The sequence below is a fragment of the Rhinolophus sinicus genome, chromosome 3 (genome assembly GCF_057876585.1).
Source record: "Rhinolophus sinicus isolate RSI-liver-muscle chromosome 3, RSI-T2T, whole genome shotgun sequence".
NCBI lineage: Eukaryota > Metazoa > Chordata > Mammalia > Chiroptera > Rhinolophidae > Rhinolophus > Rhinolophus sinicus.
This window is the reverse complement of record NC_142503.1, coordinates 193,243,749-193,314,882: the sequence shown is the minus strand read 5'-3', so window position 1 is coordinate 193,314,882 and position 71,134 is coordinate 193,243,749. Positions and strand designations below refer to the sequence as shown.

The 71,134-nt window shown below is 45.6% G+C and overlaps 3 protein-coding genes across 10 annotated transcripts in view; all 3 read left to right on the top strand.

Moving 5' to 3' along the window:
- Positions 1–8,158: 8,158 nt before the first annotated feature.
- Positions 8,159–19,955, top strand: SERPINA1 (serpin family A member 1). Of its 5 annotated transcripts, none has more exons than XM_019745926.3 (6): positions 8,159–8,468; positions 9,899–10,002; positions 15,675–16,321; positions 17,528–17,798; positions 18,610–18,757; positions 19,684–19,955. In XM_019745926.3, the coding sequence occupies exons 3-6, from the start codon at positions 15,679–15,681 to the stop codon at positions 19,873–19,875; spliced, it is 1,254 nt and encodes a 417-aa protein (XP_019601485.2). In that variant the 5' UTR covers positions 8,159–8,468; positions 9,899–10,002; positions 15,675–15,678; the 3' UTR covers positions 19,876–19,955. The 5 variants fall into 5 exon arrangements, with proteins under 5 accessions (XP_019601485.2, XP_074183090.1, XP_019601496.2 ...); XM_019745937.3 differs by having other exon boundaries at positions 8,326–8,468; positions 9,899–10,006; XM_074326988.2 differs by having other exon boundaries at positions 8,348–8,468; positions 9,902–10,002.
- A 26,562-nt stretch (positions 19,956–46,517) lies between these two features.
- SERPINA6 (serpin family A member 6) lies at positions 46,518–64,483 on the top strand. 2 transcript variants are annotated; one of them, XM_019745880.3, is made up of 5 exons: positions 46,519–46,650; positions 51,910–52,538; positions 59,685–59,955; positions 62,370–62,517; positions 63,971–64,483. In XM_019745880.3, exons 2-5 carry the CDS (start codon positions 51,929–51,931, stop codon positions 64,154–64,156), a joined length of 1,215 nt encoding a protein of 404 aa, XP_019601439.3. In that variant the 5' UTR covers positions 46,519–46,650; positions 51,910–51,928; the 3' UTR covers positions 64,157–64,483. The 2 variants fall into 2 exon arrangements, with proteins under 2 accessions (XP_088653591.1, XP_019601439.3); XM_088797465.1 differs by lacking the exons at positions 62,370–62,517; positions 63,971–64,483 and adding an exon at positions 61,638–62,040 and having other exon boundaries at positions 46,518–46,650.
- A 5,470-nt stretch (positions 64,484–69,953) lies between these two features.
- SERPINA10 (serpin family A member 10) overlaps positions 69,954–71,134 on the top strand; it is an 8,760-nt gene continuing 7,579 nt past the window's right edge. Inside the window, exon 1 of one of the 3 annotated variants that reach the window (XM_019745863.3) lies at positions 69,954–70,159. In XM_019745863.3, the coding sequence (XP_019601422.3) occupies positions 70,123–70,159 (37 nt within the window). In that variant the 5' untranslated portion in view covers positions 69,954–70,122. Of the gene's footprint in view, positions 70,252–70,354; positions 70,464–71,134 lie in introns of those variants that run through there. The other 2 variants (XM_019745852.3, XM_088797464.1) reach the window with 2 other exon arrangements.

Genomic DNA, 71,134 nt, shown 5'->3' with positions numbered 1-71,134 from the left:
CCATCACTGTAATCACAAGAGACTTTTAATGCTACTCAGAAATCATACTACCTTGCCCTAACCCACCCTTTCCCATTTTCCTATGACGACCTCACACATTCTCCCCTTTCCTAATGCTGCCAAAACCTCCTCTCCATGCTTATTCTCAGCTGATGACTTTATTTTTTTGCTACTCTGAGAAAATTGAAATAATGAAAAGAGAACTTCTATAAGATTCCAGCTCAGCCTTCTTCTACTTTCCTACAAATATGCCCTTATTCTCTTCCTTCTCTTCTGCACTTGGGGTGTTGTGGCCATGCTCCCAGCCATGACCAACGCCTGTACTTGTGCACTAGACCCACCTCCTTTGCCAGCTCAAGGAGCTGCCCAGACATCTCTCCCCGCCCCCGCTCCTGTACCACCATCTTTTCCCTCTGTCCTTGACCTTTGCCTTCTGCTAACAAGCGGAGCATACCCCTGCCAGACACCGCGTCAGGTGCCCCTGGATGCACAAAGATGAATAAGCAGGTTCCACACGTCAGCCTTTTCCTGTTTGTGTGGGTAGAGACAAAGGAACTCTCTGTTCTCTCTGTGGGGTGATGAGAGGTGTCACCAGCTCCATGCAGAGCCACACGTTAGAACACAGAAGACACAGCAGAAAGGTTTTGAGCAATGTCAATCTCTGGACTTTTGTGACTATTGTTCCCTCAGAACTTGGAGGCCCTTCACAGGGAAAGTGAACCTCATCGCCGCTGAGAAGCGGGCTCATTTTCCCTGGTTAAAAAGGCAGAGTAGATGTGATTTCACAGGCACTTAGCTCAGGTGCTAACCTCACGTGCATGTATGTGTGTACCTACATTTTGCATTGTTCATGTTAATACCCATGTGGACTTCCAGGGATGGTCGCCGAGTCTCTGATGCCACAGCTCCAGACCGCGCAGTCTTACATGGCTTTCCCTGACTAATCCAGGGGTACCCCAACAGATGCAGTGGATCCACATGAGCACAGGAAAAAACACTGTAAAATTCTATTATTAGTTTTAGCTCATTCCTAAAATGTCTTATTTGTTTTATTAAGGCCAGTGCTGCATCGAGGTGGTTGCACAGGTATATAAATTATAAAGAAACAAAGAAACATAAATTGGAGGTACTGTTTTTCTATTTCATTACTAGAGATGCATCAGCTCATAAGGCTGATTGAAGCCTTTGTCACACACGTAATTGTGAGTCACAGCTACTCCCAGTGGAGGAGAACGTTTCCAACCTGCTCTAGCTGACCACATGACCAACGCTCTGAACAGGTTTTGGTCGGTGCTGATTTGCATCTGGAAGATGTTCTTTAGATGCAGAAATATCAGGTATCCCTAAGTCTTTCCTTTTCAGTGAGGCTAACAGGATAATCTTGAAATCCAACCATGGGGGTTTCCATCCCCAGGAGCCCTTCCGTGTCCCATTAGAGGGCACATCTAGGGTGCAAACTGCAAGAGGACAAATGAATGACCAACACAGACCTTCAGCCTCTCCAGGCACCAGGATCAAAGCCAAAATATGACATAACCATAAATTACACAACGTTTATGTTGTAATATACAGACAGAGAAGAAGGAACACTGCTGACTTTCACGGCAAAACTGGACAAGCCCCTTAAGTTCTCCGCGTGTTTGTTGCTCTCCTGCAGAGCAAGATAATAACAGGCAGTGCCCCCGGCACAGGGTTGTTGTGAGGCTGCAGGGGCCATCTCCTTGGGGACCGTGACCGACACATTGCAGGGGAGGCAAGCTGCTCCTCCAATTGCTCAAGTTTCTACAGGCTTGGGTCATATATTGCCATCCTGCTTGGCCTTCCCCAAACCTCTCTGAAGTACATACAACTTCTATTTTTTGCTGGGCTCACAGAAAGATTGAGGAATTTTCCTCAGGTCCCACCTAGTAAACAACTGACCAGGATTTGAGCCCTGCGCTGGGCTGACTTCCCTGGGAAAGCTTTTCCGCCCCATCAGGCTGAGTGACATCCAAGGGTTAGGGTGGTTGGAGGAAAGCCAAACATGTGAAAGAGACATCCCAGGCAAGCCACCTTTTTGGAAGATCCAGATGTCACATACAGCATCCTTCGGTTTGGTTATAAAGTTAAAAGGAGTCAAACATGTGCTTTTTCATAATAGCAACCCGTACTTGTGAAACATAAACACACAAGAATATACAGAAGATGAAAAGTCCCTCTAACTGGTAAGTGTGCATTCCAGGATAACCACTGGTTTATCTCCTTCCAGAAACTTCTATACATATACTTTAGTTTCTAGATATATAAGCTCTTGCCCTATACAGTTGTTCTTTTACGTCTTCATGTTCAAACCAAACCAAAAAGGCAGAAGAGGAAGGGGGAAGAGAAGGGAATCAACGTCTGTTTTATCTCTGGTCCTTTACGTATATTCCCTTATTTTATCCTAACAACCACCCTAAGACTTTGGAACTCTAATCTCCATTTACAGATAAGGATGGATAGTGGAGCCACGAGAGGTTAAGTAACTTGTTCACAGGGACCGAGGCTGCTCTGCTTGGCCCATAATCCCATGGTCCACACCGTCCCCGGCAGTGTCAGAGCCCCTGAATGCCCCCCTCCCCCGTGAGCCGGAGACTCCAGCCCCCGGGATGGAGAAGGGTACCTCTCTCTTAATCCCACCCCACTACCTCCGGGACCTGAGTGGAGTTCCTTAATGGGGCGTTTCATACCTGTCTCCCTCTTAGCCCAGTGGAGGCGGGGGAAGAGGGCAGAGGAAGGCCCAGAAAAACACGCATCCTGTTGTTTGCTCAGCACAGACCTTCTTCCCAAAGGCAGTGTTGACTTAGCTATGTTTACCTTGCTTGCCCAACACTCCACAAGGTGAAAACTTGAATTCAAGCCCCCGAGAACTGGTTTAAGTAGAATGGAAATCATTGATTTTTTTCAATAAATTCCTGGACCACTTTGTTATTTTGTTCCCAGGCATTTCACTGAACTATTTAATTTCCATTTGCCTGTCATTAAAACAACAGTCACACAGCCCCAAGGGTGGAAAAAAACAAGGGAAATGATATTTCTTGAGTCAGGGCTTTCATGATCAGGGCGTCCTGTAATCCTCACTGGACCCCCACAATATCAAGGTCATCATCCCCAATCCACAAAGCAGATGGAGTGGCTGGCGCCAGGTTCTCAGCATTTAAAGGCAGGTCAGGGATTTGAACTGCTTCTCCGCTGCTGTCCTGGAAGCCTTCACAGACATGGGCAAGGGGAGGGGGAGAGGAGAGGGACAGTCCTTATAAAGTTTAGCACACGCTACCCTAGAATTAGCCTCCGACTCAGGAGAAACGAAAGCAGGTTCACACTGAGACTCTCACTTGAACGCTCAGAAGCTTTTTTCATGATGGTCAAAGTTGGAAGCATCTAGACATCCATCAACAGATGAGCTAATTGTGGTACATGCTTACAATGGAACTGTACTCAGCAAGAAGCATGAGCAAAGTGCTGATACAGGAAGCAACTTCCATCAATTTCAACAACAACAACAACAACATGATGCTGAACAGAAGAAGCCAGATGCAAAAAAAAAAAAAAAAAAGGTACACAGTGTATTTCCATGCCCTTCTAGAAGGGGTGAAACTGATCTATGGAGACAGAAGTCAGAGCAGAAGTGACCTTCCGGGGAAGATGGGGAGATTGACGGGAAGGAATGTCCTGGGTTGAAGGATTTGTTCTTTACATCTCAGTCTGAATGGCGGTTACACAGATGTACACAAATGTGAAAATGGATTGAGCTGTGCACTTAGGGTTTATGGTTTCACTGCTTGTAACTAACACCTCAATAAAAATAAATACATAGAAAGTAAAAGCAGGGAAGCGATGATGGCACATACAGGTGGTAACGGTGGAGAGGTGGCGTGAAAAGAGGCTTCAGGACAGGTTTTACAGGGTCATCCTATTTATTCTCTTTGAGCCTCGCCTGCAAAATGGATATCATGAAACCTTCCTTGCAGAGCTGTTGGGAAGATGAGGGTGTGTGTTCACAGTGCCTGGCAGCCCTGTAGCCACACAGAATGGGTTGCTTTTGCTGGGGTGATGCTGTGAGCAGCTGTAGGGATGGGGAGATGGCAGGGTCAGCGCCTGGGCAGCGGGCCCAGGAGAAAGGCTGAGCCACAGGGAGACCTAAAGGAGGGGACAGCGGGTGTGATGCAATCCCCTTCCCTTGGTGGCATTTCACTATTCCATCTCAGTCCTCGCTCCATTGTTCTCCCATGAATGGGTCCCCTTTTCTCAGGGCTGACTGAGGAGGCAGATGGCAGAAGCAGCTTTGGGTGCTGGTGGGAGCCCAGGCTTGGTGAGCAGGAAAACCGGGCTTCAGGTCCTGGCTGTGAGGGGCAAGGTCATATGACGGCTTCCAGCTCAAACAGACGAAACAACCGTTTGTTCTCTAGGAAGTTGCATGCCTTATACAAATTTTTGCATTCTAAAGGTTTTCACACTTTCACCCTCGCAAGACACCTGAACCGTCTGTCAAATGCTCCGTTTCTACTCTGTTTCATTCCTTTTAACTCACCAAGCATCTGCTGAGCACCTGTCTCTTGCTCAGCACAGTCAGAGAGCTGGGGAAAGCCCGGCTCTGCCCTCAGGTGAGTGCATTCTGGGGTGAGAGCTGAGCTCTAGGCTTGCCCTCTAGTCACATAGCCTGGTTCACATCTCCCCTCCGCCACCCACCAGCTCCGTGACCTAGAGGTAGTTGCTTGACGTCTATGAGCCTCAGTTTCTGCGAAATGGGAGTAACAAAAGCACCACCCTGTAGGCGTATTGTGAGGATGGGAAGAGTTAATCTCTCTTAAGTGCTTAGAATGGTGTCTGGCGGGGGGCAGGTACTACTGCTCAATCATTGTCACCTGTTACCATAAGCGTCCTAAAGGGATATGTACAAAGTGCCAAGGAAGCAGCAGGAGGGAGACCTAACCCAGCAAGGCCAGGCTGTGGCCTGGGGGATCAGGACAGGGCCATGAGTTTGTCCTGGGCCTGGAGGTGGGGACACACTGAGTCCGCCATGTGAAGAGAAAGGGGAAGGTGCTTCCATCTTGGGACAGAGAGAAGCCTGCACAAAAGCTGGCAGCCAAGGAGGCAATGGTGTGATCGACAAATAGAGGTGGTGAATGTGACTGTCACCTCAGGCAGGGACCAGCAACTTTGTTCTGAAAAGGCCAGATAGTAAATATTTTCAGTGTTGCAGGCCACAGTGTTGTTGTCACAATGACTCAATTCTGCCACCGTAGCACGAAAGCAGCCATGGGCAATAAATGAACAGGCATAACTAGGCTCCCAGAAAACCTTACATGTGGACACTGAAAACTGAATTTCATATAATTTCCTTGCGTTACAAAATATTATGCTTTTTTTGATTTTTTCGTCTCAACATTTAAAAAACGTAGAAACCATTCTCGACTTGCCGACCTTACAAAACAGGCAGCAGGTCGGATGGGCCTGCGTTGTCAGCATCTCGCTAACTCTCTGTGCCTCAGTTTCCACCTCATCTGTACTAAGGGGATATTAATGGCACCCACTGAATGCCATTAAAACAGAGCCTGGCAGATAGTATGTGCTCAAGAAATATTAGCTATGATGCAGACAGGCCGCACAGTGGAGTTAGTTTGGGGATTTGTATTGCAAAACGAAAGCAGTGAGAGACTCGTTAAAACCAAGCAAACAGAAATGCTTAAAATCAACAGGAAAGACAACAAGGTGAATCGAACCATTGCAACCCAAGGTCCGAGTTGGGCAAGTTTTAAGAGCCCTATTGCTCTCTATTATCTGATCCACCCACGTAGGGCTTCTATTTCTGAAAAACAAGTCCCAAGGTCCTTGGGGGTCTCCCACAGTCCGCAGAGGGTCATTGGTGCCATGTCTTGGGACAGGAGAAAATGAAGATGGGCCTGGGACACATGTCATTGCTAGAAAACAAGCGTGTGCTTTCTGAAATGTCAGCAAAGATTGCTGAAAGCTGAAAGAGATAACTTAAAGGATCTCCTGTTCATCAAAATGTGACAACTTGAGCTTCTAAAAGGAAATATCAAAACTAGTTAAATAGGACAAGGTCAGTCTCCTCAAAATTGAAAGTCCATAATGGCCGCAATGGCCCATAAATTCAAAAGGGTAAAATTAAAGTGTAGAAAAGGTTAGCTTTATAATAAAAACATTAGTGTTTTTTGTTTTTTTCAATTTTAACAAGTAGAGGATGAAGCTAGAGACGTGTTTTATTCCTTCTATTAACTATAATGTCACTTCCAGTGCATAGATTTTTCTTCTTATTCTCTGAGCAAGGATGGGGTGTGAAGACAACACACTGTGAATTAGCCAAATAGTTCAGAAAAAGCAAGAATCGAACCACACACAGGAAGTGGCTCCAGAAGAAAGAGGAAGGAAACAGGGCCCACTAGGGTGTTGCAAGTTGCAAGATTTGCAACAAGTCATGAGAAGATGAACCAGGGGTGCAACTTCAATTCATCACCTGGAAGTTAAAACCTAGAACATTTGACTAACGAGTTATGAGAAGACAGACAGTGCCGGTTATGTGAAAAGAGCAGGCCTGGTGTTAAACACTTCACAAGCATCCCCTCATAAGAACTCTAAGAGAAAGACTCATATTATCCCCATTTTACAGATGAGAAAGCTGAGGCTCAGAGAGATGAAATGAAGTCCTCCCCTGAATCCGAGTTGGCCCAGCTCCATCCACCCCATGCCCAATTCGGCCCTCTGAACCTCACACATGCTCAGAAAGATGCTAACTGCACCTGGGCCTGTGCCCTTAGGAAGCAAAATGAGCTCTTGGTCCCGGGACAAAGAGTGCTGCTCCCCAAATCTTCCTCCTGCTCGGTCCCCTGGGACCCGTTTGAAAGGTTTCCCAGGCCCAGGACACATCCCCAAAAAGCATACAGTGGTTGGCATTGCCTTAGGGCCCATCTGTGCCTGAGGCCGCCCTAATTCTCACATGTCATCATCTCATTGACTCTTTGCAAACCTGGGAGAAGTGACCATTCTTCTCACAGATGAGAAAACTGAGGCCCAGAGAGCTAACATGGCTAAGACCTCACAAAAAGAGACGGGTGGAGTTAAGGATTGAACTCAGATGCTAGCAACCAAGCCCATACCTGACCCTTACTGCCCTTTGAAGAAGAGAGCCAGTGCCTAGAGGGGCAATCCCATAATGAGCATGGGGGATCCAAGAGTGGGGGTACATGTGGCATACCTGTGTGTGTGCATGGGACAGCTTGGCTCCCACACTCCCCAGGGAAGTCTGCCAATGGGTACAGCACCCCTAAAGGTCACCATCGCTCTCCTGACCAGTCCAGGTCTCTGGTCCTTGATGTGCTTAGTCCAGGGCCCCTCGCACATTTCTCCCCTCTCTTCCTGTTGCAGACCTCACGCCTCAGCTATCAGGTTTCCCTCCCTCCTACTCCCATCTCTAGGCAGGGCCTATGGAGGGGAAGGGTGTCCCCAGGTTCCCATTATTTACAACCAGACTACAGGATCTTCCTCTGATGCATTCACTCCTAGGGAATTAGTCCAGACATTGCAATCAATGATTCCAGAAGTAACCAAGGGGACAAGACGTTCCCTACCATGCGTTGTGGTTCAAGGGACACAGTGCCTTCAAGAATGGCCACTGGGTTCCCCCACCCCAGGAATTTTGTGCTTTCTCGTTTCCCAGATCCTCTCACCCCCTTCTTCCCAGGACATGTCCAGGAGACCTCCCTGCAGAGGAATGGGGAGTGAGGGAGTGTGAGGATGCGGGTAAGGAAGGGCTGAGCATAGAGCCCTTGACTCAAAAGGGACACCCCTGAGCCCCTCACTTTCTCCAACTCCTCCTGCCCCCTCATCTTTCTTCATTCCTCCTCCAATGTTCCGGACTCCCTGTGATGTCTTGCATCCCTTCTGTACCCAGCCAGGGTCTGGGACACACACAGACCCCTCGCAGCCTCCATGGGGCTCCCACTGGGCATTTCAGAGGTGGCTGATCCTCTTCTCTCTACAGCTGGCCCTGGAAACCTGCCAAGATGCTGGTGCCAGGCCCTGGGCAGGAGGGGGATGCCTGTCATCCCCATTAATCCTCTGAACTGGGTGCCACCATCCCTCTTGCAGAGGAACTACGTGACTTGTCCTGGGTCACATAGGCCAAACAGAGCAGGAACAGCAGGTGACACACAGGACTGCCTGGGCTGGGAAGGGCCACCTGATGTCCTCCTAGCTATTGGCAGCTTTGTGCAAAGCAACTTCCTGCCCCAGTTCCCCGCCCCTCCCAGACCTGCTGCCTCCACCGGCCACTCCTTCCTCCTAGGCGGGCAGAGACTGGACACTGTGCTTGGAGCACGTGTGGCCTGCATGCTGCAGTCCTCAGCACCCTGAAGCTCCAGAGGAAGAGGAGGAAGAGCAGGAGGTTGGGGCGACAGGAGGCGAGGCCACCGCAGCACTCGGAATCAGAGGTAGAGGGAGGACAGCCCCCTATCAGTCCCCAGGCCACCGGGCTGAGGGGGCCGAGCTTGGCCATAGCCTGGAAGGTGGGGTGCTTGCTGTTGTCCATCCAGTGCGAGAGGTGGGCGGGGCAGCCGAGCTTGGAGAAAAGCCAATGTACAGATGGGGAAACTGAGGCACAAGGAGGTTAAACGGCTTACCTGAGATCTCATGGCCCATGAGTGGGGAGCCAGTTCCCTGGTCTGAACCTGTGTGCTAGACAAACCTGAAGGTCATTCACCTGGCAGAGTTCCACAACTGAGAAGGGAGACAAAAATGTCCTCACCTATGTACTCATTCAACAAATACCTGTGGAGTACACACTATGTATCAAGCAGGCGTGGGTGCGGGGAGGGTGTACGGAGTGTGAGGTGGTCTGCCTTAGGTTTTTAAAGGGGTCGCAGTCAAGTGGGGGCCTACTGGCCTCAACCCTGCACCATAACCCCTAACCTCCACCATGGCCCCTAAGGGCCTGCAATAGAGTTGGAATGGGGTCACATTCAATCTGAGGAAGATTCCAGCAGTATGTGGTTCGCACTGGTCTGCCAGAAGCCATATCCAGTGGAAATAGACAGGTCTGAGCCTGATGGAGAATTGAGTCTCCTTTTGCCCAGAGAAGCATGGAGAGCAGGGCTTCCAGAGGGTTGTGTAGACCAAAATAAAGAGCCTACTGCGGCACTTTACGTAAGTCATTTTGTATATCCCTGACAACCATGGTACCATAGGAAGTGGGACTTCCAAACCCCGACGGTGCAGGTGAAAACACCCTCTGGTTCAGAGAGGTAAAGCAGTGTGCCTAAAGCAGCACAGCTCTTCTTTCTAAATTTACTCTCTGACTCCTGACCTGTGCCCATGGCCACCCAGCCTAAAATGGTTATGTCCCCATCAGTCAGACCCCCGTTTCTACTCAAGGAAGTTGAGCGAGGTTTTGTATCTGACTTTGAATGAGCAGCCTGTCTATTATGGGCCTCAGTTTCCCTGTCTGACAAGTGGGCACATCACCTATTGCAGCCTCCACCCCTCAGCCCCCCCCGCCCCCACACACATACCCACTGCTCATGGCAGCAGTGCGTCTTCAGCAGCAGGTATTTCAAGGCTGCTCAGTAAATGGCAGCTCTCGCTACCGATAAGGCAGCCATGGAGAACTCCCCAGTGGAAATGTAGGGCCAGGAAAGTAATATTGTGCCAAAGTGCCTGAGTCACACCACCCCCACCTTGGATGCAGGATGCTGCGATTTACGAGCGGGACAATGATTCCCTTTGGTCTGTGGAGAGCGGGCTGTGCGCTGTCCAGGCCGAGCACATACAGGCAGCGTGGGCGGGCTGCTCATTGTCAGGAGGACGGACTTAGGCCCTGTTTGCTCCTCCGATAACTGGGTTGACCTTGGTTAATGTTCACCAGCAGCCTCCCCCATCGCCCCTCTGGGTCCACTGCTTAAATACAGACGAGGACAGGGCTCTGTCTCCTCAGCCTTGGTCACCAGCCGCGGCCCAGGACAGTGAATCGTAAGTACGTATGCCTTCCGCTGGGGAGAGTCTCTGGAGGGGGCTTCCGGGTTCCTGCATGCCCAGGCAGCACCCCACCCTCACCCCTGCCAGAGATGCATGGAAAGTGGAGTGGGGTGGGGTGAGGCCTCCTGTCGTCATAGCAATAGCATCCTGGAAGATCCTCTCCTGCTCCCAGAGCCTGCCCAGGGCCTCTCCAGTACCTACTGGTGAATAAACTGGCCCTCGATAAGCAGAAGTGGAAGTGGGTGTCTGGCTGTGGTGTCCTGCGACCACGGAAGGAGCACGTTTCTGTGGGCAGAGCTGCACCCTTCCTGCCAGTCGTCTCCACTGGCCTCACCTCTCCTACTGCTTGGCTGGGTATCTTTTCCTGTGCTACAGATGAAGAAATTAAGGCCCAGAGAGGGACAGTGGGAAGCCCAGGCTAATGAGGGGACGTGGCGGGGAGGCCAGTCCAGACTAGAAGCCCAGAGTCCCAGCTGCTCATCGGGCCTCCACCCTCTGCAGAAATGCTCAGAACAGAGCTGTGCCAGGCTTCAGCCTGGAGGGATCAAAACGGGCCTCCCTGTGCGCTGGCCTCTGGGTGTCCTTACGCGCAGAGCAGGATGGGAAACACTGGGAGGGGCACCATCATGGGGGCGCCGACCTGTGTTCCTGAGCCCTCCCTCTGACCAGGTGGCTTCTAGGCTTCTTGTAAGCAGTCCCACATTTAAGCCCCACAACAACCTTCTGAGGTGGTTACCGTGGTTACTCCCATTTTATAGATGAGGATGGAGAAGTGTATAACTTGCCCCAAATTACAGACCATCCAGGATTCAAACTCGGGCCACTTAGTTCCAGCACCCATACTCCTGACCCACTTCTTACTGCGAACATTAATTCTCTGGGGCCTTGGGCGCCACTGGGACGTGGGAAGCTCCACGAACGCTGGGCAGTCTCAACTTCTCTCTCCTCTTGGGCAAAATGTAGATAACCTTTACCTTCTTTCTTCTCACCCCAACCCCACTGGCCTTGACCTCTGGAGTGTTGAAGGATATGATTATTTCTGTCATTGGATTTTGGAGATGGGGCTACAAAGATGACCAAGGCCAAGGCAATTAGACTCTCATCTAGTGCTCTGAAAGACCCACAATGAAATCAGTATCAACTGATGCTTCCTGAGAGCTGACTGTGTGCCAGGCATTTCTTGGCACGTTGCACATATTTAAATTGCACAATAACTCTATGAGGAAGTACACCCTTATCATTTCAAGAAAACTGAGGTTCAGAGAGGTTAAGTAACTTATCCAATGTCACACAGCTGATAGCACATGGAACACAAGCATTCTGGCCTCGTAGCCTCTGAACTTAGCCACAAAGCGATGCTGCCCCTCTTCACTTAGCGGGCCACCTCTGCAGTTTTCTGTTTCAAGGCTTCTGGCTTCAGCTTGATACATAGAGAAAGGTTGAATGCCAGGTTCTGAAATTGAAATGCCTAGGGTTCAATCCCAGCTCCGTAAGCAACTAGCTCTGTGGTTTTCAGTAAGTTACTTAACCTCTGTAGGCCTCAATTTCTCCTTCTAGAAAATGGGGCTAATAATAATTCCCACCCAAAAGGGTAAGCTTTGAAGGAAGATTAGATGGAACAGTGCATATCAAGTACCAGATATTTACGAATTGTGATGATGACGACAGTGCTGTGATGTTTGCTGGGCATAGGGTTTGGCAGCTCATAGGCAATAAATAAATATTTAGAGGATTGAATTTAAAATTTTCCAAACTCAAAGGTGGTTCATTGCTGAGCAGGGGCTCCTTCTCTGGTCCTGGGCAATGTGCTGACTGGCCAGGAAGAAATCTGCCAGTTCTCCAGCGTGGCCCCTGCCTATATGCAGGTACAGGGAAGCTGCCACACCTGGTAGGTGCCCGCTCACCCATCACCTTGTTTATTTCTCACAACTGCCCTGTAAGAGATTCTTTTCTCCACTTTACAGACAGGAAGCTGAGGCTCAAAAAAGTGAAGTTGCTTGCCCAAGGCACTTGCCTGTAAGTGGCAGAGCTGGGTCACACCTGGGCTTATTCAATGCCAGGTTTCAGCAGGTTGTGACCTTGCACAGTTGTTGCCCTGAAACCCATTAGGTCACCGTCAGGCACTCATTTTGTGCTCCTGGGTGGACATGGTATGAGATTAGCCAAAAGGGATGGTTCCCTTCCCTCTACCCTACCTGCCACAGACTCTGGAAACATCATCACGGTGCCGTCATTCCTTTGGTCCATACACCTCCGGATGCCTCACTTCTACTTTCTCATCTTGGGGTGGCTTCCCTGGCACTAGGCTTTGGAGGGTGTGGGGTGCTGCCTTTGACAGAAGGGTGAGGAGAGAACAGAAGTCTTGGGCCCCCAAAGTTTTAAGAAACAGATTGGGAGGCAAAATAAAGCCAACAGGAGGCTCAAGGTCAGGGTCCCTTAGGGCCCAATTCTGACAATAGTAGAATCTGAGACCTGAGGACATGGCTGTCTCAGTCTGTAGTTCAAGTGGCGAGAAAACCAAGGCTTGCTCCAGCTTTGTCACTGACTCACTGTGTGGCCTTGGCAAGGCCCTGACCAGCTTTGGGCTTCACACCCCTTACTGCAGAGGGAGGAAGCCAGAGCAGGTGATCTAACACCCAGGAAGATGGGCTGGGGGCAACAAGCGCTCACCTAGTTGTAGCCCCTCTCCACCTCAGCCTCACGTCAGGCTTGCCACCTTCTAAGTGAGAGGGCACCTCACCACATCCTTCCCCATGGGACGTCTCAGTCAAGTTTGCGCCACCAAACCTGGCTGCCCCTCTAATTAAGAATCCAACGTTAGTGCCCAGGAACTTCAGTTAGGTCTTTCCCCACCTTGATTTATCACGTGGAGAGAAAATGCCCCAGGACAAGAAGATTTTTACCCAAGTCCAAGTGGACAGTAGTGGCCTTGTCAGGGCTAGAAGCCACAGCCTCTGGCCCTGAGGTCTTTCGGCATATTTCATGTCCCCACCCTGCCAAGGTCCAATCCCTCCTGATCTCTGGGTCCTGCCTGCAAAGATGGGGAATTTCCATGAAATCTGAAGGACCACACCTAAGATCTCTGATCTCTCCTGATCTCTGGGTCCTGCCTGGAAAGATAGGGAATTTCCATGAACTTTGAAGGACCACAGTGGGGAAGTCAAAAGAAACCTGAGGCAGATGGAAACATACAGAACTACTTTTAGTAAGATTCAGCTCTAAAACCACAGGCTAGTTCAAGAAAAATATAAACACATATTATGTAATGCATGGTCTGCTTTGTGTGGATTATTTAGAGGCATGAATGCCAGAAAGAAGGTGGTGGGAAGAGACCAGTTTGCTGCTTCTTTTTGTTGTTTTATTGGGAAAAAAACTTTTAAAAGCCCAAGGGAATAGATGAAACCCAGCCTTTCTTATTTCCAACTTTTTCCACTCAGGTTTTTATGTGCCCAATTCAAGGACTCCTTTGTCTTTGTATTTTATAAAATGATAGTTTTAGTTATGTGAGGCATAGCTAGCTGCGAGGTATGATCAAAAGATATGGTGAATGTTTAAATTTTTAAAAATTTATTACAGTAAAAGACACATTGCCATTAATCCCTCTCAAAATACTCTCCTTCTCATCAAACACACTTATCCCATCATTCTCGCCACTTTCTGAAGCAGTTCTGGAAGTCCTCTTTCATGAGTGTCTTTATTTCATGCTCTATCAGACGATGGTCCATGTCACACATCGCTTCTGGTATGGAAATTTCTGTCAAATAAAAACATACGGTGTGTCCTCATCCACCTGACACCATGTGATTTCTGGCTTTTATCCAAAGTCAAAATGCCCATGAAAGGGAAACGTTTTGAATTGATTCAGAACATGGAGGCAGCCATGACAGTGCAAGTAAAGACACTCACAAAAGAGGACTTCCAGAACCGCTTCAGAAAGTGGCGAGAACGATGGGATAAGCGTTTTCGAAGCGGGGGGGGGGGGGGTATTTTGAGGAGGATTAATGGTAATGTCTTTTACTGTAATAATTTTTTTAAATTAGTTTCAGGTGTGCAACACAATGTAATAGTTAGACATTTATACCCCTCACAAAGTGATAACCCTCCTCCCCCAATCTACTACCCCTCTGTCATCATATATAGCTGTTACAGTTCCACTGACTCTATTCCTTATGCTGTACTCCATGTCCCGTGACTATATATATATATATATATATATATATATATATATATATATATATATTAAATTGTAGTTGACATTCAGTATTATTCAGCTTCAGCTTCAGGTGTACAGTGCAGTGGTCAGGCATCTACATCATCCATGAAGTGGTCTCCCTAATAAGACAAGTGTCCATCGAATACCCTACAGAATCTTTACAACACTATTGATTCTACTCCCCAAAAGTAATACATTTTTTTTTATTTCAACATTCACCATATTGTTTGGTCACACGTCATTTGCGGCCACAGGCACGTCTTCCTCTGCTTGCACCTCGACATCCATGAGCAGAGCAGGCTGTGCCTGGGGGCTGCAGACAGGCGCTGGGAATATCTGGGGTGGAGGGAGCTCTGTGGGGCGAGCAGGGCTCCGTGTCGCTGCTGTGACAGTGACCGTCCCTACATAGAATCTGCTCCTGCTGGGTCAGCCACAGGCCTTGCCACTCCCTCCTGTCTGTCCCCACCCTCACCCCCAGCCATGGATCACATTTCCCTCCCTGCCTATCCTCTGAAGGCTTCCAGTTTGAACCCCCGACTAGCCTCTCTCTCATCCAGCTGCTCTCTCAGAGCCCCTCAGTGTAAGACTTGATGTCTATACTTATTTCACTAAGTTCTCCTAACAACCTCACTCTCTATATGAGGCTAAGTGAGGGCCAGAGTGACTAAATGATTTGTACCGAGAAACCAGGTCTGCGTGAAGAGAAAAACGATGCTATTTCAATAACTGCCCCTCTCCAAATACACAGAAGCCCCCACTACACAAGAAAGGCCCGTGTCTCGAACACCCAGTCCTTGCTGAGCCCAGAGCTGGGACACACACAAGTGGTGACTGGGATAAGCAGCTACGCTGACTGCAGGGACGACACCACATTTGTATGGCCGAGACCACAGACTCATTGCGAGGGCAGCCCTCTGGCCGTAAGGGCTGAGGCTCACGTGACTGTTCAGGGGACACAGCCCCCACCCCCACCCTGAGTTTCCTCAAAGCTCTGCTGTGTTCTGGTTGTACGTCCTTGTGTAAGATCCTCCCCTCTGGGCAGTAGCCTCTCTGTCCACCAAATAACGGGGTTCGATGGCAGTGCTCCTAGGGCTGTTCCGGATCCAATCATTCTCACGTCTAATCTGGCCACTTCCTGAGTATCATGTGCATGTACCTTATGCTTCCTGTTCTTCAGTTACCCCTTTTGTAGAACAGGAGCTTTGGCACTTGCACCTCAGGGCCATTGCAAATGTCAGTGGGGACACTGAGAGTGTGAATTCCAGACCCAGACTATCCGGGTGTGATTCCGGTGTGAGTCTTCCAATGATGATGACATAGGCAAGTGCTTGGCACAGGGCTGGCACATAGTAGATGTTTAATAAACTCTGGATGCTTTTCATGGTGTTAATCAGTGGCCAGGGGGACTCACCACGTGCCTGACTTGGGTATGGGTCCCCTTCTCCTCTTGCAGGACAATGCCATCCTCCATCACATGGGGCCTCCTCCTGCTAGCAGGCCTGTGCTGCCTGGTCCCTGGCTCCCTGGCTGCGGGTCTCCAGAGCGACGGTGTCCAGGAGACAGATGCATCCAAGCACGGTGACCAGCCGGCCAGCCACAGGATTGCCCCAAACCTGGCAGACTTCGCTTTCAGCTTCTACCGCCAGGTGGCCCATCAGTCCAACTCCAGCAACATCTTCTTCTCCCCAGTGAGCATCGCCACAGCCTTCGCGATGCTCTCCCTGGGGACCAAGGGTGAAACTCATACCCAGATCCTGGAGGGTGTAGGCTTCAACCTCACCGAGAGAGCAGAGGCCGATATCCACGAAGGCTTCCGGAGTCTCCTCCACACCCTCAACCAGCCAGACAACCAGCTGCAGCTGACCACCGGTAATGGCTTGTTCATCAGCGAGAAGGCGAAGCTAGTGGATAAGTTTTTGGAGGACGTCAAGAAACTGTACCACTCAGAAGCCTTCTCCATCAACTTCCAGGATTCCGAGGAAGCCAAGAAACGGATCAACGATTATGTAGAGAAGGGAACCCAAGGGAAAATTGTGGATCTGGTCACAGAGCTTGACAAAAGCACAGTTTTTGCTCTGGTGAATTACATCTTCTTTAAAGGTAGGTTGCACAACTAGCCTGAGCTTGTTCCCATGGAAAGAAACATCCCCAAATATTCTCAAACAGTCAGTTTTTAAACTTTCCTTGGCAGTGCACGATGTGATATGGCTGTGCACCTCTGCATGTGTTATTCAAGTGTCCTCACACAACCACTAAAAAACTTTCCATGATGAAGTAGGTTAGGGAGCGATGGGTGAAACAGTGAAAGCGCCATGTTCCTGGCAGAACTTCAGAGCCTTTTACGGTATGAACGTTCTCATGTGCATTGCACGTCCCTACCAGGGAGGGAGGGAAAACATGCAAGTGTGTCCTCCAACAGAGAGCCAGAAAAGCAAACTTTAGCAGAGTGTGTGAGGGAATAGCGTTTCATGGAACAACCTAGAACAACTCTAGTGTAGTGGAAAGAGGAACCCGTGGGGCCCAGAGGGCATTCTGAGGCCGTTTAAACAGTCTATGGAAATAGCCTGGGGAGGGGCGGTGACAGTCAATGTCAGGGGCTGCTTCCTTCACACTGTGGGCTCCGTGATCTGAGGCGGATCTGAGAGCAGCGAGGCTGGAGTCAGCCCATCATGGGTCCCAGGTGTGCTGTGGGACTTTCCGCAGGTCTTGTTCCCTCTGCAGCCTCAGTCTCCCCCTCCCACCCAATGAGAAACTTGAACTCAGGGGACCCCGAGGTTCCCATCTCCTCTGACTTTACAGGATGGTGACAGTCAGTGGGGACAGCAGGGAGGGAGATGGCCAGGCCCCTGCATGTCACATGTTGGTCCAGGAAAAGGTCATTAGAGTAAGAACAAGAGTGATTTCCCTGAATGCCAAGAACCGCCAATTAGCAAGGGGCAGGGAGACTCGGACGAGGAGGTGCCACGTATGACTGACACCAATAATTTTCGTTTAGAAGCTTCTAAGCAGCCCTCAATTAAATAAGCATGAAATGCAAGTTCAAAGCGCACGCTGCCCAGCCAGGCTGGCATCCCTTAGCCTCTACAACACAGAAAATCTGGACCCTCGTCTAGGCTGGTGTCATCCTCACAAAAGTCCCTTCAGTGGACGGATGTGCGTTTTCGCTCCATTTTACAGATGGGGAAGCAGAGGCTCAGAGAGAAGCATCTCATTGAGGAGGCTCAGGGCTGCTTTACTCTCCCACTTGTTCCTAACCCCCCTACCCACCCCCGCCACCGGCTGACTTGCACCCTCCCCTCTCTCCAGGCAAATGGGAGAAGCCCTTCGAGGTTGACCAGACCACCGAGGAGGACTTCCACGTGGACGCGGGCACCACGGTCAAGGTGCCCATGATGGTGCGCCTGGGCATGTTTGACCTGCACCACTGTGACACGCTGTCCAGCCAGGTGCTGCTCATGGACTACGTGGGCAATGCCACCGCCTTCTTCATCCTGCCGGACGAGGGGAAACTGGAGCATATGGAGAACAAGCTCACCAAGGAGGCCCTCACCAAGTTCCTGGTGAAGAGACACCTGAGGTGACTGCCCAAACCATAGGCTGGCCTGTCACACCAGGCCTGGCCACGGGGCGGGGGAGAGTGGACTCACCTTCCGTGGGTCAAGCAACTGTGTGTGGCCTTGTGCTTGCAGACACAGAGGCCAACGTCCATTCAGGTAGCACCAGCCAGGCTCCGTGAGATGGATGGTGTCCACAGCTGAGGAGGAAAAGGTCCTGACCTTGGGGACTTCCTCCACAGCATGGACACTGCCTCTTCCTGGTACCCACACCAGGTGCAGGGAGAGTAACACCAATACACGCCATGAGAAACCCAAGAAGGGAGCGATGGGCTTCCTGGCAGAGATGGAGTGTGGAGTGAACAGATAGGAAGTCCATGGCTAGGATCATGTCAGGCCCTTCTCGGGGCCATACTTTGTCCCCATGGAAAACAAGAGCTGAGCCATCAGCCCCAGGCAGTCACTCATCACTCACTGAGCAAATGTCACTCAGCACCTGACCCCACACCCCACGTTCCCCTGGGATTCCACCCACAGAGAAGTCCCCGTCTGAGGGTGACCAAACCCGCCAGGGCAGGGTGCAAAGTGCCTCCACAGGACACCCGGGGTCTGCCTGGACAGCTTCTCAGAGGAGGTGGCATTTGAGAGGTATTGCAGCACAAGGAGATCCCTATCGTTCTAACACTCTCCGACACAGGCATAGAGGACCCAAGCTTAGAATAAACCAACATCCACCTCCACTGAGCAAAGAAGCAGGGCGCTGAGTGGGAGAAATGACCAGAAAAGGAAACTTCAATGCTGTGAAATTCCTTTGTTTTCCCACTATTATGACAGATCTGCCACTTTACATTTGCCTAAACTGTCCATTTCTGGAACCTACGATCTGCAAACCGTCTTGGGCAACCTGGGCATCACCAGAGTCTTCAGCAACGGGGCTGACCTCTCCGGGATCAGTGAGGACATACCCCTGAAGCTGTCCAAGGTGAGTCTGTCCGTGGTGTCCATAGGTCAGAATGTGTAAGGAGACTGCAGCTCAGGGGTGAGCTGAGCAAGGGCCAAGGGTCGCAAACACACCTACAGACTGAGGTGGCCGAGGAATGCCACTGGATCCACCAAGATTGGGATGTGGTCAGATGGCTGACTGGAGGAGGTGGCCTCATGTGCTTTGGACATTTTAGGGACATCCTCTGAGGTGGTGTCACTGACCCTCTGCCTCATCTTTGGTCAGGGCCTTTCCTTCTTTGGGCCTCGATGGACCCATATTTACAAAGACAAAGTTAAGGTCAAGGATTTCAAAGCACTTTTGGCCCCCGTGTTCAGTGACATTGGGAGCTATCGATGAATCACCGAGTCTGAGTTAATGAGCGATTTGGGCCAAAAATGCCATTTGTTCAGAAGAATTAAAGGTGACCAACTACAGTTCAATACAGGCTACAAACTGAGTGCCTGGCTGTGAAGGTCCCCATCAACGTCCTGGCCCCCCAGGAGCTTAAAATCTAATACTACAAACAAGTGATATGTCAAAGAAGACAGAAAGTTCAAGTAAATGTTGTACCTCCTGAGGTGGTGGGTTGTTTCCGGGGAGGCGGAGAATGTGGTCAGGAAGGAGAAGTGAGGGTGTGCGGTTGGAGTCAGGCACAGGCCTCGAGAAGGTGGATACAGGGCCATGTGTCCCCTGCAGGGAGGGATGACACGGCTGGGGAAGGACAGGCTGGTGGGGACAGGGCCAGTGAGCCCCTCCCTGGGTACCGCTCTCCTCTTCAGTCCTTGCTTCCAGGTTGTGTGGGGGGGAGCCTGTGGGGGGGGGCCGGTGAGCCTGTGGGGGCAGGGAGCCTGTGAGGGCGGGGGAGCCTGTGGAGGGGGGAGCCTGTGTCTGCTCAGAACAGGCCTCTGCTCTCTCCCCTGCAGGCCCTGCACAAGGCTGTGCTGACCATCGACGAGAAAGGGACAGAAGCTGCTGGCGCCACACTTGGGGAAGCCATGCCAATGTCCATTCCCCCAGAAGTTGAGTTTAATAGGCCCTTCGTCATCATCATCTACGATAGAAACACCAAGGGTCCCCTTTTTGTAGGAAAAGTGGTGAACCCTACCCAAAAGTAACTGCCTCTCTGGTTCAGCCCTCCCCTCCCAGGCCAGGTCCCCTTCCTAGATGACAATAAAGAATGACTGGCCCGGCCAAACTTGAGTGTGACGTGTGCCAATCCCTCATCGTCTTGTCTGTGAATCTCCCTGTATGTCTCCAGGATGTGTGTGGGATCCAGGCCGAGCGATCTTTCATGTAGCCACTATATTAACGTGTATTATATTAAACACTTACCCTGTCCAGGCACTGTGCTCGGCCAAGGGAACAGTGGCTGAAAGCCACCGTTTACTGCCTCTTCCCCAATCACTATGGAAAGGCTCCATGTTTCCAGTCTTGTCTGCGAATTGCTCAAGGGGAATCACACGCTCAAATTCCAGTCCAGGGCCCATGGCTCTACCAAGGAGGTCCACCAAGGGTCCCCCAAGTCCTCCTGCTCAGCCTCTACCTCTGTGCCCCCGTGAGAGCCTCTCACCCTGCAGGGCGGCTGGCACCTGCCACAAGGCTGCCTCCCTGGTGCTCCCAGCCTGTGGGAGCCGCCACGTGTCCAGCAGCGGAGCTCAAAGGCCAGGGCCCCTTTTCATCCCACATTGTCACCTGGGCCAGGCTTGCGCCCCGACTGCTCACAGGTCTTTCTGCAAACAGCTCTGGCTGATCTTTCCAGGAGTCCTTTCCAGTGGGATTGGACTGGGAATATATATTCTGTCCTTGTCATTCCATCTCTGCCTCAGGTCCTTCAAAAGCATCTTCCTAGAAGCAGGTCTTTTCTCCCCAGGGGAAGACAATGGTCTCTGCTCTTGGTCTGTATCACCTGTTCAAACTGACCAGGAGGTTCAACCCCCAAGACACGTACCCTATGTCCTCTTGTCCTCCCTCAACATATGGCCAAGATATCTTGGGTGGCTGTGGAAAGTCATTCCAATGATTCTTTGGTCATGGGAGAGGAAGTATAGCAGACCCCTGACCCCCACTGACCCTGCCTGCCCTCCCTGGCTGAGCTCTGACGGATGACACATTTTATAGATGGTCTTTGAAGGGAAACCACAGCTTCTGGGCCAGAACTAGAGGCTGCCCCAGGAGCAGCCCTTTTCACCAAGGCTCCTTCTGTGTCCACAAGGCTCCACATGGCTCCTTCCTGTGTCCAAGGCCCTGCCGAAGGGCTACAGCAGTCAGGACGGCTGGCTGGGCCCCCAGCCTGAAGGAGCGAGCTCGCGGGGCTCTCAGGGGATTTGCTTGTCCTGGGGAAGGGCTGCTCCATCTCACACAAATCTAGTAATCACCGTCTAAGCCACTCACTGGGTTGAATGTACACCTAAAGAACATGGTTGAGTCCTAGAAATGCACACCTTTTAAGTCAAAATGGCCACATATGTGCAGTTTTACATCATTTAATATAATGGGTTCAACTGTTTCCTAAATAAGCCTCATATCCTCTTGAGTTTTCTCTGTGTAGAGACTTCCAGTTTCCACAAATCCCAATAATGATATGAACATTGTCAAACACCTACAGTGATGCCAGACGTGAGGGTCTAAGGACCTGGATCAAGTTCAGACTCTGCCACTTTCCCGCTGTGTGACTTTACTGAGTTTGCCAAACCTCTCTGAGCCTCAGTATACACTCATGTGTGGACATAAAACGTACCTTGAGTGGGTGTGAGGTTCACACTGAATAGTTAAAACAGCTTGTAAAGAACAGAACAAGGTGCCGATGTCAGGGACTTTATTTGTGGCATGCTGAGCTTCTAAGCCTGGCTCTCGGGAGGGGTTATTCAAGCATTTTCTCACTGAATTTTCATAGCAGCAGTGTGATGCCGTGAGCAGAGCTGCTTTTTTTTTTATGACCATTCAATAGATGAGGACATGGAGGCTCAGAGAGGCTAGCTGTCTTGCTCATGGTCATGGAGCTAATAAGTGGCTTTAGGGCCTTCCTTGTTCCTCCAAACCTCATGTCACCATGCTCCCTCTCAGACGGCCCCACTGGACTTATGCAGAGCTGAATTCCTCCTTCAAGTATAAGGAAAGCTGGGGCCGACAGCACATACCTCTGCAAGAGAAACACCCCTTGGCCCCAGTGGGAAAGTGGCTGAGCTGCTACAGCTGTTCCCACCGCCCCCCAAGTTTACAGAGTGCATAGCCCTCAGCAAGCAACCTGCGCAACACTTCACATTCCCCAAATCGGCATTTCGTGGGAGGAAAGGGGCAGATGCCAAGGCCAGTTGGAACTCCTGAGAGTCCAGGGAAAGGCCAAGAACGCTGAATGAGCTGGGTGTACTCACCTAAGATACCATCATTTCACTTCTGAGAATGGCCTGTCCTTACATTAGTCTGCACTCTGATTGGCTGGGATCCAATTCAAATTAGCTTAAAACCCCAGAGGGGAATTCATTGGCTCAGAAGGGAATCAATAGGGTTCATCATGGGGTGGGCAAAGAATCAGGGCCACCTTGTCAGAAGGATGACGAGAGTGTGCCACCAATCAGTCAGGACAGCCAGGAGCCTCAGCTTTGCCTGCTCTTCAGAGCATTTAAAATATATCCACTGTTTATTTATCTACCTCCTCCCTTACCAGGGTCAAATATAGGGTGATGGAAGGAGAACTGACTCTGGGTGGTGAACACACATGCGATTGATATATAGATAACATATTACAGAACTGTACACTTGAAACCCACATAATTTTACTAATCATTGTCACCCCAATAAATTTAAATATATATATATATATATATATATATATATATATATATATATATATCCACTAGCTCTCGAAACCAGTCCTTGAAGGACATAGGCTAGGAATCATTATCCCCAATATACAGATGGGGAAATGGAGTTTCAGCAGGTTGGAAAACCTGCCAGCCAGACCTAGAAGGCAGGTCCCTCATTTAAGCCTGGGCTGCCCCGACAGTACGCATTTTCCAGACATCTCAGACATTATGAATAATTCCAACCTCCCAGTTCACACAGGGTCCACCTCTCTAGCCTAACACCAGCTGAAGACACAGCTTCTGGGGGTTCGGGACTGGTCCAGGTCAGTTTTCCCCTCCAGCAAGGACCCAGCTCTTCTCTGAAACACATGAGAAGGAAACACACAGGCAGGCTCCAGGCTGAGGCGGGACAGCATGGTCATGACATTTGCACCTCTCCATCAGTTTGCAAGGAAAGACACACCAATTCAATTTTAAGCATAAATAACAAACTTTTGAGTTTAAGTGCGAGCTCTGTCCTGACTGGGACATCTGAGCCTCATTCATAAAATGAAGACAAAAGTCAAGGAAGCGTCTGGGCTCTCACACAGGTGCACTGGTTCAGAAATGGGAAATACAGATCACACGTGGATTTCTAGCTCACGTGCTCCCTTTATCCTCTCCACAAGCCCAAGGAGTGGGCATTTGTTCAACAAGAAAACACTCATATTTCCTGCGTATCTGCAATATCCTGGGGATAGAAAAAGGAGGCCCAGGACCCACCCTTGAAGAACGCTGATCTGTGGTGGTAGATAATGGGTAACAAATCAGGCCTTGCAGCGTGGTGAGAGTGCATGGTCGGAGTCCTTCCAGAGCCATCAGCGACAACCCACAAACATCCGCAAACAACTTAGACAACTGAGAGTTCCTTCAGAAGCTGGGGCCTTTCTGTAGTTGTTCTCTGTTGGACATTCATGACTGGTGCTGCAAGCAATCACGCGGCCACACTCATGGCCAGGCCCTGCAGGATTGCGTTGGAATGAAATCAAACCAAGTCTTGCAGGACTAATGGAATTAGAGCTTCAGGGTGGAGAAATCAGAGGAAGGCCCTCTCACCAAGGCATCTCCCTTCCCAGCAAGGACACAGGCAGCAAATCAGGGTGCTAGCCATCGAGGTTCTGAGCAATTTGTTACCGCAGCAAAACCCAGCCCATCCTGACTGATGCAACTAGAATCGAGAAAATGCACTCAAAGAAGCCTTCACCTAAGAAGCAAGCCTTTAACGACAGCTAAGATAACAAAGGACAAGGAAAGGTAGAAAGACAAACCTCAGGAGGGAACTGGAAAGAAAATGTCGGAACAAACCCACGCCAGGGGGAAACAGTCCAGGTGGCCATTGTAAGCATGTACTAGGAAATTTGGGGGATGTGAGGTGGAGTCGCATGGGAAAGGGTAACAACAGGACAGTCCCACAGGGAAATCCTGATGCCAGATGGGGGTGACAGATAATACCAGGGACATTTGGTCTCCATGACCAGATGCTCCCTTGGTACTTTTTATCACTTTGGTTACCTGAGAACAAAGCGAACACCAGGCATCCTACATCAGCCTCTAATTAGTGTAGAACCCTGGCCAGGCCATTTGGTCTCTGTGTGCCTCAGTTTCCATTACTGAAATATGAGAATGATGAGACCTAACTCATTCAAATTTCTTCTATGGATTATTCTGTGAAGTGTGTCTTAGTGCTGGTTCTTACCAAATGTTAATCACTCATCAAGTCTGCAGATTCCAAAAGTAATAGTTTGGGGCTAGCTTTCCACTTTCCTGTCTCTGGAAAGAGTAAATTACAGATATTCACACAGTTGGCTACCGTGGACGCTGAGCGGGAGTCAGACAGCCTGGGAGCTTTCCACAGCCTACCACTAACATTCTCCGGGAGCTGGAGAAGTCACCTCCCCACTGCAAGCCTCGGTTTCCTCACCAGCGAAACAGGAGCATTAAGATCCTTTAAGGTCTTTGATATTCTGCAAGATACTAATGACATGAGGGTGGCCCAACGTCATTCATTCTTTCACGTGGTTGCTCTGAGCCTTGGCACTTGGCCGGTGCCTGTTATCTCCCTTCTGTGCCAGGACAAATGGACTTTGGAGCCTGAGGGTCACGGAGCCCAGCTCTCGACATGAGCTTTCTTAGGGCTGGTACCTTGACAGCAACAAGCCCTGTGACTTCAGGCCACTGACATCTATGTATTCAAGGACAACCATGTCTCAGGCGCAGTTCTAGGCTCTGGGTGTGTTTTAATCACTTACTCCTCTCAATAACTCTGTGAGGTGGGTATCAAAGCGAGATGAACCCTTGGTCCTGCATGGTCATGGGCTCCCATCTGCCCACCCTCAGGTGGCCTTGCACCTGCTGGTTCCACTAAACTAGGCCACTTCAGGGAGGCACAGCAAGGCCCTCCACTGGTATCAGGCGCGCTCGCTGGCCAGGGGCGGGAAGCTCCCCAGGCTTATTTCCTGCATGAAAAGTGGGGGCGGGCAGTTATTGGGCTATGGAACTTGGCATCCTAACCCCTGAGACTGCCCTATAAATAGGTGAAGCCATGAAAGAGTGTGGGACAGCCCGTGGGCAAGACCGGCCCAGCGAGCCTCTCTGGAGAATAAGTGAGTTTCACGTGCTGAGCGAGTCATCCTCCATCAGCCTCCTGAGCTGGCGCCGGCGTGGGGTGAGGCTGGGCCACCGTGCCAGGACTGTTATCTCTACTTGATAGAGGAGAAAACAGAGGTGCAGACAGGCTTGGCTCCATTGGCCGGGGTCAGGATTTGAAAGCAGTCAGCGAGCCTCCACTGTCCTGCTCAGCACGGTCAGTGGGTTATAGAATCACTCCCCTCAGATGCCCCAGTGCACAGTAGGCCCTCTGTGACCGCAGGTGCTGGTGGGCACAGCTGCTTTGCTGTTACTTTTCTCCTTCCCCTCCCCTCCCCAGGCTTGGACTGGACCCTGTGGCTGTGGTGGTCTTCAGCTGTGACTCTCCCACCTGCAGAGGCAGGAACGAGCCACCTTAGAGGCCCCCAGTTCTTCACCACGCTTCTCTACCCCACGGTCCTTCTGTCTTACCTGGCTCCTTAAAACTTCAGCCAGAGCCGGAGTCCTTGCCCTTACCTGTGATCCCACGCCCTATCTTACCGGAGAAAGCAAATGCCTGTTCAGCTTTCCCTGTGACAGCCTGTTCCCCAGATTCCCAGAGGATGGCCCCTGGTCTCCCCCTCTGCTCCCTGGCCCCCACCCTCGTACACTGCAGACCCCTGGCCTTGATCTCTGAAAGGTTGAGGTGTATTCATTAACTCCTCAGATAACCCTGCTGCCTGTCTGTCACCTCTTTCCCTTTCTTTTCTGGGTTCGTGGCACATCTTGCTATCCCTTGGCCCCTCACTGATCCTAAAAGCTCTAGTTTGCAAAACCCATGAACTTCTTCCCCCAAAGAGCTGATCTCCAGGCCCCTTTCTGGCTGAGTTTGATGAGCAGACTGATTACATTCACTTCTCTCAACAATCTCATTTTAAAGAGGAGGCTCAGAGAAATGAAAACTTTTGTCCTGAGTCCACAGGGGATAAATGACAGAGGCGATTCGAACCCAGGCCTATCTAAAGCTAAAAGCAATGCTTTTCCACCACCTCCTGCCTCCCCTCCGCACCCCCCATGTCACTGGAGAAAGAAGCATCTTTGAGGCCTGTCCTCTGAGCCCAGGGCTGGGAGACAGGTGCTGCCCAGGTGGGAGGCAGGTGCTGCCCAGGTGGGCAGGTAAGCTGACTGAGCGCCCGGACTGTGATTTGGGGGCTGGAACCTGAGACTCATAGTGGGGTCAGCCTGGGAAAGGCTTCTGGGGTCTGTGGCCGTGTGAGTGTTCAGTGGGGGCAGCCCTCATACTCAAACCCTGCTGTTATTAAAAACCTCTTCCAAGTGGCTGCCATTAAGCTCCCAGTGGCATAAGGACCACGGGGCCATTCGAGCTCCCAGATGCCAGGTGAGGAGGTTTGTTTGCTATGTCTCCTGAGGCCTTGGCACAACATTCCACAGCGCAATGCTGGGATCCCTAGACAGGGTCCCCCGCCCAGGAAGAATGGGCACCCCAAACTGACTGGGTCTACTGAACACTTTGGCCCCAGAGAAAATTCAGTTGGGACTCCCTTGACCCAAGCCACTCTGAAACAAGAGAAGTCTGTCCAACCAGGGAGGAGAAGGCCTCCCAAGTGGGCCTCATGTCTGAGCCCCTCTGCCCCCACAGGGGACCTCCACAGGGGCACTTTTGACCTCAGGAGACACTGGGAAATGTCTGGAGAATTTCTGATTGTCACACCAGGGGGTTGGGGGTTGCTACCAGCATCTAGTTTTATTTAGGGATCGTGCTAAACACCCTACAATGCACAGGACGGCCCCCCACATCTCAGAATGTTAATAGTACTGAGCTTGAGACAGCGGACTCCCTGTGTGCTGGCCCCTAGAAGCACCCAAGTTCCTACCTCAGGGAGGGAGTCAGCAGGACAACACCCCTGCACAGAGACCTGCCTGTCCCAGCTCTGCTTCACCAGCTGTGTAGCGACCTGCTCAGAGCTCACTTTTGACATCCAGTAAAATGAAGATAACAAGATACTGCATGAGACAAAGGTTAATGTCTGTTCTGAGAAGGCCTTGATGTTAAGGGCTCTCGTGGGCGTTTTTTTTTAACAGCATCCCCCAGGCCTGGAGTGTGTAGGATCAGACATGAATCCACTTCAGGCTCAAGTGGCCGGCAGGTGTGGGCTGTAGTAGTTGCGAAAAAGGGGAGATGAATGAAGTGTGTGGAGTGAGGGCAAGTCTGGGCCAAAGTCAGGCACGATGGGTTTCCTCACAGCTCCACTGTGGTCTGGCTGCACATCACTGGGCAAGAGCCTCTCTGTCCCTTAAATAACAGGGGTCAACAGCAGCCCCCACTAGGGCTGCTCCAGATCCAGTCATCCCTAGGCCTGATCTGGCCCCTCCTGGGTGATTGTGCACGTGTACCTTATGCTTCCTGTGCCTCCGTCTCTTCTTTTGTAAGACGGGGCTGTTGCGTTTGCACCTCAGGTCATTGCAGATGTTAGTGGAACTTTCTAGAGAATGGACTCTGGACCCACACTACCCCATTTGTTGACTTTCCATATTTTTCGATTTTCTATTTCATTGATCTCTGCTCTAATTTTTATTACGTCCTTTCTTTTGCTCCTCAAACTTTTCCCATAAAAATGAAGAGGAAGGAACCCTTTCTGACTTACTTTATGAGGCCAGTATTACTTTGAAAACAACACCAGACAAAACAAGGAAAGTATAAACCAATGTCTCTGATGAATATTGATGTAAAAATCCTCAACAATATGGTACCGTGTTTCCCTAAAAATAAGACCTAGCCAGACAATCAGCTCTAATGCGTTTTCTGGAGCAAAAATTAATATAAGACCCAGTATTATATTATATTATACCCGGTTTATATTAAAATAAGACGGGGTATTATATTACATTATTATTATATTATATAAGACCCGGTCTTATATTATATTAAAATAAGACCAGGTCTATATTAATTTTTGCTCCAAAAGATGCATTAGAGCTGATGGTCCGGCTAGGTTTTATTTTCAGGGAAACATGGTAGCAAATAGAATTCAACAGAACATTACAAGGATTATACACCACTGCCAAGTGGGATTTATTCCTGAAATGTAAGCATGGTTTAACATGGAAATCAATCATTACAACATACCATATTAACGGAATGAAGGGAAAAACACATGATTATCTCATTTGATGCAGAAAAATATTTGACAAAATTCAACATCTTTTCATGATAAAAACACTCAAAAAACTAGGAATAGAATGAAACTACTTCAGCATAATAAAGACCATATATTAAAAGCCCACAACTAACATCATAGGAACAAAACAAGGATACCTGCTTTTGCCTCTTCTATTTAGCATAGTATTGGAAGTTTTAGTCCGTGCCATTAGGAAAGAAAAAGAAATAACAAGCATCCAAATTAGAAAGAAAGGAGTAAAATTATCTTTGTTCACAGACAACATGATTTATATGTAGAGAGCTCTAGAGATTACACACACACACAGACGCATGCACAACACACATAGATGCACACAAAACTGTTAGCACTTATAAATATATTCAGCAAAGTTGCAGGATACAAAATTAACAGGCAAAAATCAGTTGCATTTCATACATTAACAATGACCAATCCATAAAGGAAATTTAAAAATAAATTTCTTTGACAATAGCATCAAAAAGAATAAAATACCTAGCCATAAACTTTCTAGGAGGTGAAAGACTTGTACACTGAAAACCACAAAGAGTCGCTGAAAGAAATTAAAGAGGATATCGATATCAACAAATGGAAAGACATTCCATGTTCAGAGATTGGAAAACAATATTGTTAAGATGTCAAAAGTACCAAAGCAATCTATATATTTAATGCAATCCCTATCAAAATCCCATACACATCTTTTATAGAAATAGAAAAATCTATCCTAAAATTCACATGGAATCTCAAGGAACTCAAATAGCCAAAACAATCTTGAAAAAGAATAAAGTTAGAAATCTCACATTTCCCGATTTCAAAGCTATAGTAATCAAAACAGTGTGGTACTGGCTTAAAAACAGACATACAGACCAACAGAATAAAATGGAGAGGGCAGAAATAAAACCTTACATATACAGTCAAGTGATTTTAGACAAAAGTGCTAAACTAACAGGATAAGGACCCACTTCTCATTAAGTGGGTGCTGAGAAAACCGTATATTCACATGTAAGAGAATAAAGCTGGATGCTTACCTTATACCATATACAAAAAATTACTCAAAATGAAAAACAAACCTAAATGTAAGTGCTAAAACTATGAGAAGAAAGCATGGGGGAAACTTCATAACATTGATTTAACAATGATTTCTTGGATATGACACCAAAAGCACACACAACAAAAGTTAAAATAAGTAGATTACATCAAAATTTAAGACATCTATGCATCAAAGAACACAATCAACAAAGTGAAAATACAACCTATGAAATGGGAGAAAAATATTTGCAAATTATATATCTAATAAGGAATTAACATCCAGAATATATAAAATACTCCCACAACTCCACAACAAGAAAAAAAACAAACAACCCAATTAAAAAGGGGCCAAGGACTTGAATTAACATTTTTGTAAAAATATGTATGTGGCCAACAAGTGCATGAAAAAATGCTCAAAATCATGGTCATTAGGAAAATACAAATGAAAACCACGATGAGATACCAACTCACACCCATTAGGATGGCTATTTTTACTTTTATATTTTTTTATATTTACTTTTTTTTTAAAGAAAATAACAAGTGTTGGCAAGGAGGAATTGGACACTGTGGGCAGTATCAGTAAGAATGTAAAATGATGCAGCTGCTATGGAAAAAGTACAGTAGTTCCTCAAAAACTGAAAACTGAAGTACCATATGATCCCAAAATTTCACCTCTGGGTATAGATTCAAAGAATTGAAATCAGGGTCTTGAAGAGATATTTGTACACTGTTCATAGCAGCATTATTCACAGTAGACAAAAGATGGAAACACCCAAAAGTGCATCTACAGGTGAATGAATAAACAAAATTTGGTATATACATATAATGGAATATTATTCAGCCTTAAAAAGGAAGGAAATTCTGAGACATACTACAGCGTGGATGAATTGTGAGGATATTATGCTAAGTGAAGTCAGCCAGTCACAAAAAACAAATACACGTGTTGTATAATTCCACTTACATGGAGTACCTAGAATATTCAAAATCATGAAGGAAGTAGAATGGTGAGTTCCAAGGGCTGCAGGGAGGACTGGGAGATGATGTTTAATGGGTGTAGAGTTTCAGTTTTGCAAGATGAAAATAGTTCTGGAGATTGGTTTCACAATAATGTGAATGTACGGAACATAACTGAACTGTACACGTAAAAACGATAAGATAAGAATGACATCAGCATCATGGTGGAGTGAGAAGGCTCCTTCTTATCTCCCCTTAATCTGTAATGACTCATCTGTCTATAAGCAAACAAGGGTTCCTCTGCTCAACACACTAGCATGCCTGAGATAGCCACACACCAGTACATTCGGATGTGTGTATACTGGAATGCATAGGGGAGGCAGGACGGGGGAAGAACAGGGACAGTACCCATAGGCATGCTTCCCTGCCCACTGTGGCTGAGCCTGAAGTCCCAGCTAACACAGTGGCAGTGGAGGAATCAGTGTGCCACCCCCACACTATAGCTGGGTAGAGGGTAAGAGGGGCAGAGCAGCGTCAGTGCCCAAGAATCCAGCTCCCCACCCAAATTGCAGTAGAGCCCAAAAGCAGCAGCAGAGATCTGTCTATGGCATCCCGGCTACAGCACAGCAGCACCAGGGGCCATCGGGAACCAGTTAGCAGTGCAGTGGGCTCACAAAGACGGCTTCTCCCAACCCACAACGGCACCCCCTCCGTCCCCACACACACACACACACCGTGGTGGTGCCCTGAAACCCAGGCAACCTGGACACAGAGTACCCGACATCCTGGTCACCCAGGTGGCAGTAACTCCCACAACCAAAGCAATGCCCCCTACCCAACATAACCTTGGAGATGCAAGTAGAGCGAGTAAGAGAAAACAAAAACTTGAGCTGTAGCACCATCTACTGGAAAACAAAATAAAGGCCTGCAATGATCAACCTACTGTATTGTTAAAATCAAGATGGCAGACACCTAAATAAGAAAACTGTTCACTCCTTCAAATGTGCCAGCAGAGGAATAATCCATCTAGCACCAGGAACATCCAAGGTAACATGGTAACACAGAAAGAAAATGACAATTCTCCAGAAACCAATCTCAAAGTCATGGAAGATGGTAATCTAAATGGTAGAGAACTCAAAATAGCAGTCATGAAAAAAATCAAAGAGAGACAAGAAAACTCAGAAAAATAGTTCAATAAGCTCAGGGATAAAATTAATGAATGGAAGGAGTACTTTACCAAAGAGAATGAAACTGAAAAGAAAAAAAAAAGAAGAAATTCTGGAGCTGAAGAACTCGGTAAATGAGATGAAGGATGCATTAGAAAGCATTGGGAAGAGAGAATTAACAAGCTTGAAGATAACATTTGAAACGATTCAGGTAAAAGAAGAGAGAGAAATAAGATTTTTTAATGAAAGAACTCTACAAGAACTTTCTGACTCTTTAAAAAGGATAACATAAAATAATGGGTATCACAGAAGAAGAGAGAGAGAGGGAAGAGAAAGCCTATTCAAAGAAATAATTGATGAGATTTTGAAAGCCTAGAGAAGGGACTGGACATTCAAGTACAAAAAGCTAACACAATACCTAATTATCTCAGTGGAAAAAGACCTTCTCCAAGTCACATTATATTAAAACTCCCAAAAGTTAGTGATAAAAAAAGAATTCTCAATGTAGCCAAGGGAAAAAAAAGACAGTAACCTACAAAGGAAACTCCTCAAATTATCATCAGATTTCTTAGCAGAAACCCTACAGACCAGGAGAGAGTGGAAAGATATATTCAAAATACTGAAAGCTAGAAACCCCCAGCCAAGAATAATATATCCAGCAAAGTTATCCTTTAAATATGAAGTAGAAATAGAGGCTTTCCCTGACAAACAAAAGCTGAGGAACTTTGCCACCACAAGACCTACATTACAAGAAGTGTTGAAAGAAGGTCTTCTAATGGAAACAAAAATACTAAAGTACACAAAACTCAAAATAAGGTGACAGAAAGAAGCAGGAAATTGTGTCTCTGTTTCACAATAGGGTGTTAAACACTTAATTATAGTATAAAGTTTATATAAGAGAAAATGCATTAAAAACAGCTATAGCTACTACAATTAGGTAACAAATGCACAACATAAAAAGGGATAATTTATGACAACAAATAGATAAAAGGAGAGGAGGAAAAGGGCAGAAGTTGTATAGGTGAATGAAAATAAGATGTTATCAATAGAAAAAAGAACTATTTTATCTATGAGACATTTTATACAAACATCATGGTAACCACAAAACAAAAATTCAGAGCTGAGACATGAAATATAAAAAAAGAAAAGATGGAGAAAAACATCATAGAAAACCATCAAATTGAAATAGCAGATGGAAGCACAAGAGGAAAGAAACAATGGAGATACACAGCAATCAGAAAACAAAAGATTAAATGGCTATAGTAAGTCCTCCTATATCAATAATCACCCTAAATGTAAATGAACTGAACTCACCAGTCAAAAGTCACAGATTAGCTGGATGAATTTAAAAATAAGATGCAACTATATCCTGCCTTCAGGAGACTCATCTCAGCTCCAAAGACAAACTTAGGCTCAAAATGAAGGGGTGGAAGCTTGTACTCCAAGCAAATAGTATCCAGAGAAAACTGGGTGTAGCCATACTTGTATCAGACAAAATAGATTTCAAGACAAAAAAAGTAACATGAGACAAAGATGGACATTTCATAATTATAAAGGGGACAATCCATCAAGAAGACATAACATTTATTAATATACCTGCACCCAACTTAGGAGCACCAAAATCTAGAAAGCAGTTATTAACAAAACTTAAGGAAGAAATCGAGCAACACAACAATAGTAGGAGACTTTAACACTACACTTACACAAATGGATAGACCATTCAGACAAAGCCAATAAGGAAATATCGATTTAAATGACACATCAGACCAGATGGACTTATAGCTATTTATAGAACTTTCTATCCCAAAGTGACAGAATACACTTTCTTCTCAAGTGCACATGGAACATCTTCAAGATAGACCATATTCTGAGACACAAAACAAGTCTCAATAAATTTAAGAAGGTTGAAATCACATCAAGCAACTTTTCCCATAATGGTATGAAACTAGAGATCAGCTACAAAAATAAAGCTGGAAAAATCACAAATATGTGGCGATTAAACAACATGCTACTTACTGCACAACTATTGGGTCAAGGAAGAAATAAAAGAAGAAAACAAAAGATAGCTAGAGACAAATGAAAATGAAAATACGATATATCAAAATCTTTGGGATGCACAAAAGCAGTGATAGAAGATTATAGCAATACAAGCCTACCTCAAGAAACAAGAAAAATCTCAAATAAGAATCTCACATTACACCTTAAAAAACTAGAAAAGGAAGAAGAAACAAAGCCCAAAGTCAGTAGAAGGAATGAAATAATAAAAAGTAGAACAGAAATAAATGAAATAGAGAATAAAAAGACAATAGAAACAAATTAATAAAACGAAGAGCTGGTTCTTTAAAAAGATAAACAAAATTGATGAACCTTTAGCTAGATTTACTAAGGGAAAAAGAGAGGAGATGCAAATAAATAAAATCAGAAGTGAAAGAGGTGATGTTACAATGGCTACCACAGAAATACAAATGTTTATAAAAGAATACTTTGAAAGTCAATTCCACCACCAAATTAGACAACCTAGAAGAAACGGAAAATTCTTAGAAGTAAACAAGTTTTCTAGACTGAATCATGAAGAATCAGAACACCTAGAAGAATCAGTCACTAGGAAGGAAATTAAAACAGTAATCAAACACCTCCCAAAAACAAAAATCCAGGACCAGATGGCTTTACTAGTAAATTCTACCAAACATTCAGAGGAGATTTAATGCCTATCCTTCTTAAATTCTTCCAAAAAATTGAAAAGGAGGAAATGTTTCCTAATTAATTTCACTATGCCAACAGTATGCTGATACCAAAACTAGACAAGGACATCAAAGAAACAAAATTACAAGCCAATATTTCTGACAAACATAGATGCAAAAATTCTTAACAAAATGCTATAGTAAATCGAACGCAACAATACGTTAAAAGGATCATGCACCTACAATCAAGTGGGATTTATTCCAGGGCTGCAAGGATGGTTCAACATCCACAAATCAATCTACATGGTACACCACATTAACAAGATGAAGAATAAAAATAACGTGATTATCTCAATAGATACAGAAAAAAATATTTGACAAGATACAACATCCATTTAGGATTTTAAAATCTCAATAAAATGAATATAGAAGGAAAGTATCTCAACTTATTAAAGCCACATATGACAAACTAACAGCTAACATCTACTCCATGATGAAAAACTGAAAGCTTTTCCTCTAAGATCAGAAAGAAAAAACAAGGATGACCACTCTTGCCACTTTTATTCAACATAGTACTGGAAGTCCTAGACAAAGTAATTAGGCAAGAAAGAGGAATAGAAGGCATCCAAATTGAAAAGGAAGAAGTAAAACTGTTGCCATTTGTAGATGACACGATTTTATACAAAGAAAACCCTAAAGACTCCACCAAAAACCAACCAACCAAACAAACAAACAAAATACTATTAGAAATAATAAATACCGTAAATTTGTAGGGTACAAAATATACAAAAAATCTATTACATTTCTATATAATAACAATGAACTATCAGGAAAAAATGAAGAAAACAATCCCATTTACAATCACAACAAAATGAATAAAATATGTGGGAATAAACTTAACAAAGGAGGTGAAAGCCCTGTACACTGAAAGCTATTAAACATTGTTGAAAGAAATTGAAAAAAGATACAAAGAAATAGAAAGATATTTGTGTTCATGGATTGTTTAACAATTAACATTGTTAAAATGTTCGTGTTACCTAAAGCAATCTACATATTCCATCCAATCCCCATCAAAATTCCAATAGCATTTTTCACAGAAATAAAACAAAAAATCCTAAAATTCATAGGGAACCACCTAAAACAATCCCGAGGTGGAAAAAAAGCCTGAGGTATCACATTCTCCAATTTCAGACTACACTAAGTTATAGTAATCAAAATAATATGGCATTGGCAGAAAAACAAACACAGAAACACAGACCAATGGAACAAAATTGAGATCCCAGAAATAAACTCACACATATATGGGCAACTAATTTACGATGAAGGAGCCAAGAATATATACAATAGAGCAAGGGCAGTCTCTTCAATAAATGGTGTTGGGAAAACTGGACAGAAATAAGCAAAAGAATGAAACTAGACCACTATCTTACACCATACACAAAAATTAACTTAAAATGTATTAAAGACTTAAATGTAAGACCAAAAACCATAAAATATATAGAAGAAAACATAGGCACTAAGCTCATGGACATTGGTCTCAGTGGTGTTTTTGTGAATTTGGCTCCAAAAGCAAGGAAAACAAAAACAAATATAAACAAAAGGGACTACACCAAACTAGAAAGCTTCTGCACAGCAAAAACAAAACCATCTTCAAAAGAAAAAGGCAATTAACCGAATGGGAGAAAATATTTGCACATGATATTTATGATAAGGGGTTAATATCCAAAATATATAAAGAACTCATACAACTCAACAGCAAAAAAACCCAAACAACCTCATTAAACAATGGGTAGGGGATCTGAATGGATATTTTTCCAAGAAAAACACACAGATGGCCAACAGACATATGAAAAGATGCTCAACATCAATAATTATTTGGCAAATGCAAATGAAAAGCACAATGAGGTATCACATCACACCTGTTAGAATGGCAATTATAAAAAAGATAAGGAATAACAAATGCTACAGAAGATGTGATGAAAAAGGAACTCTTGTGCACTGTTGATAGGATTGTAAATGGGTACAGCTGCTCTGGAAAACAATATGGTGGTCCCTTACAAAATTAAGAATAAAACTACCATATTATACAGCAATTCCCCTTCTGGGTATTTATTTGAGGAATATGAATACACTAATTGAAAAAAATGTATGCACCCCTATATTCACTGCAGCATTATTTACGATAGCCAAGATATGGAAACAACCTGTGTTCATCAACGGATGAATAGATAAAGAAGGTGTGGTATAAATATACAATGGAATACACTCATCCAGATAAAAAGATGAAATATTGCCCTTTGTGACAACATGGATCAATCTTGAGGGTATTATGCTAAGTGAAATAAGTCAGACAGAAAAGGACAAAAACTGTATGATTTCACTCATATGTGGAATATAAAATAAAAAGTAACAAATGAACTAACAAAATAAAACAAAAACAAATTCATAGATACAGAAAATAGAATGGCATTTACCAAAGGGGTGAGGGGGTGCAAACTGGGTAAAAGGAATAAAATATATGGTAATGGAACAAAAGTAGACTTTCAGTGGTCAGTACAAAATAAAGTACACAGATATTGAATTATAATGCTGTATACCTGAAATTTGTGTTATTAACCAATGTTCCCTCAATAAAAAAAGAAATATTAATAAAAAGTGGTGAGATGGTAAATTTTATGTTACATGCATTTTATCACAAAAGATAAAAATTATGTTTAAATTATATAATAATCATTATATAACCAATATTTTCTAAGTAAGCCAGTGAAATGTCTGACATATTAAACCATTATTCATAATCCTGTGCCTTTATGGTAATTTTACATCAATTTGTTGAAATTATATACATTCAACTGTCGTATCAAAAATGCATAAACAAAGCGAAAGGACAAACTGAGAAATTTTATAACAGGTATGACAAAGAAGTGATCATTTTAATTTTAAAGAATTCTTTCAAATCTATAAGGAGATCATAGGTAATCCAGTAGAAAAATGGGCAAAGGATTTAAGCAGGCAGATTACAAGAAAATAAATATAAATGACCAATGAAAATATGCAAGAATTCTCAATCCTATTCATAATTTAAAAAACACAAATCAAATTAACAAAGTGCCATTTTCCACCTAGATTGGCATAAACATACGAGGCTGGCAATACTCATTGCTGATGAGCATGAGAGGAAACAGACATTTTTATATAATAGACAGTGGAGTAAAAACCTGTGCGATCTCTTCAGAAGACAATTTTTTAACAACTATTAAAATCAAAAGAAAAAAAACTAAAACCCCTTTTTGACTCAGAAAGTCTACTGCTAAGAATGTACCCAATAGAAATATTTACAAACAACAAATGTAAAAAAAAGAAAGTCTTTTTAATTGTATCATTGTTTGAAGAACAAAAACATCCTAAATGCCCATCAATAGGGAGTCGATTATATAAATTTAGGTACACCCCTACAATGGAAAGTCACACAGTCTAAAAAGCATAAGGCTAGCGCTGTATAGGCTGATAGGGAAAGATCTCTTAAAGAAAAAATACAGTAAAAAACAAACTACAAAATAGTGTGCATAATATGATTTCTTCTGTGAACACATACATTTATTTATCTAACAACTATTTACTGAGCACCAGCTATGTGCCAGGCACTGGCTGTGCAACTGTGAACAAAACAGACACAATCGTTCCACAGGGGATCAATGGGGGAGCCAGACAACAAACCAGATAAGTCAATCCCGTGTATAGAACCAGGGAAGAGGATGAGTCCTACTGCAAAAAATAATACAGGGCCAGAGGATGGGGAGTGCTGGGATATGAGACACACTCAGACAGAGTGGCCAGGGAGGGCCTCGCTGAGAAGGTGGCACCGGAAACCCAAGGCAGGTGAGAGAGTAAGCCATCGGATATCTGGGCGAAGAGCAGTCAGGCAGAGGAAACAGGCGAAGACTCTGGGGCAGGAAAGTGTCTGGCATGTACGAGGGCAGCGAGGGGCAGTGTGCCGAGAGCAGTGGAGAGTGTGAGAGAAAGAGAAGCAGTAGAAGAGGGCAGACATGCACCTGCAGTGCCTGGCTCGGTGGTGGGGAGGGGCCTGCCACACGGCACTCCTATAGGAAGGGCTTTCGTTCTGAGTGACCTGGAGCCCAAGGAGGGTACACAGCAGACGCAGGAAGCGATTTCTATTTCGACAGAATCACATAAAGAGGTGGATGGTAGAATTGTAGACCATTTTGTCTTCTCCTTTAGAGTTTTCCATATTTAAAAAAGTATGAAATACGAATTTAAGGATAAAATGGAAGGGGATGCTAGGAGATAAGGAAAGGTGGGTGAGCAAGCAGAAGCTCAGGGAGGCCATTCTATCCTGGACAGAGAAACAGGGGACCTATCTTGAAGGCATTTCCCTGGGGTGTTCGTTTGTGTTACAGCGGGAAAGTCTCCTTGATGAAATGTGTTTGGAAAACGGGACAAATCTTTACTGCAGGTCTTCTCAGCTCCTTTCAAATATTATCATCCACGCGGGAGAGAGATGATATAGTATTCCATGGAGCCATTTCTTTATGAATCCTATGTAGGGTTCCATGAAATACACTTTGCAAAATGCTGCTGTGGGTGCTGAGGCTCTCGGGGGGGTCTTGGCAAGGGCATATTGCATTGTCAGCTCTCTCAGGCAGTGGCCAAGGGAACTGGTTGGAGGGGCAAGATGGGGAGACCTGGGAGCTTCCTCTCCCATCACGCACCTCTGGTGCCCCTTCTCGGCTAACATGCCCTGGTTTTCATAGACCATGATTCAGGTGCCGGATCCCCCTGCACGCTGTGACCCAGTGGCATCTCCTAAAAGCTTGCTGATGCAGCAGTGACGTTTGACATTCTTGGTTCAGAGTGACAGCACCACCTGCTGCTGCCCAGAGACCCACCTCCTCTCTGGTCATTAATTGGAGGACAGTTGAGGTGCACGAGGCAGAGTGGACAAACAGGATGGTCAGCCACAGGGGAGGAGGTGGCCAGGCCTGTGATTACACAAGCTCCCATCACCTTGGGCCTGTTACTATTAACTGTTTCCAACCCAGGGAGCATCAGCAGTCTCCCCCCGTCAGGGCGCTGTTTTGCTCATCTCATTGGCTGGATCTCCAGTGATTCTCACCTGGCCTCTGACTGTGATCCTGATTAGTCCCTCATAAATATGCAGTGTCAATCCCCTGGACTACACATTGTGCGTTGTGTGAGTTTCATGGAAGTTCAGTGAACAATTTTGAATTACAAACGTCTTCGTAAAAAGAAGCAAGGGCTTTGTAGAAATGTTATTGCCCTGCTGCTTTTTCAGAGGATTATCTTTCCTGATCCGTGAGGACAGTGGTACAGGTGGTACCTGAACATGGATGCCTGACAGAAGATACGGGACCTGAAATCCAGCCCATGCTGCACCTGCCCAGTGGTGTGCCCTGGTCTATGCCCACACCCATCTGGTAATACAGCTGTTCTTTTTGTTTTACACAAAGATGCTGTTACTCCACAGGGTATGTGATAAAATGAGCACAGGACAATGTTAGTGGCATAATCTAGGTGGTAGAGTTAAGCTGTTGTGGGTTGAATTGTGTCTCCCCCCCAAAAAAAAAAAATTTGTATGTTAAAGTTCTAGTACCTCAGAATGTGACCTCATTTGGAGCTCTGGTCTTTATAGAGCTAATCAATGTAAAACGATTACCTCCACCAGCTTCTGCCCTGTCATTAGGATGGGCCTAAATCCTATGTGATTGGGGTCCTTAAAAGAAGAGGAAATGTGGACACAGAGACGTGAACACAATGGGAAGATGATATGAAATGCCATGAGAACACCCTGTTATCACGCAGATGGGCACACCCAGGAGGGGGGCCTGGAACAGACCCCTTCCCTCACAGCCCTCAGAAGGAACCAACCTGGATTTCAGATTTATCACTTCCAGAACTGCAGGACAATAAATTTCAGTTCCTTAAGCACCTAGTTTGGGGTACTCAGTTATGGTAGCCCTCGCAAACTAAAACAGATGCCTTTTCCTGGTCTGCTCCCTGGCTAGCAGTGGCCTGATCACCCCCTCGAACTTCCAGAGAGGACACAGATGGAAGGAGGGCTTTTGGCAGTGTTTCAGCAGAGAGAAAGGAAGTGAGTGATAATGAAGGGAAGGCGTTGTCCATTAGGATATAAAGACCAGCTAATGTCCAATAATGAGACTATAAGCAAAGAGCTTTTGCCACTGTTGATTTTTGACACCCAATGCTAGTCCACAAATAAAGACACCAGAAGAGGTTGTTTAAAAACCCACAGGAACCCAAGCAACCAGGCAGGACAAAGAGTGGTGGGTGTGTGGGTTCTATTCCTGGCACGAACCACTCACGAGGTCTGTCATCTTGGGTAAGCCACGTGAACTCAACTTTCCCATTCACAAAGACACAGGTTATTGGGAGGATTAGATAAGGCATTCCATGGAAAGCACATAGTGGGTGCTCAAGAACTGGGGACAAAAATCCAGAGACAGGATTGAGATACGCCCCCCGAGGACTCACAAACAGGCTCAAAGGCTTGTTTGCACAATAAACAAGTAGCCACAGGTGAAGGTCAGCAGGCCTGTGGATGCAAAGTCAATACTGATATCAGGTGATTTCAGGTGTTTATCCCCACGAGACACTGAGAATAGGCTATGATTTCCAGTCAATCCAGAGAAAATTAACAGTGGATTAAAAGAACACTTGCTCATGAGACAAAAGAAGGGATCGTAATTCTCACTTTGCCTCGGGTGACCCTTGGTAAGTAAGCCCCTGCTATCTCTCCAAACCTCTACTTCTTCATCTATAAAATGAGCATTGACCTAGATACAAATGGCAAACCCGTGGCCATGTGCAATTCCTTCTGCTCTCACATCCACAAACAGGCATCACCGATCTGTCATGGCCTATTTTCATCTTCGTTTAGACACAGCCTCGGGATTCTTTTCAAGACAATACTCTAATAACCACTACAATAGATCCAGGGTGGCAGTTTAGATGGGCACCAATGACCAGTTTCTATGTTTTGTGAGTCTGATTCCTTTCTTGGCTGGATATGACTTCATTTTCCATCTCTCAGGACTTCCGTGTGGTGACTGGGCTATTTCACTGCCTGAGGTCTTACGTCTGGAATTGTCCTACTGTTCCACATCCCCTCCTCTCAGACCAGATGTCCAACACCCTCACCAGGGCCCTGGAGCGTGGTAATTCTATTATTTTAAGTGACCTGGCTTCCTCTGTCCGTGCCCAAGATAGTCACAGTTAATGGATCCGGCACGCTCACGTAGAAAGATGGAGGCTCAAATGCCTTCTCAGCTCAGTCTTCCAGGTAGCACCCACTGATTACTTAACCCTGATGTGTCAGATAAAATGGCCATTGGCCATTTCACATGTTCAAGAAAACATGTCCAAAGAAAGTCTGGAGCAAATTATTAAACCAAGAAAAAAGTACCTCTGTGTGTGTGTGTGTGTGTGTGTGTGTGTGTAGATATCAGCTTCAAACCAGCATCATAGGAATAGCTTTCTTTTTACTACTCAAGATGAAACCTTCAACCCCATTTCCCCTTCTCCTTTCCCCTCTGCAGCAACCTCAGAATGTGCCTATTCCCTAGAAGTTACCTGTTATCGTAGAATATAGATCTGGGTATCACAGCTTTTCATGCCAAGACTGACTTAATCTTCACAAGCTGTTTGCTTTTGAACAAGTTACTCAATCTTTCCCTGGTTTCATCTGCAAAACAACAGCACTAGTGCTTCCCCATATGGTTATTTTAGTTCATATTCTATTACCTAGAAGACATTCAACAAATACACCAGATTGGCTGCTATTTTTGTGTGTATTACTATCATTATTAGTACTATTTCTATATTGATCTATCAACCCTTGGGTTTTTGCACAGAGGAATACGATACTGTTCATGCCCCCACAAAAACGCGAAAGGGAGCAGAGATGGATGAATGAACTGGAGAAGCAGTGTGAACACGGTGGACTCTGCAGCCCCTTAGGGCTCTGCTCAGTGGTTTCTTAGCCTGCAAATCCTCTTCCCTCTTTGTGGCTGCCCATATCCTGCCCATCCTTGAGGACCCAGCTCAAGTCCACACCCCTATAGGAGCTTCCACTGAGTATTCAAACCCCTACTCTGTCTGGTACAGGACGCTTAATCTTAGTTAATTCTAGTTGAATTCTGTTTATTCAACATATCAACTCAGGATTCTTTCAAGGTCAATTCAAGGTTTCCTCAATCCAGAGTTCCATACACCCCACTACCTAGCCCTGAGGTATTTGGTATGGAAACCATAGGCATGCACAGTCTCAGCAATGCGATTAGTCTAAATCTTCCCTTAATGCCCAGGCAAGGTTAAGCATATAGCAAGTGCTTCAGAAGTGGATGGATGGGAGGATGGATGGATGGATGGATGCGTGGGAGAAGGAATGGTGGGTGGGAGGATGGGAAATCACTCCCCACAGAATGCGGCATCTGTCCTTCACCGTCAGCCTCTCTGATAGTGCAGTGAGGCCACTCTCCATGGCCAGGTCGGTTCATCATTTCCTGTTTTTCTAGTTCCCCATGCGCCAGTGAGCCCTGCACACCATATACCCAAAAGATGTAGGTGCAGTAGGCTGAAGGCTGGAACATTGCCTGAGGAGGATACTACCTGTCCTTCCCATGTGTTTTTGCATCTTTGACCACCAGAATCAGCTGTTGATGTTGGCTACCCTCTCTACTCATCAGCCAAGGACAGCTGCGCACATGGGCCAGCCTCCAGGGTGCTGTGGATGCATCAGACTTCTAGTACATGGCCTATAAGTAAAATTTACCTTCCCTTAGCCTCATGTCTTGTCCCCATGACTCCCAGTTAGTACCTGAGGAGACAGAGCTCTCTGTATGGTTGTGGGCTGGGTGAGGGGGCGAGTAGTCAGTAAGGAGAAGAAGCAGAGCAGCGCCACAGGACCTGCAGGGTTCACATGCAGGTGGGTCATATTGTAGAGAGTCGCTTTATTCTGAAATAGCAAGGCAGTAAAGGATAAAATCAAGCTTTTAGAGGCAGCTTGGAACTTGGCTCAATAACTGGCTAGTTATTGACTTTGGGTAAACAGCTTTACCTTCTAGGGACTCCAATTTTACACAGGTTGGTTGTGAGGATTAAATGGAGTATTACTCAGAGTCCCCTTGATGGTTCAAAAGATGATGCTTTTATGAAGATGCTATGTAGGAAGTTGTAGAAAGGGTTAAGGGAAAAAACAGGTGGGTGTCTGACAAAACACCCAGAGGTTAGCAAAACCAGGGAGTTCTCACCTGCCCAGAGCTGAATGAGCAAAGAGAAACATTCACCCTCAAATTAATAATTCAAATTGAAATCCATCTGGATTTTTTCAACTTGGCAAATTGATTCTAAAGTTCCTCTAGCAAAATAAACCCACAAAAATAAGTAATGATGTTTTGAAAATGAAAATTTGCAGAGATCCAAGATGGCAGAGTAGATAAACACTGTGCCTGCTTCCTTCTGTGAACACAATAAAATTACAACTAAATTATAGAACAATCAACCTGGAGAACCAACTGAAATCTGGCTGAACAGAAGTTTTATAACTAAGTACATAAAGAAGAAGCCATGTTGAGACTGGTAGGAGGGACGGAGCCGTGGAATAGGCCCCAAACCTCTGTGTGGCGGTTGAAAACTGGAAGGGATATCTCAGCCATGGAGATTCTCTCCAGAGGACTGAGAGACCCCAGCCCCACACCAGCCTCCCCAGGCCGGAGTACTGGTGCCAGGAAGAGGAGCCCCCATAACATCTGGCTGTGAAAAACAGTGGGGATTCTGATAGTTTGGGTGGGCCAGAAGGCTGCAGAAAACCCAGACGTCCTCTTAAACAGCCTGTGCATAGACTCGCTCGCTCCCTTGCAGACACTCACCTTGGGCTCCAGCGGAGGGACAGTCACTCGGAGGACATTGGAGGCATACAGGGGCAGGCAGAGGTGTGTGGCTTCAGGTGAGGACTGGAGGGAAAGTTGCCATTTTGCCTGCATGGGGCTTTCCTTAGTGCAGCCGGCAGGCAACCCACCACCTTTCCTGTGTTGAGCCTGCCCCCTACGCTTACGGCCAAATCTGAATCTGATTGGCCTGCCTGAGCTCCACTGCTCCACCCTGCTGACTCACTGGGACCCCGCCCCACCCAACTCACCCAACACCTGAGGCACTTTCTCTAAGAGCAGACAGTCCAGCCTGCATTGACCTCTTTCTTGAAAAAAAACTGGGGAGTCCACAGGACCTAGGTGGGCAGCAGCTGGCCTTGGTGGCTCTGAGATTTGTGCTGAGTTGCTCCAGGCTCAGCACTGGAATCACATCAAATTCTACATTAACCTGGTGACCACAATTCTTCCCACTCTAATGATTCCCTCAGATCCTGCCTCACCCAACTTGCATACCAAATGAGGCTTTATCAGGGGCTGATTCTTACAGGAGCTGGCATGTGGCAGCAGGTTTCTGGGTGTCCTGGCTTTTTGCCAAGCTACCCCAGGCCTGGTACTGCTGGCAGACATCTTCAGTTCACAATGTGTCCTCTCCTACCATATAGAATTGTAAACATGCCTCAATAAGTTCCAAATGTTCTGTATCACATAGATGATATCCTTTGACCTCAATGAAATAAAAGTAAAAATTAATACCAAAGAGTAGCCCAAAATTCTAAATAAACTAAATGACATATTATTAAATTACCCTTGGGTAACAATTAAAACAATAAAAGCAATTAAGAAATACTTAGAAAAAAGTGATGATGAAAATAGTAAATTTCAAAAATTTGAGGAACATAGCTAACTCAGAATTCAGATGAAAACTTTCAACTCTAAGTACATTATATGGAGACTGAAAATGTTAAAAAGTAAGGAAGCTAAGCATATAATTCAAGAAAATAGGAAAAGAGCAACAGAGAATTTGAAAGGATGGTAAAAAATATAAAAATAAAAATAAAGGCAGAAATCAATGAAATATAGATTTTAAAATACCAATAAGAATTAACAAAACTAAAAGCTGGTCTTTTGAAAAGATTAATTAGCTAGACAGATCTCCCTAACAAAATTCATTAAGAGGAAGAAAAAGACAAGAAATGTGTAAAGTATAGAACAAAAAAATAATAATTACTGATTGACATATTTAATAATAATAATAAATTCCTAGATAAAACTTGAAAATTGGCTTAAGAAATAAAAAAATTGAAACAACCAATAAGTATTAATAAAACTGAAATCCCCTCAAAACTCTAGCCCCAGCCATGTGCCCGATTTTCCTCTTTCCTCATGGAAACAGCTCCCCTCACCCCTGGAGGGAAGTAAATGGCACTGTCAACCCAGCAGAGGGCACTGGACCCTGGCTGGGCATTTTCAAATGCCTATTCTGTACACTGTAATCAGTCCAAGAACAGACAATCATGTTCAAAGTCCTTTGGGGGACTGACATGAATACTGAGAAAAAGTGACTCTCTCTCCTGATATCAAAGGATCCGTTAGAACCAAATAACCTGGAGCCACAGTGGCCACCGTTGTCTCCGCCTTAGAGAGACTAAAACGGGAAAGCAGAAGAAAGCACGCACAGCTCAGAAAGAATTTTTTAAAAGAGAGACAGATAGATCTGATGACTAACTTGGGACCCCTGGATCCAGCCAGGCCTGAAGCCCTCTTCACCCTGCAGAACTCTCATTCAAGAGACCCAATAAATATTCTTTTTTGCTCTAAAGCAGTTTGAGTTTGGTCTCTGTCAATGCAATCAAAAGAGGACTGATGAAAAAAATATGGGGAAGAGGGGAGTTGTTAGATTTTAGAGTTGCATGGTCTTGGATTTGAATCTCAAGGACAGCTCACTTCAGTTCCATGTGCCTCAGTTGCCCCATCTAAAGAAAAGTAATAACAATATCCACTCATAGAGTCGTTGTGGAGATTAAATGAGATAATCCATGGGAAGCACTTGGCTGCTTTTATTCCATGTTTGTCTCTCTTACCAGAATGAGATCCCCTTAAAGGCAGGACCGTGCCAGGCTCATCTTTAGCATGAGGTTAGCACCTGGTTCTTCAAAGGTATTAGTGCCATCATGCTAATTAAGGGTACCTGTGACTTCTGTGTCAGCTGCCACTGGGCAATCACAGACATTGATGCAACACTAACCACATTTTGCTATTAAAAAATAAAACTTCAGGGAATCGAACGGAAAGTTAATTTGGAGCATTGTTGTGCTTACTCAAATTTCCTGGAAAAGCCTCCCTTTGGTTAGTGGCTAGGGGGAGGGGATCACCAATGAGGAAGGCCATTGGCCCCCCCTCTAACCATTAACCAGCAGGGAAGCTGACTAACAAGATTTAGCAGCAGCTGCTCCGCTGGCTTACTTACACACACAAGGACCCAGGACAGCAGGACCCAGTCAGCAGGTGCAGCCTGAGCTCTCTGCAGACCGTGAGTAACACCTGAGGTCACTCCATCCTCCCGCTCCGGCCAGGTCTGCAGAACATGATGACAGCAACTTGCTTATTTGAGTTTTTTAATGGGGCACTGAACATCAGAACAGACAGAGGAACAGGAGGCAACCCTGGGAGGGCTTCCCAGAGTCTGTGGGTCGCCCATGTGAGGGCTGATTTCCTCTGGCCTCCTGCTTTGCAGGGGTTGACACGCTAAGAGCTGTCCCCATCCATCACTCTCCCTGTGCTCCAAAGCCCAGCCAAACAACATAACAGCCCCGGAGACCAGATGGATCAACGCAAAGCAGCACCCTGTTGGGGACGCAGGGTGGGAGGGAGAGGGTGCCTGGCTGGCACAGAGCAGACTGTGTATTCTACAGAGTCACACACACCTCCTGGCTCGGTGACCTGGGGCAAGGATACTACACACCGAACAGAACTGTCTGTATTTACACCACATGTTACGAGGTTTCAATGCAGAGGGCCCACGACTATACTGGCCCACAGGGACATTTGTGGAAATAAAGAACACAGTGGGTGTTTACTGTGTGGGTCACTTCAGAAATGAGGAACAAGGAGGACACACATGAAATGAAAGTCATGATAATATTAATGCTACATTTTCACAGAGCTGAGTACCTTTTGGAAAGCCGTTTTTCTCATTCTTTTGCTTTCTGTAGAGAATGGCATGGCACAGACTCTGCAGTCACACCACACGGCTTAGAATTTCAGCTCTAACTCCTTGGGTCTCAGTTTTTTCATCTGCACCATGAGCCCAGGAAGACCCATTAAGTGAAGTCACGTAAGAAAACACTGACCACAGTGCTGGCTGATCTTCCCAACCTTACTGTAGAGTTTTCACCCATCCTGAAGGATTAACAGAGGAGGGGATGCAGTGAGAAAGGGGAAGCAGGAAGAGAAGGGAAGCACGAGGAACCTGGATGGGGGCAAACCCACCCCACTCCACGCTGCACAGTGCATGGGGTCCTTGCCCAAGACAAGGGCAAAGACAGAAATCTAAAGCAAAAATTTCACTGCAGTGTGATGGGGCAGTGACAGAGAGAAGCACAGAGGAAGGGCTTCCTGGAGGAGGTGACCTGGGACCAGAGTACAAGAGGCAGTGAGCCAGGCAAGGCAGGGAGGGGATGGGCCACATAGGGCAAGGGTGGGCAGGTGCTTTCTGCCCAGCTCCCAGGTCAGCACCAGCTCCGCAAACATTGGGGAACTGAAATGACCTTGCTGGGGAATTGAAATGACCTTGCCTCCCTGACCCCAACAGAGGGAATGAAAATCTGATGTGTGTGGGGAAGAAGCCCCTGAGACAGCCAGTGTTCTGCAGCCAAGACTTCAAGGGGTGATATTTGAGGCTGGAGTCAGGGCTATCACCAGGGATGAGGTCATGAAGATCAACCCCACCTGGGGGCAATGGAGCCACTGAAAGGTTTTCAGCAGGAGAACTCCAATCAGCTTGAATTTTAGAAAGATGCCTCTGGCTGCTGAGGGGAGAAAGGATTGGAGGGAGCTGAGCAAAAGGCAAGGAGCCCAGGTAGGAGGTGACTGCTAATCGTGGTGGTTAGTAATCGAGATGATGAGCCCCAAACTCCGGCTGTGTACAGAGACTGGAGAAAATTAGAAGATCAAGTGGGCAAGGTCCAGGGCAGGTATTAGTATCTATTTTATACTAAGGAAACTGACGTAGAATTGAAATAGTCCCCCCATGTCACCTAGTTCATAACTAGCAATGCCGATTTCCTAATCCACCTTGGTTTGCCATGAAAACCAGGAAAATGACAGAATCATCTACAAAGACAGGCAGCTGGGGAGGGACGGGGCAGGGTGGCCGGGTCGTTATTGAAGCAGAGAAGCAGAACACAAAGGTGGGAATTTCAGCAGGAATTGTTTTTCCACCCCATGGAAAAAGGCACATGGGGAGGGTTGGAAGAGAACTTAGGGAGGTCAGAGGGATGTTTGCACATGTCTCATGCGAAGGTTCTGGTTTCAGAGCGTGCAAGGAAAACGGCCTCGGGGCTGTTCCCACCAGTGGTGCCCACACTCTAAATGCACCGCATTCTCCTGGGGACACCGGTTTCACTGTGAGTTCCTGACCCCTCCCAGAGTGGCTGGTCCCATAGGTGGGGCAGTACGGGGGGCGAGGGGCCTGTTTCTCCTATAAGCATCCATTCTTTATTGGCATGTAAGGTGGCTCCATAAAGCACAGGGCTTTGGACAACTGGCCTTGCAGACAGAACATCCACTTACTGATTCTGACCTTGGCTGAATTTTTTTTCAATTGCTCTTACCAAATATATTTTAATGGACTATATTTAAGTTATGTCAATACCACACTGTTGATTATTGTGGCTTTATAGTACATTTGGAAATCGGGAAGTATGAGACCTCCAAATTTATTCTTCTTTCTCAAGACTGTTTTGGTTATTCAGGGTCCCTTGAGATTCTATACCAATTTTAGGATGGCTGTTTCTATTTCTGCAAAATACATCATTGAGATTTTGATAAAGATTGCATTACGGAGTAGTAACTCTTAACAATATTAAGTCCTCCAATACATGAACACAGGATATCTTTCCACTTATTTATATCTTCTATAATTTCTTCCAGCAATTTTTTTTTTTTTTTTTAGTTTTCAGTATGTTAGTCTTTCCTTGGTTAAGTAGTCAACTCCTAAGTGTTTTATTCTTTTCAATGCTATTGTACATGAAATCGTTTTCTTTACTTCCTTTTCAGATTGTTCATTGTTAGTATATGGAAACAACTGATTTTGGGGTGTTGACTTTTTATTCTGCTACTTTGCTGAATTAGTTTATTCATGCTAACAGTTTGTATTGTGGGAAGTGGAATCTTTAGGGTTTTCTGCATATAAGATTATCTGTAAACAGAGGTAATTTTACTTCTCTCTTTCCAATTGGGATGCCTTTTATTTCTTTTCTTTTTTTTTCCTCCCTAACTGCTCTGGCTAGAGCTTCCAGTGCTATGTTAAATAAGAGGCAAAGGCAGGCCTCCTGTCTTGTTCCAAACCTTAGATAAAAAGTTTTCAATCTTTCACCATTGAGTATGATGTGGGCTTTTCATAGATGGCCTTTATTATGTTGAGGTAGTTTCCTTCTATTCCTAGTTTGTTGAGTGTTTTTTATCATGAAAGGGTATGTTGAATTATGCTAAATGCTTTTTCTGCATCAATTGAGATGATCATGTGGGTTTTTTTTTCTTCATTCTGTTAATGTGATGTATTACATTGACTGATTTTTTTATGTGGAACCATCCTTGTATTACAGGAATTAATCCCACTTGGTCATGGTGTGTCATCCTTTTAATATGTTGCTAAATTATAATTGCTAGTATTTTGTTAAGGATTTTTGCATCAATGTTCATAAGCGATATCATCTGTAGTTTTCTTACAGTGTCTTTGTCTGGCTTTGTTATCAGGGCAATGAATGAGTTAGAAAGTGTTCCCGCCCTTTTCAGTTTTTTTGAAGAGTTTGAGAATTTGTGTGATTTTTGTTTGTTTGTTTGTTTGTTTGTTTTTTTAATGTTTAGTAGACTGCAGCAGTGAGCCCATATCATCCTGGGTTTTCCTTTGTTGGGAGGTTTTCAATTTGATTCCATTTCCTAACTTCTTTAGGTCTATTCAGATTTTCTCTTTCTTTGTGATTCAGTCTTGATATGTTTTGTGCTTCCAGAATTTTTCTGTTTCTTATAGGTTATCCAATTTGTTGGTATGTAATTTTTTCGTAGTATTCTCAATTTTTCTTTTTTCTATAGAACTGGTAATAATGTCCCCACTTTCATTTCTGATTTGAGCAATTTGAGACTTCTCTTTTTTTTTCTTACTCAGTCTAGCTAAAAGCTTATCAATTTTGTTAATCTTTTAGAAGATTATTATATTGATTATTATTATATTAACTATATTGATTAGACATATTTTACTTTAGTTTTATTGATTTTTCTCTAGTTTTTCTAGTCTCTATTTTATTTATCTATGCGCTAATCTTTATTGTTTCCTTCCTTCTGTCACCTTACTACCAGCCTCTCTTGGTAACTATTTGCATGAAAATTTTTTTCCATTCTTTCATTTTCATATTTTTGTCTTTGGATTTAAAATTAGTCTCTTGTAATCAATGGATAGCTGGATAATCTTTTTTTTAACCCATTCTGCCAATCTATGTCGTTTGATTGGCTAATTTTATCCATTTATATTTAAAATAACTACTAATAAGAAGGGACATATTTTTGCCAATTTCTTATTTGTTTTCTATATGCATTATAGTTTTTCCTCCTCAGTTCCTATATTACTGTCTTATTTTGTGTCTTGTTGCTTTTTTGCAGTGAAACATTTTAATTCCCTTCTCACTTCCTATTTTCTTTATAGCTACCAGGGAAATTACATTTAACATCCTAAAGTGATAACACTCTCATTTGTTATAACACTCTCATTGAATTTATGCCAGCTTCACTTCAACAGCATACAAAAACTCTGCTCCTATATCTTCGTCCCCACATTCTTTCAGTTTGTCACAAAGTATATCTTTATTCATTGTGCATCCAAAAACATAAATTAATAATTGCTTTTTATGCATTAGTCTCTTAAATCATATGTAAGATAAAAAGTGGAGCTACAAACCAAAATTACAATGATACTGAATTTTAGATCTGCTCATGTATTTACCTTTACCAGAGATCTTTATTTCTTTATGTAGCTTCTATTTGCACCCTCGTGTCCTTTCATTTCAGTCAGAAGGACTCTCTTTAGCATTTCTTGCAGGGGAGATCTAGAAGTAATGAACTCCCTCAGCTTTTGTTTATCTGGGATGTCTTAATTTCTCCCTCATTTTTGAAGGGCAACAGTATGGTCAGACGAAGAATTCTTGGTGACAGTTTTTCTTTCAGTACTTTGACTATATTGATGGGGTAGATATTTAACCTTTCTGAACCTCTGTTTCTGCCTACCTAAAATCAGAATAATTGTCTACTTTACTAGTTTGTTAGCAAGAGTTAGATGAGAAAATATAGGCAAAATACCTAGGTCAGCATTGGGCACCTGGTAAGAACTTGGTAAATCATAGCAAGTATAATTCATACTTTCAGATGAGGAAATTAAGGCCCAGGATCCAAGGTGGAGGAAAGAGGTAGGGCTTGACTAGGGTCTTCAGTGGACAGTGGGGTCTTCTGCCTACTGTTCCACCGTGGCGTACTCTCTTGGAGACCCCGCATCATCTAATGAGCATTTCTAATTGTCCAGGGCCCAGCCATCCTGAACGATGCTGCTTACCCTGTACACCTGTCTCCTCTGGCTGTCCACCGGTGGCCTCTGGACTGTCCAGGCTCAGGACACCGATGCTGACATGAGCACGAGGAGCCATCACCGGAACTTGGCTCCAAACAATGTCGACTTTGCCTTTGGCCTGTACAAGCACCTAGTGGCCTCAACTCCTGGCAAAAACGTCTTCATCTCCCCCGTCAGCATTTCCATGGCGTTGGCTATGCTTTCCCTGGGTGCCTACAATGACACACGGGCCCAGATTCTCCAGGGCCTGGGCTTCAACCTCACTGAGAAGTCCGAGGCCGAGATCCACCAGGAATTCTGGTCCCTCCACCGCCTTCTCAGGGAATCAGATACCAGCTTGGAAATGACCATGGGCAACGCCTTGTTCCTCAACCAGAGCCTGGAGCTTCAAGAGTCATTCTCAGCAAGTACCAAGCGTTACTATGAGTTGGATGCCTTGACTACAGATTTCCAGGACTGGGCCAGAGCCAGCAGGCAAATCAATGACTATATCAAGAAGAAGACACACGGGAAGATCGTTGACTTGTTCTCGGAGCTGGATAGCCCAGCCATACTTATCCTGGTCAACTATATCTTCTTCAAAGGTATCTCTACCCATCCCATTCCGACAAGACCCCATCTACTATTGCCAAGGACAGTAACAGTTATCAGAACCCGGGGCACACTCTTAGGCAAAGCCTTTCATTTTACGAAGCACATGCACATCTGTGACTCTCCATCTTCACCATAATCTTAGTAGGAAGGTGGAATTATTAGGTTGGTGCAAACATAACTGCGGTTTCAAAGGTTAAAAATAATTGCAAAAACCGCAGTTACATTTCCACCAACCTAATATTTAATCTTATAAAAGATCAAAATGACAACCAGCATAGTGGAGTGATTTGCCCAAGCTCTGACAGGTGATTTGAGGCCCAAACATGGAATCCTGAACACTCTGGCTGCCTCATGAGCTACAAAGATTGGCTGAGTCCCAGCACTGAGTCAGGCACTGGGCCAGGCACTGGAAATACAGCCTAGGACCAGACAGACCTCAGGAACTCTCAAACTGTCCCTGAGCCACTGTATACACATTTCCTCGGCACTCACAGCCAGCTCTGACCAGGTCCCGCCCATGCCAAACTTTAGCCCCTCCCACCAGTTTGGAACAGACTTTCCAAAGTGCCTGTTCATAAAAATGACCAGGGAGATTTGTTAAAATTATAGATTCCAGATCTCACACCAGTGCCACTGAAGCAAAACCTCCTAAAGAAAGCCCTAGAATTTGTATTTTTAACAAGGTACCCTCCCCTAATCATTTTAATGATCAGATGATTTAGAGACATACTATTGTCCTTGAGAATAAATCTAAATGCCTTAGCTCTCAACCTCCATCCACCCTGAGGGACATTTAGCAATGACTGAGATATTTTTGGTTGTCACAGCTAGGCATGGGGTGGGGTGTGCTACTGGCATCTGTTGGGTAGAAGCCAGGGATGCTGCTAGACACCCTACAGTGCATGGGACAGTCCCCACAAATGGCTATGGTCCCAAGGATGAGAAACCCTGGCTCAGAGTCACCTGCTTCTCTGTCCTTTCTAGCCTCATATTCACATTTTCCCCCCACACACAAACACACACCACACACAGAATGTCTGACTACACTGAATTCCTTTCATGTCCTTGAGCATGGCTATCCCTGGGGAAGCCTGTATGAGTTCCCTACTGCTGTTGTAACAAATTACCACAAACTTAGTGGCTTAAAACAATGCCATTTATTATCTTACAATTCTGGAGGTCAGAAGTCCACAGTGCATCATGCTGGGTTAGCAAGACGTGCTCCTTCTGGAGGTGTAAGGCTCTAAGGAAGAATTTGTTCCTTGCCTTTTCCAGCTTCTAGAAGCCACCTGCATTCCTGGGTTCATGGTCCCTTACCTTTTCAAAGCCAGGAACGCATCACTTCAACATATGCTTCAGTCATTACATCTCCTTTCTGACTCTGACCCTCCTGCCTTCCTCTCCAACTTTAAGCACCTTGTGATTACATTGGGCCCACCTGTATAATCCAAAATAATCTCCTCATCTCAAGGTTAGTTGAAAAACAACCTTAATTTCCTCTTGCTATGTAACATAACCTAGTCACAGGACACAGACATCTTTGGGGGGCTATTCTTCCTGCCACAAAGCCCATGCCCTTTTGGTCTCCTGACCCCTCCCTCCACTTGGCTGACTGCCTGACATTTCTTCCTACCTTTCAAGTCTTGGCTCCAAAGTCACCTCCTCCGTGAAGCTTCCCCTGATTCTCTCAGGGAAATCCCTGCTTTTCTCTCATATGCACTCTCTGCAGTCTTCCCACAGCTCATGTTAGCAATCATCTTATCAGAACTTGCAACCCAAGTGGTTCAGTTTTGGTTAAGCAGTCATATTCAAAGAAGTATAGATGAAACAGAAAAATAAGTAATTACAATATTTCACATGTGTCTATCAACAATATTAAAGATCATCCAAATCTAATCCCCAGCAAAGACTCCTCATGAGCCCCTTTTGTTTTCCTCCTCAGCTTTCACTCAGGGCCTCCCATCAGCCAACATCCCCTCTTCCCTGTCCCAGCTCTTTATTACCTAATGGACTTAGCGTCTTGGTAAGCCCTCCTCCTCCTGCCTCTGGGTCTTTCTCTGCCTGTTCTCCAGCACAAGTCTGGGAACTCACCTGGCAGAGGCCTCCCTCCTTGGAGGGTGGCGAGGGTGAGAGCCTGCCCAGACAAAGGCCTCATTCTTTTTATCCCCAGCTTTACTGAGATAGAATTGACTTATAACACTGCGTATGTTTAAGGTGTACAATGTGATGATTCGATATATGTATATATTGGGAAATGATTACCAAAATAAGGTTAGTTAACACATCCATCACCTCAGTTAGTCACCTCTGTGTATCTGTGATAAGAATATTTAAGACCGGCTCTCTTAGCAACTTTCAAGCTTATACGTAATACAGTGTTGCTGACCGTGTAGGGACCGTGCTGTGCATTCGGTCCCCAGAACTTATTCATCTCATAACTGGGAGTTTGTACCTTTTGACCTTCTTCACCCATTTCTCCCAACCCTCGGCCCCTGACAACCATCATTCTACTCTCTGTTTCTATGAATTCTATATTTTCAGATTCCACATATACGCGGTCTGACTATTAAGTTCACGAACTTGTTGCAACGCTGTTGCTAACCTTTTTTGATATCAGAGGGATTATTCATTATAAATTTGTACCAACTGGACAAACAGTAACCAAGTTGACTATTTGGAAGTGCTGAAAAGGCTGCATGATAAAGTTAGATGAAAATGACCTGAACTTTTCGCCAACAATTCATGGCTCTTGCATCACGACAATGCACCAGCTCACACGGCTCTGTCTGTGAGGGAGTTTTTAGCCAGTAAACAAATAATTGTATTGGAACACCCTCCCTACTCACCTGATCTGGCCCCCAGTGACTTCTTTCTTTACCCCAAAATAAAGGAAATATTGAAAGGAAGACATTTTGATGACATTCAAAGACATTTTGAGGACAACAAGGGTAATACGACAACAGCTGATGGCCATTCCAGAAAGAGTTCCAAAATCGCTTTGAAGGGTGGACTAGGTTCTGGCATCGGTGCATAGCTTCCCAAGGGGAGTACTTCACAGGTGACCATAGTGATATTCAGCAATGAGGTAGGTAGCACTTTTTCAAGGATGAGTTCGCAAACTTAATTGTCTGACCTCGTAAGTGAGACCATACAGTATTTGTCTTTTTCTGACTTATTTCACTAGCATGATGCCCTCAAGTTTCGTGCGTGTTGTCACAAGTGGCCAGATGTCCCATTTTGGCTGAATAATATTCCATTTTACATATATATGTAATATATTATATATTTTCTTTATCCATTCATCCATTGATGGACACTTAGGATGTTTCTTGGCTACTGGGAATAATGCTGCAATGAACATGGGAGTGCAGATGTCTCTTTGAGATAGTGATTCCGTCATGTTTGAATATATACCCAGAAGTAGGATTGCTGGATCATAAGGTCATTCTATTTTTAATTTTTTGAGGATCCAACGTAGTGTTTTCCATAGTGGCTGCACCAATTTACATTCCCACCAGGAGTGCTCAAGGGTCCCCTTTTCTCTACATCCTCACCTATTCTTGTTTTTCTTGTCTTTTTAATGGTAGCCATTCTAACAGGTGTGAGGTGATATCTAACTGTGGTTTTGGTTTGCATTTCCCTAATGCTTAGTGATGTTGAGCACATTATCACGTACCTGTTGGCCATTTGAACATCTTCTTTGAAAAAATACCTATTCCAGCCACTTGCCCATTTTTTACTTGGATTATTTGGGTTTTTTTTTTTTGCTATTGAACAATATGAATACCTGATATATTTTGGATATTAACGCTTTATCCAATACATGGTTCACAAATATTTTCTTCCTTTCTGTCGGTTGCCTGTTATTTTACTGATTATAACTTTTGCTGTGCAGAAGCTTTTTAGTTTGATGTGGTCCTGCTTCTTTATTTTTCCTTTTGTTGCTTGTGCTTTTGGTATCATATCTAAAAAAATCATCATAAAGACCAATGTCAAGGAGTGTCCTTTTTCCTATGCTTTCTTCTAGGAGTTTTATGGTTTCAGGTCTTATTTTTAAGTCTTTAATCTATTTCAAATTAATTTTCATGAGTGCTATAAGATAGGTGTCCAGTTTCTTTCTTTCTCTGTTTTTGCATGTGACTAGTTTTCCCCACACCATTTATTAAGTATTCCTCATTGCGTATTCTTGGCTCCCTTGTCAAATATTAGTTGACCATATGTGCAAGGGTTTATTTCTCGGTTTTTAATCAGAACTTCATTGGTCTATGTGTCTGTTTTCATGCCAGTACCATACTGTTTTGATTATTATAGCTTTATAATATAGTTTGAAAGTAGGAAATGTCATGCCTCCAGTTTTGTTCTTCTTTCTCAAGATTGATTCGACTATTCAAGGTCTTCTGTGGTTCTGTACAAAAGGGCAGCATTCTTTACAACTGACAGTGAGAGGGCCAAGGAGTCTGGGAATGTTTGCCCAGAAATGTTTCTGGGTGCTCTCCCAAATTCCACAGGTCATCTCTCCCACTGGACTTGTACTCTTGTGCATGGCTTCCTCATCTCTTTGGTGGCCCCAGTGCATTTGCATAGTGCTTGGCATGTGGAAGGAGCTCAATAGTAGTTGCATAGACGTTTGACTAAAACAGACTTGGGAGAAAAGCACAGCAAACCCAAGTGCAAGGAGGGCTCCCCTAAGCCTGAGAGGAGCCTGCGAGGGGGCTGGTGGGACAGGTATTGACACAGCATCGTTTGGCACAGGGCTTCTCTCTCACACATCCTCAGCATTCTCACAACCTCAGTGGGGCTGAGTTGATGGGAAATAATAGTTCCTGGCAATAAAACCAGAGAGGCTTTGAATACCTGCATGTAGGACCAGACATTGACAAGTGTGTGGGCTGCCTCGTTGTACACAGATTTTCTGTGATGCAGCAGAACTAATTGGCAAGTCCCTGTTTAACCTAGTGAATACCCTGAAATGTTTCCAGCAAGCCAGGATATAAACAGGAATGAAGAGTGGTGTAGGTATCCTCAGGACATGCAACTGTCCCTCTCATGTTCCTTACTTAGTGAACTGTCATGACAACTCTTTTTCGAAGAAGATTAAAAATGTTGTTAAAATATTTTCCAGGGGAATCATCCTTGTTCCCTCTGATTTTCCCCCATAAGTTCTTAAGTTTCTTTAGCATGAGTTCTCCTGGCCCGAGAATTTTCAAGAAGAAATTCCTTAAAATAGAGGTTAGACCCCATTTGGATATGTTATGCTTGCTTCTAGAAAAGAAATACTCAGTAAAAAGCAAACAGCAAACTTAAGGATGAAAACCTAACACTGAAAAGTATTTAATTCATATATCAGTGAAATCATATGGTCCTCAACTTTTTCTATCTGACTTATTTTGCTCAGCATAATAATCTCGAGATCTATTCATGTTGTCACAAATGGCACTATTTCATCTTTTCTTATGGCAGAATAGTATTCCGTTGTATATATACCACAACTTCTTTATCCATTCATCTATCGAAGGACTTTGGCTGTTTCCATGTCTTGGCCACTGTAAATAAAGCTGCAGTGAACATCGGAGGATACATATCTTTACGGATAAACGTTTTCAGATTTTTTGGATAAATACCCAAGAGAGGGATTCCTGGGTCATATGGCAATTCTATTCTTAACTTTTGAGGAACCTCCACACTGCCTTCCATAGTGGCTGCACCAGTCTGCATTCCCACCAACAGTGTATTGAGGGTAAACTTTAATTAAAAAGAAAAAAAAAGTGTTTAACCCACTTTTTTTTTTCCTTTGGTGAATTGGACAAGTTAGCCACAAAACACCAGCCCCTTCAGTTTTGAGAACCCCAGACTTCCTTTGGAGGATGGTTCGAAAATCATCAAATTATCTCACTTGCTGTGAGACAGATAGAGCAGGAGTTGACACTCAGTCTCTAGGGATGGAGCACACACAGCTCCTGGGTCTCCAGGGTCTGCATCCGTAGCTCTTTTCCCTATGTCCTCCAGCCTTTCCCTGTTGTGTCCGTTAGTAGCCCTTATAGTGGGGTTGAGGCCAGCTCAGAACCAAGAGTTTTGGCCTCATAATCCATAGATCCCACAGGTGGTGGGATGGAGAAGGTTCTCCCTGGAGCTACGCTCTGGCCACCTTCAGGCACCCTCAGTTGGAAAACAGAAACCTCACAAGGGCTTCTGGACCTGAGGTCAAGGGCAGCCAGGATACCTGGGATCCGCTGGACTCAGGGTCCTCAGTAATCTCCAGACCCCAGGAGACTTAACCTAGAGTCCTGGTAAGATTCAACCCAAATCTTTAAATATCCAAAAGTCTGTCACCTGTGAGAGGACTCAGAGTTGTTTGGAGTAAGCTCAAAAGGGCCAAAGAGGTCCAGCAGCCACGTGTTACAATCAGACAGGATTTGGCTCTCAGGGGCAATTTTCTTTCAATCAGAGTGGACCCGTACTGGAAAGTCCCATCTGTGAAGGTAGTGAATTGTCCATCACCAGACAAGCACACAGGCTGTGCAGTGACATCGTGGACGTGCTGGAAGGGATCTGACTCCACCTGGGCTGGGAGCCTGGATTCCTTGAAGGAATCTTCTCACCCTGACTCTGCTTCCAGGAAATGTGGTGTAGCTCTCAGGGCCACGAGGAAGGCCAGGAATCTCCTGCAGGGGAATGGATACAATCAGCTGGCAGCCAGGCTGCCTACTGGGCTTCTGTGGCCAGGACATCAAGGGGTGAGGACGGAACGAATGGTCCATTCCTCCAAACCTCCCTCGACCCCGAGCTTGAGTCCAGCACCACGTCCAGGATACACTGCAGGCCGGGGACCATGTGGCAGTCTGGTTTACTGAATCCTACCCCAAAACCCTAAGGCCAGCATTCTCTCTTTCACACCTTCTTTGCACTTTTAGAGACAAATCTCAGAAACAGAGCTAATCTGAAATCCATGCCAAGAAGTAGAGGATGGAACAGGCTTTAAACCTCTGGCAGGGAAATCACAGTGGCTCTGGTGGGGACCTCCCAGGGGTGAGCGAGGCTGCTGCGTAACTGGCTTAGCGGTGACCTCTGGCGCTCTGCTGCCACCCCAACTCCTGCTCTCACAGACCTGTCTCCTGCCTTCCCTCTCCTCTCCCCAGGCACATGGGCACATCCCTTCTACTTGGAAAGTACCAGGGAGGAGAACTTCTACGTGAACGAGACGACCCTTGTAAAGGTGCCCATGATGTTCCGGTCAGGTGAGATCAAGTACCTCAGCGACCAGGAGCTCCCCTGCCAGCTGGTGCAGCTGGACTACATGGGCAATGGGACCGTCTTCTTCGTCCTTCCAGAGGAGGGGAAAGTGGACCTGGTCATCACTGCCCTGAGCCGGGACACCATACAGAGGTGGTGCAACTCCCTGACCAGTAGGTAAGCCCTCCAGCCGACTGTATTGACTTCTGCAGTGGACCTGTTTCCAGAAAGTGGGGAGGGCAGAAGAGGGGTCCCCTTGATGTCCTTCTTCCCCCAGACTCACCTCAAAGGTCTCATGGCAGCAACAAGGAACGAGAACAATCCCAATGGAATGAAGTTAGCAGTCTAAGAATTTGCAGGCAGAAAAACTAGAAAGCAGCTCTTCTACTTTGTCATGCGTGTAGGTTTTGAGCTCTAGGGTTTTGAGTTATTTTTACTTTGAATGATACACTCCACTGCTCAGGGCTGGTGCTTTTGGAGAGATGCATCAGCTGCATGAGGGGACGTGGTGGTACCCGGGAGTCTGACCTCACTAATGCAGGGAAGAGGGGTGTGGTGGGTTCTGTGACTCAGAGGCATCCCTCGTGGCTGTGTGCAGGACACAGAAGGCCTTCTTCGAGTCCTGGAACCAAACTTACCTGGCCTTGAGTGTGTGTGAGTGGGGGTGAGGGGGTGGGGTGCATGTGAGCCCGTGTTTGGGTGAGGGTAGGGATCCATTTGCTGGCTTTTCACCATTTCAAGTGTCCCATCCCCACCTCATCTGCACCCCCTGAAGGGAACCTGTAACTCAGGTACAGTGCCAGCGGTGCTGCTCATGCACCAGGAGCCGAACAAAGACTGGGCCCTAGTGTGTCGCAAATGACGTGGATAAACTTTCTCTTTACACCAAAAATAATCTCTTCACTAAACTACCTTGGCTTCCCATTAATGAACAACGTGCCATTTCCTTCTAAATATTTTTTTAAATAAACATCCAATGTAAAATTTTGAACCATTAGCTCTCATATGTGATTGGGCATGAATTCTCTACTCAATCCGAAAAGTGTCTGCCGAGTGCCAGAAGACAGACCCTACGGTGCCCCACCTCCGTGCTTGTGTCACCCCTTCACCATCTCAGCCCTCCCAGCACCCCCGCCATGTAGTCCAGTCCAGTTTACACCCCACCTGCCACAGGAAGCCTCCGCGCCCCGCTCACAGAGCGTCTACCCTCTCTCCTTCCTCTCTGTGCCCTGGTCCCACTGCTGTGTGCCAAACCTTCTGTGCTGTGTTGTAGGGGCAGCTCTCCCAGGGTCAGGAGATGGGGCTTTGAGGTTTCTTCACATTCTGCTGCATCTCTGCGGTGTGACTGTGGGGGGTTCCTCGGCCTCTCCTGAGCTTCAGTCTCTCAACCGGGACAATGAAGACATTGACCCTGACTTGGGAGGGTTGTGTGAGTGTGTGTGCATTTGATGAGCTGCAGAAAGCAAAGGAGGTCCGCCAGGTGCTTGGTGGAGGTCTGTCTCCCTTACGTTCCGCTGCTATTTCCGCATCGAGAGCATTTGCATGTCCACTCACCTTCAATTCCTCCTCAGTTCCCCTTGAACAATAAATCTTAAAGTTCATCTTGGCTGCCCGCCAGCCTCCAGCCCCTCGCCTCCCCCAGGGCTGCATTAGTTCAGGGAAGAGGAGGCCTGGCGCCAACCCCCACCCAGCCTGCTGGGGAGCCTGTGCCCTTTCGCTGATGGCCTGCAGCCACAGGATTTCAGGCGTCTTCTCTCCCTCTAAAGAAGGAAGAAGTTTTGACATGAAACGAATGTCTTGATATATAAAAATGTTCAGGCACGCACCCCATCCCTGCCTGATTCCACTTACCTTTCTAGAAACCCCACCTGCTTTATCCAGCGGGAACTGCAGGCCAAGTCATCAAATTCCTGCAGAATCAACCTGAGAGCTTTATCACAGGAGGTTCCCGACAGGCTGTGTCGCCTTACACGGCCCTGCGGTGCAGATGAGGACCAGCAGAGGGAGGGGCGGGCCTTGGCTCTGCCACTCAGCATCAGTGGCCTGGCCTGTCCAGAGCCTTGCTCCCAGCCGGGGGCTCCCTCCAGTCCTGTGCATCTGCTGGGGGTGCTTGGGGACTTCTTGAGGACCCTTTTCTTCACTCTCCAGTAGTCCAGCTGTACCACAGGTGGAATCAGCTCAAAAAAAGTGTTGAGGGGGGTGGTAGATAAGGGTGAAGGGGATCAAATATATGGTGATGGAAGGAGAACTGACTCTGGGTGGTGAACACACGATGGGATTTATAGATGATGTAATACAGAATTGTACACCTGAAATTTATGTAACTTTACTAACAATTGCCACCCCAATAAACTTTAATTAAAAAAAAAAAAAGAGTTGGGAAGAAAAGATTTTGCCATTCATAGACCCAAAGAGGAAGCTGCCTGTGTGGTGAAGGGAGGGGTAGATCCTGCCCTGTCCTTGTCCCTTCCCCGTCCCCAAAGTGCGTGTCTGGCTGGGAAGCAGGGTCTGGAGAGATCACAGGGCAAACAGAGTGTGACCGGCCACTGCAGCCCCGAGAAGCTGTGACCCCGTCTGCTTCCCCCGAGCAGCCACATGGACCTGTACATCCCGAAGGTCTCCATCTCCGAAGCCTATGACATTGGGAGCCTCCTGGAGGACATGGGCCTTGCAGACTTGCTCTACAACCAGGCGGATTTCTCAGGCATCACCCACGAAGCCCAGCTGAAGGTGTCAAAGGTAAGTGTCTCTAGAGCCTATCTTTTTTGCCCCAAAAAATATTCACAATATAAACAATAATAAGCTACACGGCCCCCATTCATGAGTAGGCCCTGGGCTGAGAGCCCCAGGTCTCGTCCAAGCCCCTAGTTTTACGATGGCTTCAGTGGAGGCTCAGCAAGAAAATGTGCTGTCCTCAAGGTCACGCAGGAAGCTAGTGATCAAGGAGGGACACAGCCTGGGCGGCTACCCATTCTGCCAGGCCACACAGAGGAGGCACTGTGCAAAATGAAGTCTTCATGGCAGGCCTGTGAGAGACCCCCAGCAAAAAGGAACCTGGAAAGTGGGAAATGTCTAAATGAGATCACACTGAAACTTCTACCCAATTACATTTGTTATCTTCATCCTTCAACCTTATGTTTTGTCATTCATCCATCCATTCATTCAGAAAATATTTATTGAACATCTACTATGTGCCCCAAACTGTGCTATGCACTGGGTATGCCTCCATTACTTCGATGTGGCCCTGCCCTCACAGAGCCTTACAGTCCTGTGGGTGACAAAACAAGTGAGGGAACAGGAGAAAGTCGTAGTGGCAGCAGCCCCCTCACTCAAGCACACAGACTCTGACCATTGTGTATCTGGTACACAGTATGTGCTCAATAAAATGTATGGTGTGTAAAGGAATGATTCAAACACCAAACTCTTCCTACGGTGGGTATTATCCCAACTTCTCAGTGGAGGAATCTCCGGCTCAGGGAGAGCAAATAACTCACCGTGGCCACAGAGCTAGTAACTCACAGCCTGACATTTGACCTAAGGTCTGTTCCACTCAAAACCTCACTTCCCTAGACACACATTGCAGGAGTCGCTACCCCAGGCCAGCTTCCTTCTGGCCACGTGTGCCTATGTACAGAGCCACTCAGAGCCTCCAATACCTTGCTGTGTAGTCAGTGAGAGGGGTTATTAACCATAGGATGTAGTTGTTTAATTAGCTAGTTCTGATCTGTTGGAGGCTTTTGATACAAGCTACTCAAGCATTTTGCCAGTTTCAGAATTCCTTCTAATTTTGATCACAAGGGACATTTCAACAGTCAGAGATTACCCTTTTCCATACAAAGTAGGCATGAGCCCTTCACATAAATTGTACCCTAAAGTTGGCCTAGTGAAGGGGAACAGGAGTGAGGGCTCCCTCTACCAGCTCCAGTTCGAACCACGAGACCGCTAACCTCCATGTAATGGGTTCCATCTACAGGCTTTCTAAGGAGGTCTAGGGGTCGCCCAGGTTCTGGAAATGGACAGACCTCAGCTCCAGTCAGGGGGTTGCCCCTTAGATACGGAGCCAGCATGTGGCCTCTGAGCCTCAGCTTCCCCATCCCTAAAACTGAGGCTGAGAGGAGCCCACGCCACGAGGCGTGGGGCGCTCCCAACACACAGCAGGTGCTTGACCACCCGCTTTGGTCCGTCCCCACAGGTGGTCCATGAGGCCATGCTGCAGCTCGATGAGAAGGGAGTGATGGCCGCCGCCCCCGCTGCAGTCCCCCGAAACGTGACGTCTGAGCCTCTCACCATCCATTTCAACCGGCCCTTCATCGCCATGATCTTCGACAACTTCACGTGGAGCAGCCTTTTCCTGGTCAAGGTTGTGAATCCGACCTAAGGAGCCACCCTCCCAGGAGCCATAGCGCCATCTGACTTTGGGCACCAGAAATGATCTGGGGAGTGGGAGTGTTCCCCCACTCTTCTCCAGGTTCTCCTCTGTAATAAATAACTGTCATTGTGACATCGAGGGAGACAGGTGGGACAACTGACAAAGTTTGAATAATATCCATACAATAGAGTACCAATGTAATGTCCTGGTTTTGATCATTGTACCATTGTCATGTAATATGTGGACACTGGGTGAAGGGTGTATGGAAACACTAGTATTTTTGGAAATTTTTGTATGTTTGAAATTATTTCTAAATAAAAACTTACAAAAAAGAAATCATGTAAGTCAAAAGCACAACAGAAAGACATTTTTAAAGTGCTAGGGAGGAAATGTCATAATAATATCTTTCAAAAAGCAAAAACAAATCTTAAAAAATTAAGGCAAAATAAAGATTTTTTTTCCGACAAACGAAAGCTGAGAAAGTTTATCATCTTCACTATTTTTAGGCAGAAACAAGATGATTCTAGAGGGAAACGTGGACCTACACAAAAGAAAGAACACTGGAAAGGGTAAATATGTGGATAAATATAAAATATTTAAAAAATATCTTCAAAATATAATTAACTTTATTTATTGCTTCTCAACTCTAAAACCTCCCTTCACGGCTGCTCTGCAAAAATGGATCTGGACCTTTTAATTATTTTTTTGCTGTGTCTGCAGGGCATGACGCTAAACTTTGTCAGTAGAGGACGCTAGAGCGACATTGCAGGAGGAAGAGGCCTTACCCTCCTGATTAAGGGCAAAAAGCATTAAATGAGATAAAGAACCAGATGGACGAACAGGCAGATGGACGGACAGATATAGATAAATTAGATGATGATGATAGATAGATAGATAGATAGATAGATAGATAGATAGATAGATAGATAGATAGATAGATGTATGGATAGGGCATATATCTTGAATAATAAGAATTATTGGATACTTCCTTAAATATACTACTTATACCTTTCACATATATATATATGAACCTGAGTCCTAAAGCCATCATCTTACTTAATAAGAAAACATTAAATGCTTTCCTACTGAGGTCAAGAGTAAGAGAAGGCTGCTTGTTACATCTACCACTGTTTTACACTGTCCTGGACGTATTAGACAGTGCAATTAGAAAAGAGAAAGCAGAGGCATAGAATCAGAAAAAAATGAAGTAAAACTACCTCTACTTGCAGATGACATGTAATATACCTGAAAAACCAAATCAATGAAAAAACAAACTGAAATGATGAAAGAATTCAGCATGATATCAGTATAAAAAATTAACATACAAAACCCCAAGAGCAGCCAAAAAGATACACCACTTAGAAATAAACAAGAAATGTGCAAAATCTACTTTCAGAAAATTATAAAACACTTATTAAAGATGCAAAATTAGAGTTGAACAAATGGATATTTCTTCTTGAATAAGATGCCTCAACATCATCTAGATATTAGTTTCCCTAAGTTAATTTGACAGTTCAATGGTATTCCAAAAAAAAAATAACTAATGAATTTTTTTCTGGAGATAGACAAGATGATACCACGGTTCATATAGAAAAATAAACATGCAAGAATATCGAGGAAAAGACTGAAAAAGAAGAGATATGAAGGGTGGGGGAAGCAGAATAGGGGACAAGTCTGACCAGATATTAAAGCATGTAACACAGATTCTTTAATTAAGTCTGTGGTACTGGTACATTAATAGATAGGCAGACGGGTGAAATAGGTTAGAATGTCTGGAAATAGACTCAAGTACAATGGAAATTTGATATTTGATCAAGAAGGACTTTTAAATAAATGATATTGGGACAACTGGATAGCCTTTTTTTTAAAAAAAAAAAGGATAAAATTGGACCCATTTCTCATACCAAATACAAGAAGCCTTCTTTCCAGGTTTGTTTTTCATATCAGAATTCGTATAGCAAATGTGACAATATTTACAGTAGTCGACCTTATCTTCACTTTCACTTTCCTCAGTTTCCAACTGCAGTCCAAAAATATTACTCGGGAAACTTTCACGTCACTTCATCTCATCACGTAGGCGTCCACTTCTTGTGTGACATACTCACAAGAAGACGAAGGGTGAGTACGGTACATACGGTAAGACATTCTGGGAGAGGCCACATTCACATTACTTTTACTCTGGCATATTGTTATAATCGTTCTATTTTATGATTTTGTTAATCTCTTACTGTGCCTAATTTATAAATTAAACTTTATCATAGATATGAAGGCATAGGAAAAAACATAGTATATATAGGGTTTGGTACTATCCACATTTTCAAGCAAACACTGGGGGTCTTGGAACGTATCCCCTCCGTGGACAGGGAGGGGCTACTGGGTGTGTTTTGCAGGATTGAGCATGAAGAGGGATGCATGTACGGAACGGAGAAAGCAAGGAAGAGTCCTGTGGAGTAGGCTGTGAACTGGAGGCATAAGCTCATGGTTTCTAGTACGTTTCTAACATATATACATACCTGGCACAATTTGAACATCTAGGTAAATAAATATACACACACATATACATGATATAATAAAAACAGTAATGGATTAAATGCATTGAATGAAATTAAGAGTTCAGGAATCCACACTGATAACGCTGATAAATATGAAAGGAATAATGGATTTAGACTATCATACTGACAATTGATTCAGGAAAGAATATTCAATGGATGCTAAATCTGGGGCCATGGAGAGTTTGATGAAAGCAGGGTATTTAAATTTATTTCAAAGTATCTCCTCACAAAATACTAATTAAAAAAGGAGAAATGGTAGCTATGTATTGGAGAAATGGACATCAACTTAACCAAGTCATTAAAATTGACATCACCAATTAGGGACAAACAGACATCAGGGGCCTCTGCCTGTGATACTCTGAGATGGTCCCAATACTTGTTTCTATTCCTGCCAACAATGTATAATCTCAGGCTAATCATGGGGATACATCAGAACCACCCACATTGACAATACTTCTAAGACAGTTGGCCTCCACTCTTCAAAATGTCAACATAATGGAAGACAAAGGAAGGGCTGAAGAACCGCCCCAGATTCAAGGAGACTAAGGAGACATGGCATCAGGTGCAATGATGGCCCTGGACCGGGTCCTATTACTGAGTATGAAAATGCCACAAAGGATATTACTGGGGCCATTGACAACATTGGAATATGACTGTAGCTCAGGTAATGTAACAAAATTAAATTTCTTGGATTTGATAATTTGATACTACTTACGTAAGAGAATATTCTCGTTCTCGGGACTACCTCATCACTTCAGATGATTCAGAATAAGACAATGCGTGGAGGGGTACGCAGATATAAATAGAGAGAGAGCAGGGAATTGTAAAACGTATGTGAAAAGTGTTTAAAAATTAGTGAATCTGGGTAAAGGGTTATAGGAGTTCTTTGTAACTGTCATTGCAACATTATTACCTTGTTTGGAATGATTTGAAAATAAAAATTTTAAATTAAAAGCTGAAATAAATAAGTGATGACCAGCAGCACAAAAGGAAAATAAGGAAAGGCTATAACCAGACAGAAAAGAGTCAAGAGCAGACGTGTGCACGCGGTGTGCATGGGTGTGCATGTGCTGCTGGGGGAGTTGTGTTTCCCGCCTGTGGGGAGTTTCAGGAAGGGCTGTTCTCTTGCCTCGGAGTTTAGTCCGGTCACCAGAGGCCTTCCTATCAGATCTTTCCCAACCTTTCTCTACAGACGTGAGTGATAAGCTGAAATCCAGGGCAAACCAGAAGTCAGGTAGGCTGGTGCTGCTCTGGTTCCAACACTGGCAGGAAGACCTTAACGGCCATGGGTCTGCGTTTTCTCCTCTGTAACGTCCAAATCGGGGTTCTGGGTGCATTCTGCTCTAAAATTATACGACAAATACCATTCATTAGCACTTCCTACCAGGTACCAAGCTCTTTACAGGCACAACCTCATTGCATCCTCACAACAGCCCTAACCACTCAGGCTTGACAGTCCCATTCTACAGATCAGGAAACAGAGCCAAAGGGAGGTTAAGGAGCCGCTCCTGGTCGCACAGCGGGCGAAAGAGCTCAAGCCATGGTGGTTGGCACTGAGTGTGAGGTGCTGGGAGCAGGGCAGGACTCGTGCTCTCGCGGAAGGAAGAGACTTTGTGAGCCACACGTCCTGGGTCCCGGGCCCACGGCCTTGGGGACGATGTTTTCCATTTGCTTCCTGCTTCCTAGCTGCTCTGAGACTTGCATCGGCCAGAGGCTCAGTTCTGGCCATTTTACGGAGGGGGAAGCAAGCTCAGAGGCTGGATTACATGCCCAAGGTCTGGCAGCTAGGAATTTGGAGGACTTGGGTTTCCAGCCCAGAGGTGTGTGATGTACACACTCTTTCCAGTACGTTCTGCTGCCTTCCTTATAAAAATCCATTTCTGAATGGCAGCAGTTTTTAGAGCCTTCCAGATGGTCAAATGCACCTCAATGACTTTTACATCCCTTCTGAAGCTCCCGTGACCACTGCCGTGCCTCACAGCATTCACACAACTGCTTCCTCACAGACACTTGGCAAAGGTTCCACACCCCCAGCCTGCAGGAAGCAGTCCTGCCTCCTCTGTCTGAGGTTCTGCCTCTCGGCTGCAAGGCACAGCGGACAACAGGCCAAGGGGCTGTTGTGCTGTCTGAGTGGAGAAGCCCAGGCCAGCTTTGCTGTCTACACTGCGACCTCTTAAGGCAGGGCTTCTCCATAGAGCAGGCACTGCCCCAAAGGAACATTCTGGAAACTGGTTGGGGCACTTCTGATTTTCACAAACCTTTGGAGGGCGCTACTGGGATTCAGTGAACACGGCCAGAGATTCCAGACAACCTGGAATGTTCAGGACTGTCCCACAGTGAAGTGGCCCAGGTCCCACATGGCGGAAACCTCCCACATCAAGCTCATATGGGTGAGGTTATCCGAGCCTAGACCTTCACACGCCCATGGGTGTTTTATTTCATATGAAAACACCGTTTCCTCCCAAGGTTTTAATTCCCACTGAATTTCCTGTGAAGACAACAACCATGTAAATCAGAGGAAGACTTATATTTGCTTTGTTTCAGGTTTTTGTTTTTGTTTTAACTTTCCCAAACATGATTCGCCATGGCAGACAACCACGTGGCTGGTAGTAATTCTGGGGACAGCCTGTGCAGCGCTGAGGGTCTCCGACTGGCCCCTGTGCGGCGGCATCAGTATAGACTTCTAGTGCGCTTATGCCAGACCGTCTACATATTAAAAGAAACATTATTTCCTTATAATTTACTTTTATTTCCCCTCCATATTATCGTTCAAGCAGTATTTTGCTTTTTTTAAAATGTTGTGGGTATGTTATACTAACTATACTTTTCACTTCGGGATAGTGAGGGGCACATACAATATTTGTTTTCGCAAAAGGGGAGTCTAATAGGTCTGAGATTTTTGTCTTAAAGGGTCTCCAGTACTCTTGACTTCAGGTACTTGAGGATTCCAGTCTCATGAGTCTCATAAAGCAGTGGGTTGACCTTGAAATGACTTTGTATTGCTAATAGTGATTTACATGTCTGTTTCTCCCACTGGACTGAAAGTTCCTGGGGGGGGGGGCGGTCAGGGAAGTGGTTCTTGTCATCTCTGCCCCACCCCACACACAGTGCCCAGCCCTGAGGTGGGGACTCAGGAGGCCTGGTGGGACTCCCCTTCCAGTGCTCAGCGCCTGGAGCAACTCCGTTTCACTGGGAGCTGGAGCTGAGGAGCAGGAGTTCCGATGGAGAAATTTCCGTCCCATTCAGGGTTAGAGGAGCAGCTGGGGAATATGGGAAGCCTCTCTCTGCCTTTGCTTTTCCAGAAACGCCACCATCTCCCAGCAGGACGTTAATCAGTAACAGTCCCAGAGGACCATCCTTTGGAATAGCAAATATTTGCTGCAGGCGTTTGGCTGCAAACCCTAGCCTTCTGGTTTTCCTTGAATGAAGGACCTTCCCCGGCACCTGGGGCCACTCACCGGTAAGAAGCCACCGTTTAAAGGGAGGCCTTCACAATGTCTAACAGCGAGGGCTGGGGAGAGACGTCCTCGTCCTCTCTGGATGGGTTCCAAGGTGAGGGGGTGGGAGCCTGGGCAGCACCGAGCCCCCACTCCTAGACTGCGGAGGGCAGGAGGGGGTACAAGGCATGTTGTGGACACAGGGGCTTCCGCTGCAGGGAGGAGGCGAGACGATGAGGCTTTTCAGGCTTGAGAGCTCATGTCCACAACACTCACGTGGAAGCCACACTCAAGTCCCTGACTTTCCTCAGGGACCCTCCTGCTCAGGTGAGCGAGCTCCCCACTTCCTGGGCTGGGTGGGGGTGCTGCCCCAGGTACATTCAGGGCTGTGGAGTGTTGAGCGAGTGGTTGATTTCCTACCACTCAGATTCTATGTAGGATGCTGCACCCATGGTGTGCTTGACGGCACCCCAGTGCTCAAGGGCTGCCCCTGCATTCAGATCCTGTACCGTTCAGTTGATGAACGACCCTAGGGGATACGTGGGACTGTCCATGTATTCCTGGGCTGCCACCCTGGACTGAAGGAGCTACATGGTAAGACTTAGCAACCAGAAGGGGTGACATCTGTCTGCTGTGTGGGAAGTGTTTCCTGACAGCTGTCACACAGAGAAGTGAGCTGCATTCAGGAGAACCCTGCCGTGGAGTTGATTTACTAATTTACAAAGCAGGGCTAACTATTGTATGCAGGCAGACCTCGGAGATGCTGCCGGTACTGAGGTTCCAGGCCGACCGCAAGAAAGTGAATATTGTGACAGAGTCACGTGAATTGTTTGGTTTCCCAGTACATTTATAAAAATGACGTTTACAGTATACTGCAGTCTGTTAAGTGTGCACTAACTAGTATTATGTCTAAAAAAATATATATACATAATGTAATTAAAAAATACTTTATTGCCCAAGAAATACTAACCATCATCTGAACCTTTAGTGGGTCTTAA

What these genes read in the sequence shown, in the direction of transcription:
- SERPINA1 (XM_019745926.3), top strand. Translation starts at nt 15,679, where the DNA reads ATGCCATCCTCCATCACATGGGGCCTCCTCCTGCTAGCAGGCCTGTGC. An exon ending in CTGGTGAAGAGACACCTGAG is followed by an intron (nt 17,799 to 18,609) that starts GTGACTGCCCAA and finishes CTATTATGACAG; the next exon opens with ATCTGCCACTTTACATTTGC. An exon ending in TACCCCTGAAGCTGTCCAAG is followed by an intron (nt 18,758 to 19,683) that starts GTGAGTCTGTCC and finishes TCTCCCCTGCAG; the next exon opens with GCCCTGCACAAGGCTGTGCT.
- SERPINA6 (XM_019745880.3), top strand. Translation starts at nt 51,929, where the DNA reads ATGCTGCTTACCCTGTACACCTGTCTCCTCTGGCTGTCCACCGGTGGC. An exon ending in CAACTATATCTTCTTCAAAG is followed by an intron (nt 52,539 to 59,684) that starts GTATCTCTACCC and finishes TCCTCTCCCCAG; the next exon opens with GCACATGGGCACATCCCTTC. An exon ending in CCCAGCTGAAGGTGTCAAAG is followed by an intron (nt 62,518 to 63,970) that starts GTAAGTGTCTCT and finishes CCGTCCCCACAG; the next exon opens with GTGGTCCATGAGGCCATGCT.